A 72,089-nucleotide genomic window follows, 5' to 3' on the forward strand; every position below is an offset into this window, starting at 1 on the left:
TTCAGAGATATTTCACATCAAAATAGAGATATTAGGTGGTACATATAGACGGGTTAGCCCCCCCACATGCAATTTCCTGGCCAAAAATCATTCAGGCTAATAGATATTCATTCGATCCAGTAAGATCAAGTGGTTTTAACGATAGATCTCACATCATTTCAGAGATATTCCACATCAAAATAGAGATAGTAAGTGGTACATATGGATGGGTTAGCCCCCCATTATCAAATTTTCTGGCCAAAAATCATTCAGGGTAATAGATATTCGTTTGATCTGGTAAGATCAAGTGGTTTTAATGTTAGATCTCACATCATTTTAGAGATATTCCACATCAAAATAGAGATATTAGGTGGTACGTATGGATGGATTAGCCCCCCCCCCCCCCCCCCACATGCAATTTTCTGGCCAGAAATCATTCAGGATAATAGATATTTGTTAGATCCGGTAAGATCAAGTGGTTTTAACATCAGATCTCACATACTTTCAGAGATATTCCACATGAAAATAGAGATATTAGGTGGTACATAAGGACGGGTTGGCCCTCCCACATGCAATTTTCTGCCCAAAAATCATTCAGCCTAATAGATATTCATCAGATCTAGTAAGATCTATTTGTTTTGACATTAGATCTCACATAATTTCAGAGATATTCCACATAAAAATAGAGATATTAGGTGGTACATAAGGACAAGCTGGCCCCCCCACATGCAATTTTCTGGTCAAAAATCATTCGGGCTAATAGATAGTTAAATCCGGTATGATCAAGTGATTTTAATGTTAGAGATATTAGGTGGTGGTACATAAGGATGAGATTAGATCTCACATAACTAGAGACTTACTAAATGATTAATGAGTGGGGCTGATTTTCCCATAAAATGACCCCATTTTGGAAATCAAACACCCCAACATATAATCTGTGAGGCATAATGAGTCTTTTGAACGGTTCATTTTTTTCCAGACGTTTTTGGAATATGTGGAAAAAAATGAAAACGCATTTTTTTTTTACACAAAGTTGTCAATTTATAAGATATTTCTAACACATAGCATGTATATAGAAAAATTATACCCCAAAACACATTCTGCTACTCCTCCCGAGTATGGCGATACCACATGTGTAGGACTTTTACACAGCCTGGTCACATAGAGAGGCCGAACATTGAAGTAGTACATTCAGGCGTTCTAGGAGAATAAATGACACATCTCATTTCATTCCTACCTATCACTCTTTTGAAGGTCCTGGAGCACCAGGACAGTGAAATTACCCAAAAATGACCCCATTTTGGAAAGCACACAGCCCAACATATATTCTATGAGGCATGGGCTGCAAATAGGTACTCGGGTACTCTGATGGGCTGCAGATAGGTACTCTGGTACTCTGATGGCCTGGTGACAGGTACCCGGGTACTCTGATGGCCTAGTGACAGGTACTTGAGTACTCTGATGGCCTGGTGACAGGTACCCGGGTACTCTGATGGCCTAGTGACAGGTACTTGAGTACTCTGATGGCCTGGTGACAGGTACTCGGGTACTCTGATGGCCTGGTGACAGGTACTTGGGTACTCTGATGGCCTGGTGACTGGTATTTGGGTACTCGGAAGGGCGGTGATAGGTACTCAGGTACTCATATAGACTGTGACAGGTACTCGGGTACTCAGATGAACTGTGACAGGTACTCAGGTACTCAGATGGACTGTGACAGGTACTCAGATGAACTGTAACAGGTACTCGGGTACTCAGATGGACTGGGACAGGTACTCAGGTACTCAGGTGAACTGTGACAGGTACTTGGGTACTCAGATGGGCTGTGACAGGTACTCGGGTACTCAGATGGGCTGTGACAGGTACTTGGGTACTTTGATGGGCTGTGACAGCTACTCGGGTACTCGGATGAACCGTGACAGGTACTCGGGTACTCTGATGGACCGTGACAGGTACTCGGGTACTCTGATGGACCGCGACAGGTACTCGGATACTCTGATGGACCGTGACAGTTACTCGGGTACTCTGATGGACCGTGACAGTTACTCTGGTACTCCGATGGACCGGGACAGGTACTCGGGTACTCTGATGTGCCGTGACAGGTACTCGAGTACTCTGATGGACCGTGACAGGTACTAGGGTACTCTGATGGACCGTGACAGGTACTCGGGTACTCTGATGGACTGTGACAGGTACTCGGGTACTCTGATGGACTGTGACAGGTACTCAAGTACTCTGATGGACTGTGACAGGTACTCAAGTACTCCGATGGACCATGTCAGGTACTCTGATGGACTGTGAGTGACAGGTACTATGAGGGGTGGTGACAGGTCCTCTTTATTGGGGGGGCAATCAGTGTGATTGGTGTACACTGCAAGCGGTAACGAGATGTTACCGCAATCTCCTCCTCACACACGATCGGTTTGTGAGGAGGAGAACCCGGTAACATCTTGTTACCGTGGTTTGTTTACATTTTAATGATCGGCTGTGAAAGGATTACAGCCGATCACATGGGTAAACAGCCGGCCAATGGCTGTTTACCAGCATCGGTGACGAGCAGTGTTCCCAGGGAACACGCCGCCACCGACGTGCACGCGCAGCGCACTCGCGCTCATGTGCCGTGCACAGTGGGAGTGTGATCATCTGTGATCAGCCGTGACTTCATCACAGCCGATCACGTGGTAAACAGCCATAACCAATGGCTGTTCACCCCCTTCGATGGCAAGCGGTGTCTCCGTGACACGCCGCCACCGAAGAAACAGGGATGCGCGTGCACGATCACGCGCATTCCCTGTTTAAACGGGAGGGCGCCACAATAGGTCCACCGCCTAGTCGGGAAGTAGTTAACGCCATTAAACTACTAGTATAAGCATGGCTGATCTTTGGGAATCTATAACAGATCCAAGTCACACTCTGGATAATACCAAAAAAAAAACTAAGTGAGAACTGGATATGCGGACTTCAGTTAGTTGGTTCTGCTACTCAGTGGAGCAAAGAAACTCATTCACACCAGAGCTTCATACATGCTGGATCTGAACGTACCACACACACTAGGTAGTCCAAAACACAGGCGAATGGACTGACAAACAGTACAAAACAGACCACATAAACCCAACAAACCAGAAAAAAGAAAAATAACTTTTTTATAAAGTTGTCTATGATTTCCTTTTATTCTGAAAGCCATGAAACCCAATTATCGAATCTAAGGAATAAAACACCAATACAATTTAGTAATAAACATTACATGTTTCCTCCTAGAAACAAAATAACCCAATGGTTATATACCTGTAACAATACATTAGCATATGAAACAAATATACATTACATTACATTACATAAACAGTACACTTTTTTAAAATACCAAAAATTGTTGAGCTCAACTTATTATTATGTATTACTTAATATATATTAATACCACATGGATTTTTGTTTTATGGTATACCAATAATTCCCCAAAAAAATGTATTCACCATGGTGAAAAAAAAAATTGCAACTTGTAATAAACTTTTTAGGGGTACCATTTCCTCTCGCAGAACTGTCTTCTCTGGAAAACAAACACAATTTAGTAAATGCACCTTTCAATTCAGTATTACAGATAATTATCTTGTCTCAGGTCATTTGCATGTCAATACAGTTCTCTTTACAATTTCACTGATGACCTGGTCAGAAAGAAGAGGAGTCATTTGGGTGGGCTGTCAGCAGCTGAGAACAAACATCACAAGACACAACCAGCTAGCTCAAAGACGACCTCTAGACATCACACATATCAAAATGTTTTCTATAAGAACCAGTACTTCTTCTTAAACCCATAACATCTGTTTGGTAAGGTTGAAATTCTTTCAGAGATCGATCCCATTTCATTAGCCCCTTCTCCGCCTGTATGGAAGCATTCTCAGGATTTTGGAATGGGATCCATGATGTAGGCGGTTCATACTTCGTACACCTAGGCCACTTTGCAAAGTGCACTTCATAATCATGTTTTGTGGTCCTATATGGATTATGTTTACCGACTTTTTGACTGGAACTGGATAGACAGAATCTCGCGATGTGGCCAGATAAACCACATAAGTGACATTTTATCCTGTCTGGAGACTTTCCTCCCATAATGCCAGCATGGCCATTTCCTCTCCATGCCGTGGTGGCCTACTTTGTCTTGGAGCTCTACACCCCCTCTTGAAGTGTCGGGGTCTGTGGTAGTTGAAGCAAACTGGTTTACCTTTTGTTTTTTATCCGAGAAATCTACACTGTTCAACTGATCAGTGACAGTGCAGATCCTTTGAGGTTTCTGTGACTCCCAATCTGCTATATTCCTTTCAATAGCAGTTGCAAGTGACAACAAAGAGGAGAGGGGCTTATCTCTCCAGTCTGGATTTGCAGTGATCAATTTTTCTCTGATGTTTCCTCCCAACCCGCTCATGAAGCTATGTATCAATACGGGTGATAGGGCACTGTTAGTAATGTCTTCACCAGCCGATTCCACGGCATGTTTAACGTGATTGTGGTATGTCATACAATCTTCCCGTGGACCTTGGATCACTCCTTACACCTTGGTCCAAGACTGGGGAGGATAGACTGTTTTAATCAACTGCGCCAATTGCTTAGTGAGTATATCTCCTAGATGGCTGGAGTCAACATACAGGGTCCGTGGAATATAAGTTTTACTGAGGATTTCATCCAAGTCCCCCATCTCCACAAGCCCTTTTCATTATCTGAAGCATATCACCCCAGTTTGCATTGTAGCTTGCCTTGATGTCCAGCAGCTCTTTAGCAAATTTAATGGGATCTGTCCATGGATGGGGGATAACACTCAGAAATCCTTTCATCTCAGAGGGAGTCCATGGCGCATGATGTGTCACCTTTCCAGTGGATCTCCCACTTTTATCATAAACCACCTGTTCTCTTATAGGATATTGGCTAGGTAACTGCCGTCAGGGCAGGACTTAGGGTGGTGGGGGCCCCTGGGCTTGAGTCACTTTCGGGCCCTACCTTCTATACATTACCATATTTATCGGCGTATAACACGTGCTGGCATATAACACGCACACCAAGTTTAGGAGGGAATTTTAAGGATAAAACTTTTAGGAGGGAAGTTTAAGGAAAAAAATTATATTTAAATGCCCATCAATGCAGCCTTATCAGTGTCCATCTGCAGCCTTGTCCAGTGTCATTTGCAGGCTTGTAATTGCAGTCTTGAAGTTTAAAAATGGCGCTGCCGAGATACAGAGTCCTGTGTATCTCGGTGGCTCTCGGGCCCTCTTGCAGTCCTGAGCGGAGCCGATTGTAATCGAGTGTACTCGGCTCAGCTCACAGTCATGCCCAGTCCCTGTGTTATGTCCATCATAGGGCAGGACTGGGCATAACTATGAGCGGAGCCGAGCTGGGTACACTCAAGTATGTATCTTGGCGGGGCCCCCTATTGGGTGGGGCCCATGGGCTTGAGCCCAGTCAAGCCCAATGGTAAGTCCTGCCCTGACTGCCATCTAGGGGAGAATGCTGGCTCACAGTCAGTAATATGGTCTCTGGAACTGGGGAGACTTTTCTCCCTTGATTCCAGCATTCCCTTCCCCTGGCTTGCTGCGCTATCTCTCTCCTTTTGTTTCAACTCTTCACATAAAGAGTTTTTCTGTGATTCATTTGGGGTTATAAATGGGGTGTTAAACTTGGCAGAAAGTTGTGGTCACCCTTGTTGTAATCTGTTGATAGATGGCAATTCCTATTAGCTTCTGAGTATCTCGCCAACAAGGTCTGGGCGATTGTATAAGGCCCCAATCCTGACAACTCCTCATCGTCCCCCTGTTTATCACTGTCACTACCTGGGGATGTGGTTCTAGTAGCTGTCCCTGCTTGTACCCACTACTCAGCATCATTTGGTGCATTTTCTCCTTAACTCCCACTGTTAAAACATTAATTTCCTCCAACTTATTCACCGACTCAAGCATCCATATAGCCCAAGTATCTTTTTTATATGGCCGTGTCATCTTTTTTGGTGAGCACGGTACAGATTTTCCCATACTTTAAGTTTAAATGTACCTTTCTTAGAAAAACTTGTTTTCGTCCACCTATCCCACTCACGCATATATTTTACACCCCAGGGCCCATATTTATCTATCATCTCTTCCCTTGGGGTCATTTGATAGGGTTTACCCCATTCAGACCCCCTCTTTGAAGTGATTCTATTACCAATCTATACAGACACTTGGACCCTGACCTGATTTCACCTACATGGCTTCCCACGAGACACATTCACATCTATACTCTGTTTGGCCGCAGCGTACCTGGAAAGGGTCAGGGACTCCTCCCTCAATGCAAAAAGGTGCATTTTTTGGTTCAACACACTTTAATGGAGAAGCTGCAGAAAAGCATGCAATGCGCCCCTGCAGCAACCCATGTCCTCCAATCTGACCTACAACAAACTGGTAAAGAAAAAACGCAAATTGCGGCAAAATCAAATCGCACAAAAATCAAAACGCACAGCAAAAATCACTGCAGAAACAGATCAAAAGCAAACTGCATAGGCGTACGCCAAGCTCCATGTTGGCCACACAGATCAACCCTCAGACGAGAATACATAGACGAAAAAATACATAGACGAAAATGGCATGCACCATAGACAGCGGCGCACAGGCGCACTGAGCAGGCCGCAGATCACGGCGATTTGCCGCTCGTGTCGGCTCCCGTGCACATGCACGGGAGTGACGTCATCGCGGCTCCGGTGAATCACAGCACTGGAGCAGCGAGACCCGGAAGTCACCCCGGGATACATGGTAGCGGCGAAGATGAAGACGGAGGACCGCTTCGGGGGCTTCGTTCTCAGGTAAGTTATTCATAATGAGCTAGTATGCTATGCATACTAGCTCATTATGCCTTTGCCTTGCAGGTTGCATTTTTTTTTTTTAAATAGCCTTTACTTCCTCTTTAAGTGACCCTTCTCTACCGGTACTTCTATGACAGGCACCTCAAGCACCTGCCTTTGCAGAAATTGGAAGAGCTGCAGATATGGGGCATTGTGACTCAAAACTTCCCCTATGATGGCTATCTACCGGTCAAGCTTACCTTCGATCCCTCCATGGCTGGGAAAGCCGAGACTTTTGACACTCAGGCAGTGGTCTGTCCTCGCCCACCAGGGGCCAGTAAGAGTTCTCTCATCATAGGGACCAATAATGATCTAGTCAGAAGGCTGTTGACACCTCTTGTTCTGGAGACGGGCACTTCAACTACAAGTGTGCACCCCAGGCTAAGACAAGTCTACCAGCACCTGGTACAAAAACAGCAGGCTCCAGCTGAAGCAGTGGGAAAGATCTGGCACATGGACCAGTTTGAGAGGTGTTACAGGCAGCCTGGTAAAGTGGCCTATTTACGAGCATCTGTCAAGCTAAACTGGAAGCAACCAGGCCCTTTCATTCTCCTTGAATTGGACGGACAGAGAGAAAACATGGGAGTGGAGATAATTCCTGAGGTGGTTTCAACCAAAGGGTTGCAAAGAAGTCACAGGAAGATCTTGGTTAGTGTCCACAACATAACAGCCTCGCCAGTGAAGATGCCGTCTCAGATGTTGCTGAGACAAGTGAATCTGGCCACCCCAGTCTGATTTGGTGGAGGGAGCAAAGGATGGGATCACTGTGGATGAGTTCTATTCGAAGAATACTCCCCTTTTGTCTGAATGGAAAGAAAGGGCGAAGACTCAGCTCCTGAGATGGCAGGCTGCATTCTCCAAGAGTTAATTTGATGTGGGGTGTGCAAAAAGTGCCAGACCCATCTCTTCAAGTGCGTAAGCCGTTCAGGGAAAGAGCTTGATGGATTCCTTTAGGGCACTTGGAGGATCTGCGTGAACAGCTGGCAGGGCTGAAGAGGGCAGGTATCATCCAAGAGTCCCAGAGTCTATGCGCTTCTCCAATAGTTGTGGTACGGAAGAAGTGGTTCCCGACCAATATACCACCCCTAGGATAGACGATGCCTTGCAGAGCCTGTCAGGAGCGAAGTGGTTCAGCATGCTGGATTTGAAGACTGGGTATTACCAAATCCCCATGCAGTCTGAGGATCGGGAGAAGACAATTTTTTTTACCCCGGAGGGGATCTTTGGATTTGACCGTATGTATCAAGGCCTGTCTGGTGCCCCAGCTACCTTACAAATGCTAATGGAGAAGACTGTGGGTGATATAAAACTGATTGAGGTGTTGGTGTACTTAGACAACATCATCGTTTTTGTTAAGACCCTGGAAGAGCACAAAGAGCACCTGCAGAAGGTCCTGAAGAGAATCCATGATGAGGGTGTTGAAGCTGTCTCTGGAAAAGTGCCAGTTTTATCAGCCTTCAATCAACTACCTTGGCCACATTGTGCCTGCTGACAAAATGGCCACCGAGCTCCAGAAGCTGGAAGCTGTCACCTCCTAGCCGAGGCCTACCAACGTGACTAAGACACTGACCCTGATCTGGCGAAGCCTGTCAGACCAGCTGGAGGGCTCAGAATACCCAGAGAGTCCATTCAGGAACAATAGACTCTGAAGTGTGAAGAGGTTTTAGGCAGCTGAAGTGAAGCCTAACAACCACTCCAGTCGTGGCGTATGCAGATCCAACCAAGCCATACAAGCTACACTTTGATGTCAGTCCAGATGGGTTGGGTGGGGTGCTATATTAAGAGCATGATGGCCATCTATGGCCTGTTACCTATGTGAGTCGGGAACTTTGCTCCCACCAAGAACTACCCCATGCACAAACTTGAGTTCCTGGCCTTGAAGTGGGCGGTGGTGGATAAGTTGAGGGATTACCTGTATGGAGCGGAGTTCGTGATCAAGATTGACAACAATCCTCTCACCTACATCCTCACTACCACTAAGTTGGACGCCATGGGTCACAGATGGTTGGCTGCTCTATCAGGGTTTATTTTCAGCCTGAAGTATCGACTGGGGTCGGGAAACAAGACGCGAATGCTTTGTCAAGAAGACCCCATTGTTCCAGAGACCCTCCAGAAGAATAGGCCCAGCTGACACCTGAAGGTGTACGAGCCTTATGTCAAGGAGCAGAACATCAACTTGCAGTAGGATCCAGGACCGAAGAGATTGGAGTGTCAGCCGCTGGTGTCCCCAGATATTATTGCAATGTCACCCAAGTTAGGGATGAAGGTGAAGGTCTGCCCAAGCTTTCAAAGAAAGACCCATGGAGAGACCAATTGGAGGATCCTCCCTGTAGTTTGGCATTGAAGGCCTTTGAGAGCCAACACCCTGACTTGCTCCTCACTGACTCCCCAAATGAAACCCATCTGCTGCACCAAGAGTGGGATCAGTTTCAGGTGCACAGAGGGCTGGTCTACTCAAGGGGTCCCTCTGACGATTCTGAAGAAAAATGGCAGCTATTCCTACCTGAAAAAGAAAAGGAGACAGTATTAATTGCCGTACACGACAACTATGGCCAACTAGGGCCCAAGAGGACTTTTCACCTGGTGAGGGAACGGTTCTACTGGCCCTGCATGCAGGCTGAAGTTGAGGACTATTGCCACTCCTGCATCAGATGTATTGAAAGGAAGACTTCGCCTCACAGAGCTGCCCCAATGGGCCATCTTCAGTGTCATGGACCCCATGGAGCTGGTGTGCATTGACATTCTGTGCTTAGAGCCTAATCTGAGTGGGCAGGGAAATATCCTGTTAGTGACTGACCATTCCCCTCGGTATGCCCAGGCATTTTCCACGAGGGACCAACAAGCATCCACGGTGGCCAAGATCTTCGCTGAGTAATTCTTTTTATAGTCTGTCCGAATGCATCCACTCTGATCAAGAGAGAGATTTCGAGAGTAGTCTCATCAAGAGACTTTTAGACATGTTGGGCATCAGGAAGTCTAAAACCACTCCGTATCATCCTCAAGGAGATCCTCAACCAGAGAGATTCAACCAAACCCTCCTGGATATGCTAGTAACTCTAAGTTCAGAACAAAAGCAGTACTGGAGCAAGCATATAGTGGCTATTGTGCATGCTTATAACAGCACCGCCAATGATGCCACAGGTATAGTTTGATGTTCGGACAGTAGGCCCAGTTACCAATAGACTTGGCCTTCGGCACAGTCCCCGACCATACCTCAGCAACTTCCCCCGCAGGGTATGTAGATCACCTGCAGAGATGTCTGAAAATTGCCTATGATAAGGCTCAAGCTGCTTCATATGCCTGAGGACAGAGAAACAAAATAAACTTTGACCTCATGGTACAAGTGCAGGACCTACAGCCAGATGACAAGGTACTGCTGAGAAGCCTGGGTGTCCCTGGATAGCACAAGTTGACTGACCACTGGAAGTCACAGCCCTATGTTGTTTGCAAGCATCTGCCAGGATACCCAGTATATCAAATCTTGCCAGAGGGAAGACTTGGCATCGCAATCATCTGTTACCTCTGTCAGAAGCAGTTCACGTGCCCCCACAGCCAGATTTGTAGTCCACACCCGCGGCCTCTCAAAGATCCCGGCCAGTGACTAGATCTCATTCTGCACCCCTTGCTGAAGATGAAAACAGCGAGGATGAAGAGAAAGATTGTCTGTGGCTGTCTCAAATGTCAGGGCCTGCCACCCCGCCTTTTCTTCTCCTCCCAAGGTGACTGAGGTGACTCTCAGGCCAGAGGCTCCTGAGTTTGTACCTCAAAGCCCCCCTTTTGAACAGCTGGAAGACCCTCAATCTTCCCTGCTGACAACAGACCCTTCCATCCTTCATTGAGCAACCTGAAGCTGATATGCAGGAAGAAGAGACCAGTGTGCCTGTAACCCCAGAACCTAAAGAACAGTGAGAGCGAAGGGTTATTCACCCGCCCAAAAGACTAACATATGATACTTTGGGTGAAAGTTCTGAGGAGGTCGTTCTCATTGTAAAAAGGATTCTTGAATTAGCTGACCCTTCCACCGCAGATTTGGTGGTGGATAATCCCAACTCACTGTCAGGCATGGGCTCAGCCCTTCCTTCTCTGAGCTGGCCGCTCAGCTGTTGGCTAATTGCCAGCTCCTATCCCTCCACAGTTACTCAGCTGTTGATGATATCCTGCTCGTCAGTCCTGCCTACTTAAGCCGTCCAGTCCAGAGGATCTCTGGCTTCGCCTTGGTCAACATCACAGAAACAATCTCCTGCAAGACTTGCTTTGCTGACATCCCTTCTGGCTCCAGATCCTGCTTGCTGTTCCAATACATTGATCTCTGACTTTTGGCTTGGCTGACTATCATTTCCGGTTACAGAACTTTGGCTACATTTGTTCTTTTTAATTTTATTATTAAACAAGTGTGATTTAACTGTACTTCTGTCTCGGCCTGATTTCTTAGTTTTTGACACTCACCCCCTGGCACATCTAACTGAGACATTCCAGTTAAGGTGGCTTGTAGGCAGGACAACCTCCCCTCCTATGCTAATTGGTGGGATGTTCCTCTGCCAGGGTTTTATGCAGATGTAAATGATATGGTTTCCTGTGCACACTAACCTGTTTTGTTTTTTTCGTGTGTGTTTATCAAAAGCATGTAACAGGTCATAGATTCTTTACCTCCTTCAGCGAACCAAAGGTTCTTTGGTGGGGGGAGTTTGTAGCGGGGGCTACTCTATCACCTGTGGTCCCACACCTCCCGCCAGCAACCGCTGGACTGAATAGATACTGACACAGGCACTCACTGAGGGAGAGCACACCTGTCAGTCCCTGTGGGGGATTTCTCCCCCTCCCTCTCCTCCTTTCTGTGTCCCTATTGACAGGGAGAGGAAGCCAATCAAGAAGCAGCAGAGGACCACGGGACTTGAAGTCTCATCACAATACAACCCCATTGATTTCTACGGGGGGGGCTAGCTAAAGGCTTGTTGGTCTGTGGAGAGTTCACCATGAGGCAGGGAGGAGTGAGGAGAGACTACAGGCACCCACTGAAGAACCCTCCAAAGACAGTTTCAGAGACCATCTAGAAACGGTTAAATATGGATGTACCTTCTGTACCACCTAATATCTCTATTTTTATCTGGAATATCTCTAACATTATGTGAGATCTAACGTTACAACTACTCGATCTTACCGGATCTAAGGAATATCTATTAGCCTGAATGATTTTTATTTATTTTTGCCCATTGATAATAAAAACGTGAATCACGCGGTGCAAATAAGCAAAAGAAATTGAGTCTCTATGTAAACAGAAATGAGTAAAGTGAACAGTGACTCATTTAGTGCTTCTCCAAATAAGAGGTGATGAAAACAGTGACAAAACCCTCTTCATCATTCCCTGATGAAGTCACGTGTTAGGTGACGATATGCGTAGGAATACGAGGAATTAGGACACAGGAAGTGACGTCCGTAACACAAGCGGAACATTCATTTGTTTGCTATGCAAGTTGTTTTACATCTGTTTGTGAGTACCTTTCCATCACTTTTAAATTAATAAATGTATGTACGTACTTCACCATTGGAGCCTACTTTTCTTTCCTTCATGAGATCCTTGTGAAAATGAATGAACTAGCAACATCAGCCGTGGGGGACAGTATTAATCTGCCAGGAATAGGGATATATTGTGTGGATTTTCTCCCTATTTTGCAGACCTGCTGTTTACCTTACAGCAGTAAGGTAAGGGGCCACTCCACCTGGTGTGCTGTGAGCACTGAAGAGGCACAGGAGGGTTTTGTCACTGTTTTTGTCACCTCTTATTTGGAGAAGCACTAAATGAGTCACTGTTCACTTTACTCATTTCTGTTTACATAGAGACTCAATTTCTTTTGCTTATTTGCACTGCGCGATTCACGTTTTTATTATCAATTTTTTATTTTATATTTTAGGGCCGGTTCACACTGCGGCGCGAGGCGAGGCGACACGGCTCGCCTCGCCTCGCTCCCGCAAGTCGTCCCCATTGAGTACAATGGAACCGTTCTGAGAGGAGCGACTCGAGTCGCTCCGACTCAGAAAAAAGGTTCCTGTACTACTTCGGGGCGACTTCGGGGGCGACTTGCATTGACTTCTATGCAGAAGTCCTCTGCAAGTCGCCGCTGACCCCCCCTGCAAGTCGCGGCGAGGAAGTCGGAGACGCCTCGCCGCGGCTCGCAGTGTGAACCGGCCCTTACTGTACTTGATTGGATATATCCATGAGAAGTTTGATGCACTACATTATTGCACATTTGGAGGCCTTGTTTGTCTTTTTACATATGTGAATACGGACTAATGGGACTATGATTATTTAAGCGCTAGGCACTTTACTTACCTTTTGAATTTTTTTGTTTCTTTTCCTATAGCCTTTGTGGTATTTACATCCCTGGAATATAGATTTCTGCACATTTACTTATTTGTTTTGCTAGGATACTCTGTTATATCTGTTTATTATAGGGGGTGTTGTTATCTTGCTATTTAGTCGGAGTAATTACACTAGACACTCATGCACTAGGCACTTTAGTTTAGTTTTAATTTTTGAGGTAGCGCAACACCATTTATTTGATTTTTATAGAGGTCAATTATTGCTCAATACCAGGAGCTGATGGCAAACTATTTATATCTGTCATAACACAGGGGTTGCTCTGTGTCCTCATGGTATACTGGTCTTCTCTAAGCTTCCTGCTATTCACTCACATGGACACCAGACAGTCACAGATGGACAGAGGGCTCACCAGTCCAGCATGTCATGTAAACAGAGTATATAGTACAAGTCTGAGCATTTCCTGTATACACTGGAGGATTACAAGTCCCAGCATGTCCTGTAAACAGGGTATATAGTACAGGTCTGAGTATATCCTGTATACACTGGAGGACTACAAGTCCCAGCGTGTCCTGTAAACAGGGTATATAGTACAAGTCTGGGCATGTCCTGTATACACTGGAGGACTACAAGTCCCAGCGTGTCCTGTAAACAGGGTATATAGTACAGGTCTGAGCATGTCCTGTATACACTGGAGGACTACAAGTCCCAGCTTGTCCTGTAAACAGGGTATATATTACAAGTCTGGGCATATCCTGTATACACTGGAGGACTACAAGTCCCAGCGTGTCCTGTAAACAGGTTATATAGCACAAGTCTGAGCATGTCCTGTATTCACTGGAGGACTACAAGTCTCAGCATGTCCTGTAAACAGGGCATATAGTATAGGTCTGAGCATGCCCTGTATAATATACACTGGAAGACTACAAATCCCAGCAAGTGCTGTGTACACTATATATTATACACAGGAGGACTACAAGTCCGAGCAAAACCTGTATATAATTATACACCACCAGAGGACTAGAAATATCAGCATGTCCTGTATACACTGTATATTATACCCAGGAGGATCACAACTTCCAACATTGTATACTATAAACAGGGAGACTAATAGTCCCAGCATGTCCCCCATACACTGTATATTATACATGGGAGGACTGCAAGACCCAGCATGTTCTGTTTACACACATATATATATATATATATATATATATATATATAATATATGTCCTGAATACATTATATAATATACACAGGAGGACTACAGGTCCTAGAACATCATGTATACGCCGTATATTATACACAGGAGGATTACATGTCCCAGATTGCCCTATATACTCTGTGTATTATACAGCATGTCCTGTATATTATACACAAGTGGACTAGCAATGTACCACATAGTTGTTGACAGATCTAAAAGACATTGAGGTTGAAATCAGGTCAGCAAAATCTTTATAACACAGGGGGAGTCCCTCTGCAGGAACCTCAAAGAGGTGATCTAATGAGGGCCTGTCCCTTTAAGAGGCAGCACTATGGACTGTATCATGTGAGTGGCGGGGAGGAGGAGGAAGTACATTGAGAATCTGCTGGGTTGAGTGGGGTAATCTCTGTCAGGTAGGTGATCTTGGCGCTTCTGGGGTACCTTGACCAGGGGGACCCCTAGGGGGTGGAAGGGGTCACTTCCTGCAGGTAGGATCACCCAGGGCCATACATTCTGTTTGGTAGAAATAACAGTTCTGCCTGGAAATGACAATTCCTTCACAAAGGCTGAGCAGGGGGGAGAATTAACTGTTCCCCTGCCGGATCCCACCTTCCTGTATGAGGGGGCCCCATCTACAGAGGAGGGCAAAGGGTTAAGGACTCTTAAAGTGGCAGTACCGCTGTCATTTCCTGCTGTCTGTTGCCAGGCATGCTGCTGGTCACACCTGACAACCACCACTGTCATGAGGCCACATGTAACCCCAAGGTGGCAAGATCTGCAGAAGAACGTTGTGTATGTTGTCTGCAAACCCATTGTTCAGGATATTGAAAGGTGGTGAGATAATGTGAAATATTCTTAATATTGTGATATATATATATATATATATATATATATATATATATATATATTTTTTTTTTTTTTAATATATAACATATTAAATATATATATTTTTTCTTATACACTGTTATTATTAATAATATTATACATATACCTTTTTATACATATAGCTCTGGCATGTTCTGTAGCATTGTACAGAGAACACTGAGCTGGTCACATCGGTCTCTGCACCAGAAAAGCTTACACTCTAATGTCCCACATCAGTCACACACTATTATTATTTGTTTATATACTGTAGCTCTCATATGCTGCAGTGTTGTACAGAGAACACATCAGTTTCTGCACCAGAAGAGCTTACACTCCAATGTCCCACCACAGGCACACACTATTATTATAATACATTTATATAGCTCTTATATATTCTGCAGTGTTGTACAGAGAGCACTGAGCCCAGTCACATCAGTCTCTACACCAGAGGAGCTTACACTCTATTTCCTTTTGTACCACCACCCCTCCCTTTAGAATGTAAGCTCTACGAGCAGGGCCCTCCTGTATCTTTTGTACTGTACTGTAATTGTGTTGTCCCCCCTATACATTGTAAAGCGCTGTGTAAACTGTTGGCGCTATATAAATCAATAATAATAATTCCCCCCCCACCGTCACTTATTATTATTATTATTAAAGTGGTTGTAAACCCTAGAAAAAAAAACCCTGTAAGACAAAGGCCTACTAGCTGAATTACTTACCTGAGATCGAAGCCCCTGCAGCTGTCCTCGTACCCCGTTCTGGCGGCCGACATCGCTCTCGGAGTTGCTACCAGGTATCGCGGGCTCTGGCGCTGTGATTGGCCTGAGCCGCGATGACGCATGCATGCGGGAGCCACCCATAACAGCACACTCACTGATGCAAACAGCATGTACATGACGTTGCTTCAGTGCGCATGTTCTCATGAGGTCGGCACATGCAAATACAGGGGATATCTCCTAAACCGTGCAGGTTTAGGAGATATCCAGTGTAGCTACAGGCAAGTCTAATTATAGGCTTGCCTGTAGTATAAAGTGGTTGTAAAGGGTTTACAACCACTTTTATATCCTCCTTATACATTTATATTGCTCTGACATATACCGTAATGCTGTACAGAAAACACTGAGCCAGTCACATAAGTCTCTGCACCAGAGGAGCTTACACTCTAATAACTCACCAGTGTCTTTTACGTTATTATACATTTATATAGCTCTGACATATACACCAGTGCTGTACAGAGAACACTGAGCCAGTCACATCCTTCTCTGCACCAAAAGAGCTTACAATCTAATGCGCACACACACACACACACACACACACACACTCACATACTATTATTATATTGAATCTGCATTTTTATTAAGTTTTGAAATGGTACACAGAATAAACAAGAGTGTTAGAACATTTCCAGAGGATGAATAAATAAATAACACAGCAGTGATATATAAAAAAAAAAAAAAAAAAAAAAATATCACAGGGTTATGGTAACCTAAAGGACCCCAAGGTACAATGTACATGAGATCTGTATAAAAAGTGAGCTCTATACATTATTAATAATGTAATGTTAGAGAACATGATATATTTACCTTGAGTGTGTAGTGGTGTTGCAGGTAATAAAAACCATAGTAATATATTAATACATTGCAAAGCACCACAAATGAGAGAAACCCAAGACAAAAAATAAAGTTTAGCAGAAAGGAGAACAAGAAGAGAGGGAAGAGAAAAGAAAATGTAGAGAGAAAGGAGAAAAAAGGGAGGGTGGGGTAAAGGAAGCTTATACACGGTAGGTCCAAGGGGAAGCACAGCACTGTCATCTTTATCTGTTATAAAGAGTTAAAAATTGGAGGAAAACTGGAAATGTAGGCCACATACTATTATTATTCTCATTGTTTTACATTTATATAGCTCTGACATATACGGCAGTACTGTACAGAGAACACTGAGCCAGTCTCTTAAGTCTCTGCACCAGAGGAGCTTACATTCTAATGTCCCCCCCCCCCCCCACAGTCACATGCCGTCTCCATGCAGACGTGTATTGGATGTTTATGTAATGCAAGTGTCTCTCCACTGTAAGTCCAGCTGTTTTGTTGGCGAGCCTTTACTTGACTTCCCATGTTTGGAAAAGAAGTGGGCACAATTATTAATGCCATCTGGCTGCGCGGGGTCAGGGGTGAAGTGGCGGCAGGGTGATCTGTAATTAAGTGCTATTAGTGTGGAGTGTGACAGTGTTTTTGGCCACCGATCAGCTTCTGTAATCTGCAATGAATGCATGTTGAGTGCTAACCTCTCATTATAACAGAAACCATTTCCTGCTGCGCTGTTCTACAATATGACTGGCAACATTTTAAAGGGCCACTCCAGCCAAAAGTCATATTTTGGTTATAGGTGGAGGCCCTGGGCGACCTCATGTTTGTGGCTAACCTAAGATGTTTTCTCCCTGAGAGCGATGGGTGACCTAAACGCCTTGATACTTCAAAGCTGAAGAAAGACTTGGGACTGGCTTGGTTGGAAGGGTCAGTAGCCAGATCTAAGCGATACTGAGGTCTAGAGTGGGAATGCATTTGCAAAACTCAAATCTTTGTTTTGGGTGGAGATGACCCTCAGTCAGGTTGTGCAGTACAGCTGTGAATTGTTCTGTTCCTCCGCTGCTTTAAATTCTCCCCAGCTGCCATCCCGCCACGGCTGTCATGTTTTCCATCCCATCTACAGGGCGCCTCGTGTTGCTGCAGCTGCTACAGAACTAAAAGTCCCAGCATGCACTGCCAGCCATAAAAACAATGCTACAATTGCATGCTGTTAATGAAGCAAATTACCCCTCCTAGAAGTCTCCGATAGAAGCTGTCCTGGCTCCTGGGAAAAGCAGAAACCTATTAACTTCACTGCGAGTGATGTCCCTTCCCCAGAACGGCCCTAATTGTTTATCTGGAATGGAGGATTGCCTACGTTAATGGATGTTGCTAATGCCATCATGTGATGACGGGCCTCCTGGAATTAATACAAAATAGATTGCTTAGATTTAACCTCGTATTTCAAAATGTTGGGGAATTTGAAGGATATTGTATAGTGTATGGCAAGCTTAACCAGTTGAATGCTGGGCAATGTATGAAAGCGGCATACGGACAGCAGCTCTTTGTCTCAGCACCATTTAGTAGACCAGGGGTCTTTCAACTTTTCAAACAAAGGGCCAGTTTACTGCCCTTCAGACTTAAGGGGGCTGAATTATGGCCAGTGGGGGTAGAAAAAGTCCCATCAGTGAAAATAAACATGACCTCCAGGGTTGGTTGTCTGTAAGAGGAAAAGTAGTGCCCAATTATTGGTATTCATGGGAGGAATAGTACCCCATCATTAGTATTAGTGGAATAAATAGTGCCCTATTTTTGGTGTGAGTGGGAGGAATAGAGCTTCATATCATTGGGAGGAATAGTGCCCCAAGGGCCAGATAAAGGCTAGTAAAGGGCCACATCCGGCCCCTGGGCCGCAGTTTGGAGACCCTTGTGGTAGACCATAGTAGATCACAGTAAGTATAATGCTTAGGTCTTGTGTTTTACAGTGAAGCAGTAGATCGCTGCTATAGTGATCTATTCCTGGCTGTTTGCAGCCATCAATAGATAACTATATATACACAGTACTGTACAAATATTTTTAAGGCAGGTGTAAAGAAATGCTGTAAGCTAAGAATGCTTTAAAAAATAGGAGCGTTAAAGTGGAGGGCTACCCTGGAAAAACAAAACTACATTAAAATGTTGAAAAAAAATCTGAAAAAAGTTTTTTATTTTTTATTTTTTTTAAACTTACCAGAAATGACTGTTGCTAGGCAGATCGTCTGCCTCTTCTTCCAACTCCACTGTGATCTTCCGTCTTCTCTCCTCCTCGCGTTGTCTTCTGGGTAATGGGACGCTGTGTATTTTGGGAACTGTGTGTCCCAGAACACAGAGCGCTCCATTCACAAAGCGCTGAGTGACTCACTCATGCGCAGTAGGAAACTGGCAGTGAAGCCTGTTTCCCTTAGATAGAATGGCAGCGCTGGGACCCGAGGGACAGGTCGGCCTCGGACGGCCGACATTGCGTGCACCCTGGACAAGTAAGTATGCTTATATAAAGTCGTCAGCTACAGTGTTTGTAGCTGCTGACCTTTTAAAAAAATATTTTTTCAGCTGGCCCTCCCCTTTTTAATAGTTTTATTTTTATCAAGTAACAAAATTTTAAATTAAATGAACAGAAGAAAACTCTAAGTGCCGGTTCAAACGGGCGACTTCAAAGTTGTCCGACTCTGGAGCCGCCACACACAGCGCGACCTCAGCGCAGCTTGCAAACAACTTCTTTAATATAAGTCAATGCAAGGGGCTCCAAAGTTGCCCCAAAGTAGTGCAGGAACCATTTTATAAGTAGGAGCGACTTGAGTCACTCCTATTAGAACGGTTCCATTGTACTGAATGGAGCACGACTTGTCAGGCTAACAAGTCACCTGACAGGTTGCCCCTGTGTGAACCGAAACTAAATCAAATCAGTATTTGGTGTGACCACCCTTTTCCTTCAAAACAGCATCAATTCTTCTAGGTGCTTGCACGCAGTTTTTGAAGGCACTCAACAGGTAGGTTGTTCCAAACATCTTAAAGAACTTACCACAGATCCTCGTAGGCTACGTCATATCCTTCTGTCTCTTCATGTTATTCCAGACAGATCCGCTGATGTCGAGATCAACTCTCAACCCTTCTGTGGGGGGCTAAATCTTCACTTCCAAGACTCCTTAGTCTTCTTTATGCTGAAGAAAGTTCCTAATGACGTTGGCTTCGTGGTTGAGGTCGTTATCCTGCTGTAGCATACATTTGGGGCCAATCACCCACCTCTCCAGCTAGCCCTTCACAAACAAACTGCCTCCTGATACAGCTAAATATTTAACATTTTTACTCTTCAGTCCAGAGCACCTGCCGCCATTTTTCTGCAACCCAGTTCTGATGTTTTGGTGCATAGCTGGGTCACTTGGTCTTGTTTCCATGTCAGATGTATGACTTTTTGGCAGCAATTCTTCCATGAAGAGCACTTCTGGACAGACTTCTCCGAACATTAGATTGGTGTACCTGGGTCCCACTGGTTTCTGCCAATTCTGTACTGATGGACATCTTCCGATGTTGAAGGGAAGTAAGCATGATGTATCTTTCATCTGCTGCATTAAGTTTCCCTGGCCGACCACTGCGTTTAGGGTCCTTAGCATTGCCCCATCAATGGTGTCCACAATGCTGAACAATACAGGCAGATCCTTTTCCATCATGCCATACCACCAGGGAGGTATGTAATTGGCTCCATATGTATTCTGCAGCAGGACAATGGCCCCAAACATACCGCCAATATCATTTAACAACTATCTTCAGTGTAAAGAAGACCGTGGTCAGTGAAAATGTCCCAACATCAGTGGGGAAAAAACAATGCCCTGTTTGGTTAAATGGGAGTTATTTTGCCTCATCATTGGTGTCATTGGGCCCCATTGTTGGTGTCATTGAGAGAAATCATGCCCCATTGTTGGTGTCAGTGGGAGGAATTATGCCCCAATGTTAGTATCAGTGGATGAAATAGTGTCCCAGGGGCTGGGTAAAAGCAAATAAAGGGCCATAGTTTGGAGACCACTGCTGTAAAGCATTGCACCAGGGATCAGCAGAACGCTAATGCCATGCAGGTCTCCTGCAGATCTGTCGGTTTATCGTTCATGGGAAAACTACAAGCTGACAGCTGCAAAGGCTGCCGAACCTTGTAGTTTTCCATTCAGGACTGTGAATGAGTGATGCAGCCAGGTGGGCAGAGCCCCGTACAGCCATGTCTTTTGTGGCAGCAGACACGGGGAGAAGATCCCCAGTCTGCTGGCACGTGGGGGGGGGGGGGCTTGGTGTCAGAAACCATGAATCAATCAGACTGAGATAGAAGTACAGTTAAATCACACTTGAAGAATAATAATTAAAAAAAAATAAACTTAGTCAAAACATAGCCAGAATTCAGGAACTGGAATGGATAGTCAGACAAGCCAAAATGTCAGGGAGCCAGAGATGAGCGTAGTAGAACAGCAAGCAGGATCTGGAGCCAGAAGGAATATCAGCCAAGCAAGTCTTTAACAGGAACACAGGCAAGCGTCTTTAGAGATGTGACCAAGGCGAAGGCAGTGATCATCTGGACTGGACGGCTTAAAAACTTCAGCCCCAGAAGGATTTACCCCCTTCCTGACCAGAGCACTTTTTGCAATTTGGCACTGCGTCGCTTTAACTGACAATTGCGTGGTCGTGCAACGTGGCTCCCAAACAAAATTGGCTCCCGCTGCTGTCAGTCACATTCAGTGAGCCAATCAGGAGTGGAAGTCCCAGGAGAGACGAGGCTGTCGTGGAGATCTCTGGATCGATAGAGGGGGCTCAGGGTAATTATTAGGGGGGCTGGGGGACTGCTGCACACAGAAGTTTTTTTTTTTTACCATGAATGTTCGAAACCTCGTACCTTTACAACGACTTTAAATTGGAGTTCCACCCAAAAGTGGAACTTCCGCTCGTTTGTCTCCTCTCTGTCTTTGACAGGTTTCCTTTTCGCACTTCCAAGAGTCTGCGCTGTGGCCCGTGACATCACCATGGGGCTCCCTCCTCCTTTACCTGTCGCCGGGCCAGTAGGAGAGAGGAGCAGGGCCTCACGCATGCGCAGTAGGGTTCCTGGCGTGAAGCCGTAAGGCTATACTGCTGGGTTCCCTTACCCGCAATGGAAACATCAGCTGCGGTGCTGACATTGTGGGACTCCAGGACAGGTAAGTGTCCTATTATTAAAAGCCAGCAGCTGCAGTATGTGTAGTTGCTGGCTTTTATTTATTTATTTTTGGGCAGAACACCGCTTTAAGGTAATAGATTGTTTGGACCTGCTTGGTCCAAATGGACTATTTTTAAATGAAACAAAAAGCTGGAGATCACTAATGTAAGGGGTCCCGTCTACACCCCACCGCATCACATCACATCCACTGTACCGCAGCACTGAGACGGGAACATACACTATTTTTTATATAGGGAACTTGGGCACGTGCGTGTTGTCCTGTTGCGACATGTGCGTTAAATTAAAACTGTATAAACAGGCCCTTGCTGTTTCGGTTTCTTTTCTGTTAATTATAGTTGCTCTCCTCCTTGCTTTCCTGAATATCGCCTTAGATAAAATCATTTTTGAACTCGTTTCCTCTTTTTTTTTTTTTTTTTTTTCTGTCCACCCTTTAAAACCGTAATAGAAGTGTAAGCTTCTGAGCCCACCGCACCAGCTGGGCAGGAAGTATGTGTGGGGTTTCTGCTAGTGGAAGTGTTTTTAACGGTGGGGGAAGGAGGGGGGTGTTTACAGACCTCTAGAGACGTCTTCATGTAGTAACAAGCATTGGGGTATTTCCTCATTTCCACTGATGTCATCCTGAGAGTACGGAGTGTATATATAGACTGAAACTTGGACTGTGCGGAGTGTACATAGACTGACATACTGACTGCCTGCAGGTGAGCTGTGTATAGCGTGGCATCACTGTCATTAATACATTTTAGATTGTCTTCATATTTTTTATGGGTTTGATCTGTTCTAAAATGTTCATCTGGAAGTGGATATCCATGGTAGATGTGTTGTACAGTTTCAGTCTATTCACTGGGGAGACTGAGGAAATGCCTTCTCCTGCCTGCAGCAGACTAATGGCATCTCTGCATAGACCAATGATTCGAAACTAGGGTTCCTCCAGAGGTTGCTGGGGGTTCCTTCAGCATTGGGCCGTTTCTGCCTCTCAGATAAGTTCCCAGTGACACCATTGATCTTTTTAGCTATCTGTAAGGAGGTAATTCTTCCCAATGACCACAAGTGTAAGGACCATTCCTTTCTAATTTTTAGCGGGTGTTCCCAGAGACTGGAGAACTATTTCAAGGGTTCCTCTGTGTTGAAAAGGTTGAGAAAGGCTGGCTTAGACCGTCACTAACTGGACAGTTTTTACTAATAAAAGATGGAGCTTTTTTGGAAAATGATACTGTTACTGTATATTGTGACATGTCAGGAGTTTATTCATGATTGTGACAGGTTCACTTTGGGTGCATTTAAATCCCTCAAATGCGTTTTTAGAAAAGTAGTAGGAAAGTGAAGACGACCCGGAATGTAATCGACCCAATATCAGAAATTGCCCATTGATGCACTAAAAACACAATGGTTTTTTTTTTTACGAAAGGCAAATCCACTTTGCCCTACAAGTGCACTTGGAAGATCTGAAATGAGGGGAAGCTCTGCTGATTTTATCATCCAATTATGTGCAAGCTAAAATGCTGTTGTTTATTTTTTTTTGCATATCCCCCTTGGATTTACAATGACTTTACTTCCAAGTGCACCTTCAGTGCAAAGTGGAGTTTCCTTTAGTAAATAGCCCCGGATGTATGAAGATGCATGAATATGAATTGCCCTGGGCTGTATGTATCTGAGCTGCGAGTCCAATATTCTCCTGCAGCACTGAGCTTATTGCTGGTATGTGTTGTGTTGGATGGGCTGAGGACTGAGGACAGGTTTCTACGCGGATCTATTGCTTGCTGTCCAAATCTGGACGGACACCGTTCTCTAGAACTATATGAGATCACACAGAGATTGTCCAGCACATATAGAAAGGCCCAAAAAAAAAAAGTCCACTAAACAAATTGCTGAAGGTTTCATTTATAGAAAATAGGGAAGGTTCTGTGTATTGCCAGAAATATGTTGTGTAAAAGTTTCTGTTTTTTTGTACAAATCCACTAAACACAGATGTTGGATAATTACCAGCTGATTTCCCTTTTATTATGGGTGTAATGCGGCGGGACGATAGAACTGGGAGTTTCCAGCATTCCCCCTTCTTCCCCCATGGACAGAGCTTTGAAGATTTGTTCATAATTTTTGGGTACTTGTATAGCGTTGTCAATTTATGCAGTACTTTACATTTACACCGGCCACTGTATTGGGTACACCTCGTTAGTACCGGGTTGGCCCCCCGTTTTGCCCTCAGAACTGCCTTAAAGTGACACTAAAGGTTCATGGGGTTTTTATTTTATTTTATTTCTTTTTTTGAATAACAAACATATCCTACTTACCTTGACTCTGCAGCTTGTTTTACAGAGTGGCTCTGAACATCCTCTTCCGGGGTCCCTCGGCGGCTCTCTTGGCTCCTCCCCACATCAGATAGCCCCCCTGGGAGACGAGCTCTCCCGGGGAGTTACCTTGTGGGTGCGCTCCCAAGTCCAGTATTTGGCAGTGAACTAATTGTCATGGTCAAGAATCCAGTGGTGAGATGATTTGAGCTTTGTGACATCATGGTGCATTATTCTGCTGGAAGGAGCCATCAGAAGATGGGTACACTGTAGTCATAAAGGGATGGACATGGTCAGCAACAATACTCAGGAAGGCCATGGCGTTTAAACAATGATCAATTGGTACTAAGGGGCCCAAAGTGTGCCAAGAAAATATCCCGCACAACATTACACCACCACCAGCCTGAACCGTTGATACAAGGCAGGATGGATCCATGCTTTCATGTTGTTTACACCAATTTCTGACCCCACCATCGGAATGTCGCAGCTGAAATCGAGACTCATCAGACCAGGCAATATTTTTTCAATCTTCTATTGTCTAATTTTGGTGAGCCTGTGTGACTTGTAGCCTCGGATTCCTGTTTATAGCTGACAGGAGCGGCACCTGGTGTGGTTTTCTGCTGCTGCAGCCCATCTGCTTCAAGATTCGTTGTGTGGTGTGTTCAGAGATGGTATTCTGCGTATCTTGGTTGTAATGAGTGGTTATTAGCGTTACTGTTGTCTTTCTATCATCTCAAACCAGTCTGCCCATTCTCTTCTGACATCAACAAGGCATTTTTGTCCACACAACCACCGCTCACTGGATATTTTCTCTTTTTCGGACCATCCTCTTTAAACCCTAGAGATGGTTGTGTGTGAAAATCCCAGTAGATCAGCAGTTTTTAACCACTGGAAGATTTGGCTGCTTAATAACCAGGCCATTTTTTTGCAATTCGGCACTGCGTCACTTTAACTGACCAGTGCGTGGTTGTGTGACGCTGCCACCAAACAAACTTGATGTCCCTTTTTCCCCACAAATGGAGATTTCTTTTGGTGGTATTTGATCATCTCTGCGTTTTTATTTTTATTTTTTGCTCTATAAACAAAAAAAGAGTGGCAATTTTTAAAAAAAGAGCAATATTTTGTACGCTTTGCTATAATAAATATCCCCATATTATTTATTTATGTAGAAAAGCTAATTTTTTTTTTTTCTCCGTTCAGGCCGATTATGTATTCTTCTACAAATTTTTACCTAATAAAAATCGCAATAAGCGTATATTGATTGGCTTGCGCAAAAGTTATAGTGTCTACAAAGTAGGGGATAGATTAGATAGAATTTTTATTATTATTTTTTTTATTGGGACTGCGACATTATGGCGGACACATTTGACACTTTTGACACATTTTTAGGATCATTGGCATTTATACAGTGATCAGTGCTATAAGAATGCACTGATTAATGTAAAAATGTCACTGGCAGGGAAGGGGTTAACACTAGAGGCGATCAAGGGGTTAATTGTGTTCCCTCTCTGTGTTCTAACTGAAGGGGGGAGGGGACTGTGTAGGGTAGATGACAGATCGCTGTTTATACTCTGTATGAACAGACGATCAGTCACTTCTCCCCTCTGTGTATTTACATACACACAAATCCCGGTTCTTGGTGTGTCAACAGTGATTGCGGTAATCGCGATCGCCGGGCACTGGCATCGGCTCCAGGGGCAAGCAGCGGGCATGTGTCCCTAGTGGCCACAGGGCGAAGCGACTTTACATAACGTCGTTTCGCCCAGCCGCGCCAGTACAACTGCGGCGGCTGGTTGGCAAGTAGTTAAATACTCAAACCAGCCTGTCTGGCACCAACAACATTCAAAGTCACTTAAATCCCCTTTCTTCCCATTCTGATACTCGGTTTGAACTTCAGCAAGTCATCGCCACCATGTCTAGATCCCTAAACACATTGAATTGCTGCCATGCGATTGGCCGAGTAACAATTTGTTACAGAGCAATTGAACAGGTGTACCTAATAAAGTGGCCGGTGAGTGTATATTGTACATTCACATCAGTCCCTGCCCTCAAGGCGCTTACAATCTAAGGTCCCTAAAAGCCCATACGCACGATACGTAAAACTTTGTCTGAACGATCTGCCGATTTTTGGATCGTTAGTACAGTGCTTTCGACAGCCGATTCCAATTTTTTTTGCCTGACAAAAGCTGGATGTGCAGACTATAAAATTTTTGTCGTACGCAAACTCAATTTTTGTTTAATGAGTAAGGTTTTCATCCGGGAAAAAAATTGTAAGAGCAAGACTACACATGCTCAGAAAGGAAAAAACACATGCAAAACTATTCAATACATTACGCCACTTCTGTCTGTTGTACGAGAATTTTCATATGGTGAATAACCTCCTTTACTTTCGACATGAGACTAGCATGTATCAAAAACCGTCCGAAAATCTGATCGTGTGTACGAGGCTTAACTCACATTCATACACTTTTATTTTTTATTTTTTTGAAAGCCTGTGGTGTGCAAAACTCACATTCATACACATACTAGAGCCAATTTAGACTAACCAACTGTAACCTGGTATCAGACTTTTTGCAATCCCTGTACAGCAGAGCTGGAGCTTGAGAGGAAGAAACAGCACAAGAAACTGCTCAGTTTGTAAAGACAAGAATCATGTTGATAGGAGGTGAGAGCAGAGAGATGAGTTCATTGCTGTGCTCCCTTCTCCTTTCACTGTCCAATCACAGGCTGGGGCCTGATCCAGAAAGACCGCTGGTCAAAGGCAGTGGGTTGAATATTTCTAATGATCAGTCTCTTGAGGACATCTAGTGGCAGAAAAAAAAATACTTCTGCTGCAGAAATCTCTGGATTGAAGGTGAATATTGCAGCAAAACCTGTTTTTTGTTATGTTATCTTTACTGGGCTATTCATTGTGTGTGTGTGTGTGTGTGTGTGTGTGTGTGTGTGTGTGTGTGTGTGTGTGTGTGTGTGTTTTTTGTTGGCTTGAGCTCTGCTTTAATTTTCTGAGACAAGAAGCATTTCTTGGATGACCTGTAAAGATAATTGTGATGCTTTCACCCAGAATTCCTGCTGACAGGGAGAAGTTTTGTGATCTCCAGCCAGGCAGTTGTGGCCCTGGGTGGGGAGACCTGGGACATGGCCGGTGAATTTTCATCTGCTCCGTATCTTGAAACCAACACTTTCAAACCTGTTTTTTGTTCACTTTTTTGACACCAGAACAGCCAGAGATCAGTATATGGATCCAGTTGTACCGCTGATGCTTCTTGCATATCGGAAATTCGATTTTCTAATTTCTCTTTTTTTTTTTTTTTCTGTGTCACCCAGGTCCATTTTTATTATTCCAGATCCTCCTATATTTGTAAGTTTCTTTTGCTTTTTCTCACTGTTCCTTATTCCATACTTCAACTTTCCATGTCATTCTGTTGCCAGGAGAGATGGGCAAGAGGGCGAGCAAATCCAAATAAACTGAATGGGAATGAATCCCACAGTGACCACAATGAATGAGGTTTACCCCGACCATTAAAATGTGTGATCCAGAATAACAGCAATGAGTGCTGTGCAAAGGTCATACAGGGATGATATATGCAAAACATCTCCATGACTTGCTAAAATAAGGGCAGCCATGTTCATTGTTTGTTTGGATCATTTCAGGAAATATGACTCAGTCCCCTACCAGATCTATATTTATCTTCTGTCTGCTGAATGTGCAAAGAGACATTATAAAGATTCTTCCACTAAAAAAACAGGCTGTAATACGCAGATGACATCGCAGTGTGTCACTGCTGAAATATTCTATACAGCTGGGGGACTCTGCTCCTTCCTCCATCTAACCATCATCCTCTTTTTTTGAAATTCTCTGTTCTTTCCTCCATCTAACCCTCCTCTCTTGAAATTCTCTGCTCCTTCCACAATCTAATGGCATATATTGGGCAGCAAGTGAACTTGTTGCCCCTGAAGTGAATTGTTGAAATCAGTAAAAATGTGCATCTATCGATCAACTTGTGTACAACCAGCCAGTTGAAAATGCTCTGGCAGCACTGATCAGTGTATTCTGATGGCAGGGAAGGCTCTGCTGTCAGAATACAATAGCTCAGGGGAAGTAAAAAAAAAAAAAAAAAAAATTTTAATAAAAAAAATGAATGTGGTTGCATAAGTGTGCACATCCTGTTATAACTGGGGATGTAGCTGTGTTCAGAATGAAGCAATCACATTCAAACTCATGTTAAATAGGAGTCAGTGCACATCTGCCATCTTTAACGGGCCTCTGATTAAACCAAAATAAAGTTCAGCTGTTCTAATGGGTCTTTCCTGACATTTGCCTAGTCGCATCCTACAGTAATAGTCCGAAGAGAGCTTCCGAAGCATCAGTGGGATCTCATAGTTAAGACATCAGTCAGGAGAAAGGTACAAAAGAATTTCCAAGGCATTAGCTATACCATGGAACACAGTGAAGACAGTCCTAATCAAGTGGAGAAAATATGGCACAACCGTGACATTACTAGGACCTTGCCTCTCAACTTTTTGGAAGATTCGGGCAGTACGTCTGGCCCTAGAATCTGGGTCGGTCAGACTACGGGACTGTCCTGTCCGGATTCAGTCTGACAAAGCCACGCCGGTGGCTTACATCAATCACCAGGGGGGCACAAGAGGTCGTGCAGCCCGAAAAGAGGTGAATAATGTTCTAGCTTGGGCAGAACACAACATTCCTTGCCTATCGGCAATTTTTCATTTCAGGAATAGAGAATTGGCAGGCGGACTATTGAGTCACCAACAATTATTTCCGGGAGAATGATCTCTTCACCCTGACCTCTTCCTAGTGATATGTCAGAAATGGGGTATTCTGGACATGGACCTATTCGCGTCCAGATTCAACAACAGTCGACAACTTTGTGTCGGGAACAAGGGATCCCTTAGCAGGCGGAACAGACGCATTACTCTTCCCATTGGATCAGTTTTCACTGATCTCTTAATTCTTCTCTGCAGGATTAAGCAGGAACGAAAGGAGGTGATTCTGGTGGCCCGAGTAGGTCTTGATTTACCGAGAACCTAAAGATGGCAGTAGGAGTCCTTCAGACTCTGCCATTATAGCCAGACCTTTTCGCACAAGGCCCAGTATGTCATCCTACCTTACGGACAAAAAATTTAACAGGTTTGACTGTTGAATCCCACTTTATAAAAGATCATGGGTGATCTCCTACTTTGATAAATGCCAGGAATCCGGCTTCCAGAATCATTTTACTATAGAGTCTGGAAGGCATATGTTTCTTGGTGTGGATCCAGGGGTTGGCACCCCAGGAAGTATGTCATAAGCAGGATCCCTGATTTCCTGCATATGGGATCTGAAATGAAGCTGGCCTTGTCAGTGTTTTTTTTTTTTCTCCAATGGCCTCTTGCTTCCCACTCTTGGTGCATAGCTTATTCAGGAGGTAACACGGATTAATCCCCCTATCAAGGCACCTCTAAATTCTTGGGATTTAAAATTGGTCTTGTCGGTTTTGCTAAATCAAACGTATGAGCCTTTACGAGAAATTCCAGTGGTTCTTTTTGACAAAGATGATAATCTTTCTGCTTGCCATTTCTTCTGCTAGAAGAATATAGGAACTAGCTGCTTTGTCTTGTAAAGAGCCATATTTGATCATGCATAAGGATGAGGTGGTTTTATGTCCTCATCCTGAATTCCTACCGAAAGTGTTAACAGGTTTTTTTCATTTAAACCAATATATTATTCTTCCCTCTTTTTCCCAAAGCCTCAATCTAGGGAAGAGAAGGCACTACATTCCCTTGATGTAGTAAGAGCGATCAGAGTCTATTTTAACCACTTGCCGACCGCCGCACGACGATATACGCCGGCAGAATGGCACGGGCAGGCATATGGGCGTATATATAAGTCCCTGCCTGCCCGCGGGTGGGGGGCCCGATCGGGGCCCCCCCCCCGGTGCCTGCGGCGGTCGGCATTTCTTCGAGAGCGATCCGGGATGAGGGGGCGGCCATTCATTCATGGCCACCCCCTCGCGATCGCTCCCGACGAATAGAAATCCCCCGTGACATCACTTCCTCTCCTGTAATGTAAACACAGGAGAGGAAGTGATGTATTCTCTCCTCCGTGTCGGTATTTTTCGTTCCGACACGGAGGAGAGCGGATCGGTGAGTTGCACCAACACTCTACACACACAGTAGAACATGCCAGGCACACTCACACCCCCCCTTTACCCCCCGATCACCCCCCCAATTACCCCTGCCCCCCAGTCACAGTGACACCAATGTCATTTTTTTTTTTTTTTTTGCATTGGTGTCATTTGTGACTGTAATAACTGTTAGGGCAGTTAGAGTTAGCCCCCTTTAGTTCTAATGTACCCCCCTAACCCCCCCAATAAAGGTTTAACCCCGTGATCACCCCCCGTCGCCAGTGTCACTAAGGCTGGGTTCACATTGCAGCGGTTTATGAGAACGAATGTGATTCACACCGCACTGCAGTGCAAATCACATCCGATCTCTGTGCGATTCGAGTTCAGCCATTCGCCGCACCCGCCACACCCGCCGCACCCGCCGCAAATTCGCACGGGACCCTTTTTTTGGCCCGCAGCAGAATCGGATCGCATGGGTGTTCACACCATGCGATCCGAGTTTGCAGATCGCACTGCGATATGCGAACTGATCTGGGGGTGTCAGTAACATTTCACTGACACTCCCAGCAGTTCGCATAGGGCAGTGTGAACTGCCGCCGGGAGGCATGCGATGCGGGAACCCGCCGCGGATTCGCGGCGTTTCCGCATCGCTCCAGTGTGAACCCAGCCTAATAAGCGATCATTTTTCTGATCGCCGTATTAGTGTCACAGGTGACGCTAGTTAGGCAGGTAGGTATTTAGGTTCGCCGCAGCTTTTTATAGCGCCAGGGACCCCCATATACTACCGCATAAAGCCCCCTGATTGCCCCCTAGTTAACCCTTTCACCTGTGATCACCATATAACTGTTACAGGTGACGCTGGTTGGTTAGTTATTTTTTTATAGTTTCAGGGCACCCGCCATTTATTACCTAATAAAGGTTTAACCCCCTGATCACCCGGCGGGTGTCATTTGTGACTAATAACTGTTAGGGCAGTTAGGGTTAGCCCCCTTTAGTTCTAAGGTACCCCCCTAACCCCCCCAATAAAGGTTTAACCCCGTGATCACCCCCCGTCGCCAGTGTCACTAAGGCTGGGTTCACATTGCAGCGGTTTATGAGAACGGATGTGATTCGCACCGCACTGCAGTGCAAATCACATCCGATCTCTGTGCGATTCGAGTTCAGCCATTCGCCGCACCCGCCACACCCGCCGCAAATTCGCACGGGACCCTTTTTTTGGCCCGCAGCAGAATCGGATCGCATGGGTGTTCACACCATGCGATCCGAGTTTGCAGATCGCACTGCGATATGCGAACTGATCTGGGGGTGTCAGTAACATTTCACTGACACTCCCAGCAGTTCGCATAGGGCAGTGTGAACTGCCGCCGGGAGGCATGCGATGCGGGAACCCGCCGCGCATTCGTGGCGTTCCCGCATCGCTCCAGTGTGAACCCAGCCTAATAAGCGATCGTTTTTCTGATCGCTGTATTAGTGTCACAGGTGACGCTAGTTAGGCAGGTAGGTATTTAGGTTCGCCGCAGCTTTTTATAGCGCCAGGGACCCCCATATACTACCGCATAAAGCCCCCTGATTGCCCCCTAGTTAACCCTTTCACCAGTGATCACCATATAACTGTTACAGGTGACGCTGGTTGGTTAGTTATTTTTTTATAGTTTCAGGGCACCCGCCATTTATTACCTAGTCTCACTAGTGTACCCCTAAATTTAGGGGTGTCTACTTTCCAAAATGGGGTCATTTGGGGGGGGTTTGTGCCATCTTGGCATTTTATGGCCTTCAAAACTGTAACGCCCTTAGAAAGCCTGAAGGCGGTGCTTGGTTTTCGGGGCCCCGTACGCGGCTAGGCTCCCAAAAAGTCCCACATATGTGGTATCCCCGTACTCAGGAGAAGCAGCAGAATTTATTTTGGGGTGTCATTTCACATATGCCCATGGCATGCGTGAGCAATATATCATTTAGTGACAACTTTGTGAAAAAAAAAAAAAAAAAAAAAAAGTTTGTAATTTTCCCGCAACTTGTGGCAAAATATAAAATATTCCATGGACTCAACATGCCTCTCAGCAAATAGCTTGGGGTGTCTACTTTCTAAAATGGGGTCATTTGTGGGGGTTTTGTGCCATCTTGGCATTTTATGGCCTTCAAAACTGTAATAGGTAGTGAGAAGTGAACTCAAAAATTTACGCCCTTAGAAAGCCTGAAGGCGGTGCTTGGTTTTCGGGGCCCCGTACGCGGCTAGGCTCCCAAAAAGTCCCACATATGTGGTATCCCCGTACTCAGGAGAAGCAGCAGAATTTATTTTGGGGTGTCATTTCACATACGCCCATGGCATGCGTGAGCAATATATCATTTAGTGACAACTTTGTGTAAAAAAAAAAAAAAAACATTTTTTTTTTTGTCATTATTCAATCGCTTGAGGCAAAAAAATAAAATATTCAATGGGCTCAACATGCCTCTTATCAATTTCCTTAGGGGGTCTACTTTCCAAAATGGGGTCATTTGGGGGGGTTTTGTACTGCCCTGCCATTTTAGCACCTCAAGAAATGATAGGCAGTCGTAAACTAAAAGCTGCGTAAATTCCAGAAAACGTACCTTAGTTTGTAGATGACAACTTTTGCGCAAACCAATAAATATACAATTATTGACTTTTTTTTTACCAAAGACATGTGGCTGAATACATTTTGGCCTAAATGTATGACTAAAATTGAGTTTATTGGATTTTTCTAATAACAAAAAGTAGAAAATATCATTTTTTTTCAAAATTTGCGGTCTTTTTACGTTTATATCGCAAAAAATAAAAATCGCAGAGGCAATCAAATACCATCAAAAGAAAGCTCTATTTGTGGGAAGAAAAGGACGCAAATTTTGTTTGGGTACAACATTGCATGACCGCGCAATTACCAGTTAAAGCAGCGCAGTGCCAAAGTGTAAAAAGACCTCTGGTCATTTACCAGCAAAATGGTCCGGTCTGAAAGTGGTTAAGGTGACTGCTCGGGTTCGCAAAACAGATGTTTTGTTTGTACTGCCAGAAGGTCCAACGATGTGTACAGGCAGCGTCAAAATCCACTATTTTCCTAAAGGATTTGTCAAGTGATTGTTCAAGCTTCAGCTTAAAGAAGAAAATTCTTCCTTCTTATGTTAGAGCACACTCATCCAGGGCAATTATTGCCTATTGGGTGGTGCATCATCGGGCCTCTATGGCTCAGATCTGTAAGGCCGCAACTTGGTCTTCGGTTCATACAGATTTTATCAAATCGATATTAAAGGTCATGAGGATATTGCCTTTGCCCTCTAAAAGTATATACTGCAGGCTGCAGTATGAGTCCTCTGGCCTTCTGTTTTTTTTGTTGTGTCTCGCTCCCTTCAGTTGCCATTGCTATGGGACATCCCACATAGTAACTACTATGGCTCTGTGTCCCCTGATGTAAGAAAAGAAAACAGGATTTTTAAAACGGCTTACCTGTAAAATCCTTTTCTTTGATGTACATCAGGGGATACAGAGGTCCCTCCCTTCTTGGTATACACTTGTATTGCTTGGCTACAAAACTGAGGACTCCCAGTAGTGGGAGGGGTTATATAGGGAGTACGTTTCTTGCCTTAGGGCGTGCCAGTGTCCATCATCTATCAGTGGCCCTATAACCCACATAGTAACTACTATGGCTCTGTGTCCCCTGATGTACATCAGAGAAAAGCATTTTACAAGTCGTTTTAAAAATCCTGTTTTTGCTTTTTACCATCTTCCATTATCGTATCTGTTTCCTGCTGTGACCCGTTTTGGAGAGCTCTTCAAGACACAAAGTCAGATTATTTTTACTACTTGTTTTTTTTTTTGATGTCACAAAATCTGAGCATTTGTTTGCTTTTGAGGAAAAGTGTAATGTTTTGCAGATTGCAGGAATAGTGCAGAATATAATGATAGTGCAGTCTATACAATACTGTATCCTTGGGTTTGGAGTATCAGCTCTGTACTTTGTTCTGTCCCTCCACAGCTCCCCATAATCAGGATGACGGTGGAGCGGATTCTCCTCGCCTTCCTAGAGCATCAGAAGGATCAAAACAATGACTACAAGGAAGCGGTGAAGTCCCTGGCGCAAACTGTCGACCATGATGGGTGCTTGGAGACAGATGGTGTTTCGGCTTTCAAAGACTTTGTAAGGCCGGACAGCGGTAAGTCACATGGAAGGCAGATGAGTCTTTATTTTAGCATCGGGTTGACTGCCCAATTTTTTTCTTAGTGAAATAGGTCAGTCCCGTTAGAGGTGGAGCTGTTGGGTAGCACTTTATATGTCTTGAAGACTTCACACAGCCACCATCCATCATTTCCCATGTGATTCGTGAAGATCTAGCAGGAAGAGTGTGTGAAAACAGAGCCTGTGATTCAATCTTATGGAACTTTGAGACTCCACTTTGTTCTTTTGGTTCTTCACTTTTCACTGAAGCTTTTTTTTTTTCATATCGGATTTGTCCACTCAAATCTAAAAACAAAAATGAGAATTGTGACTGAATTCACAGGTTATTTTAAATTCTGTTAATAAGGCCTCTTTTACACGGGCGTCTGATTACTTGCAGCATAAATTTCAGCGTATCCCCCACCGGAAAGATATGAATGGCTGTGTGCCAATGTAATGGGGTATATGTGGGTGCTCACATTGAAAAGAGTATAGCGTATGCTGGTATGCAATACTCATTGTTATCCAAGTACAGGTGCACACAGCCATTCATGTCTATGGGCAGCTTAATTTACACCCGTGTGCAAGATTACTTATCATTATTTGCTTGAAATTTTATTTTTATTTTTTCTGGATTACTGCAGTTCTGTCAGTGTGCCCTCCACAGGTTATCTGTGTATGAAATAATACTATTAGTGTTTCTGCTTCAAGTGTATTCAGTGCCAGGACAAGGTCATCTAGAGCCCAGGGAAAACATACCAGACTGCGCCCTCTCAAGATGTATAAGCATTTTGTGTCGGTGAAAATTGGCCCTTTAAAAAATAAAAATAAAAAAATCACCCCTAGCACAAATGCTTTACCCCCCTCAAATTTTTCCTCCAAGTACAAATCCACCCCCCCCCCCCCCCCACAATCTTAACTCCTAGCACAAATCCCCCCGCCACCTCACATGATAGCACAGTGCTCCTGCCCACCCCTTGTCTCAGCCCTGAGTGTCTTTATTTATACCCAAAAACATTTTTGTTTGTTACACATTAGGTTAGGAATAATTGGCACCCCTGCCAGTTTTTTAATAATGTTGTCTGTGTCTCCATGAGGTATAATTCCCTTAATTTCCCATCTAAGAGACACAGGAAGTGGGAAGAAATCGCCCTTTAGACAGCTGTCACCGGAACAGGTGTCCATATTTGAAGATTTCCCCTCCGTTCCATTTCTAATGATACCTATTGGGAGGGTGATCAGATGGCAACGTTTGTGTCTCCCAATAGTGCTCAGAAAAAGTTAGCACTTCTATTTTAAGATACCTGAATTAAAGGAACAATGGGCTGACATGGCTGAATTTTCTTAAACTGCTAGTTGCTTGGGTGTTAAACCAATTCTCTTTAGGGACCACTGACTGAGAATATAAACAAATCCTGTATGGACTGTTCACTCAGCCTTGCTCTTTCTGCCTGCTTGGTATGACTTGATGATTTCTCCTTTTTATTTTTTTGGAGGAGGAGGTCAGTAGTATCTCCATATTTCTTCCAGTTCAGATTTCCTATGAGTGCTGTCTGTCATTGCAATAATATTTTTGGCAGTTCCATTATGATGCCTCAGATAAATTTCCTTGTCTCCCGTACAAATAAAATTATGAGGTAATGTTTTTCAGGTCAGCCATTTTACTGTCCTTCCTCCTCTCTCTTTTTTTTATTTTTATTTTTTATTTTTTTTCTCTTTTTTGTTTTAGGATCTCATCCAGGTGTGGATGAGGAACTCTGCCGAAGGATTGGTGCTCAGCTGGCAGAACTGGGAGACCTTTTTGAGAAAGAAAACCTGATCAAGCAGGAGTTGGTGGAGAGTCTCGTTAATCAGATCCTGGACGACTCTCTGACAGAAGATGTACGTATTGACCATGATACTGCTTGCGTCCCAGAATTCCTTGTTTCTTCCCATGCAGAAGGCCATACCCTTGACAGCCACAGTCTGGTTTTTCTAGGACAGCCATACCGCCAGCCTTTTCCCTTTAAAACTGCATTCATTATATAAATTAATTTATTTTTTCTTGAGAAGGAATTTTGGTTGTAATAGTGTTTCTCAATATCTAATGTCATGTTTCTAGGTAAAGTGGGGCCGATTTAGATTCAGATTCCATATCTCCTGCAGAGCCATTCATAGCCCATTGTAACCTCCATAAACCACCTTCATTTTACCAATGACTCCCATTGCACCCTCCAAAATCTCCATAAACCATCTATATGTGACCATGGAGTCCCATCACACCCTAGAAAAACTCCATAAACAACGTTCATTTGAACATTGATTTCCATCTCGCCCCTTCAATACCTCCTTTCATTTCAAAGAGTCCAAAATGCTGAAATTTTTAGTGGAAAGTTTGGCAAAGCAAAATTTTGCTTATCTTTTAATTATGTACATTACCACCCAAATCACAGGTCACATATTCCAAAATTTGAATTAGTATAATGTGGATTTTAATGCTTGCCCCAGATTATATATTTAATAATGTTACATGTGCCTTTTCCAAACGGGGGCCCTCCTAGCTCACTTGATTTGTATTGTAACTGTACTGTTTACATTTTATGTCCTATATAAATTCTACATTATAATAGAACTTCCTACAATCTACTGCACTAAAAAATGCTGACCTGTTTCAGGCACCGGAGGCTGTAGGGAGAAAGGGGCAGCTTATAAATTATGGAGCTATATGACAAGAAAGGACACTGCGATGGTGAACAGTGGTGTGACCCTCCTTGGTCTTCCCTTTGTCAGGGGTGTGTGATTCATCAGGCAGTGGAAATAAGATTTTGCTAGTTGCACAGCTCACACCTATGGATTTCCAGTGTGTATTTAGTGGTGTGGTCTGGCATTCTGCTTTAAGGTGTAGCTTGATCCTTTAGGTTGAATTAATGGTTCCTTACTGTTGTGTCACTTCCAGAGGTTTAAGGTGGCGGTGGAATCCTCACTGAGTAAAATACCAGGCGGCATTGAACAGGAGAAGGCTTCGCTGGTGATCGCCATGTTGCTGACCAGCAAGATTGGAAAGAGCATTCCTTCACTGCTGCAGAGTTGCTTTAATACTGCTGTAAGCTTCATTCAGGACAACTACAACGCCTACGTAGAAGGCCTGGCCGAAGAGGTAAGAACCTGCCGCAAATCCTTATTAGTTACTGTATATTATCAAACCATTCACAGTGGAGTCTTTGCCACGAAGCATGCTGTATGTAACAAGTTAGCAACATTTTTTATTTTATTTTTGGATAGTTTCAGGTGTTTTATTTTTTCCTTTTATTTTCATCTGGTGATCCTTTCTGTGTCATGGTGACATTGCTTGCTCGCTGTACTATATCTATTACAAAACTGTTGTCACTCGAGGACATGGCTACAGAGAAACATCTACCCCTTCTCAGCATAGATGTGAGGGGTTCTATAGACACTGAGATAGCTGGAACATGGACGAGGCAGAAAGCACAGGAAGTTATCAGCTAAATACTGTAGATCTAGTGGAATCAATGGGTATTTTTGCTCTGGATGAACTAAAACTTTCAATTTTGTATTTACAGATCAAAAGGACATTAATAACTGAATTTCATTGTTAGAGTTTACATACACTTTAATGAACAGAAGATCCATTGTTTTATTGTTACTTGTGTGGTTCTCCTTTTTTCTCTCTTCTCTTCTCTTTTTTTTTTTTTTTGTTGTTGTTGTTGTTCATAAATAATATAATATTTTTCTAAATGCGAAACCATGTACTTATGGCCCCTTTCACACTGGAGTCCGCCTGCTCAGCAGGAGATCTCGCCGCTGATCCCTGAGCAGGCGGATGACAGGTCCGTGTGAGGTCCGCTGATGCAGAGCAGACACGGACACAGCCCCCTTTCCTGCTATGGGGCTGTCAGATGGAAACAGACCGCCTGTCCGTTTCCACCCAACTTTCATCCAGATGGATGGGGAACAGCTCCCCATCTGTCTGTTTTAATTGGATTGGATATCGGCAGGTGTCAGTGGACACGTCTATTTACATCCGCCACTGCAGTGGGTGGTCTGATTGGGTCCACCTGTCAGGTTTTTTAGATGGATACAATCGGCCCATCAGTGTGAGAAGCCTAAGTGAAAAGAATCCTATGATAGAGTACAACATTGGGGGTACAGTGTTTCTGAGAACTTTACAGAACTGCGCCACAGTGCTTTAATCAGAATTAATTCAAGCACAGCTTGATTTTGTATCAGATTATATAAATCAACTGAAAGTATTTTTGACAGCACTGCTGATAATTAGAAATGTACTTGGTACAATCAGTCCAAACAGTGTCAATCCTATAAACCTATATCAATCAATTCTAATAAACAGCCATCATGGTGCAATATGTCCACATACGTGTATAACCTACATCAGGGTGTCGTCATGTGCATGTGAATTCCTCATATAATAATAGTTTCAGCAACATATAACAAAAATCTAAAAAATTATATCCAAAATGTACATGCAATTGAAATGTGTTCAAAGTGTCCCAAAATACCATTTATACTAAATTAACTCACCAGAGGTAACGCTTTAAACCAGCTAACATCGCATTTTCCTCTGAGAGTAACATTAGGTAAATGCTACCATTTTTTTTATTTGTTTTTTTTTTTTTCAACCCAGTGGGATGAAAAAACTAAAAAAAAAAAAAAACAACCTGAAGTGCTTGAGAGGAGCTCCCTGAACACCCCCCCCCCCCCCCAAGCTATTGTGTTCTGACAGAATACATCAGTCAGGTCAGCACTCGCAGCCATTGGACGAGAGTGCTGATTGGATGCCAATCAGCAGATCTTTTTCGGTCATGCCCCTTCAATAGAAGCTGGACGTTTGGCTGTCTTCTGTGGGATATGCAGCTGTACACATGGGCCGAATGTCGGCCGGTTTCTGTTGAATCTGCCGATACAAGCCTATGTTCGGCCCTTGTGTACAGGGCTATAATTGCTCTTTAAGAAACTCTCAAGGCCACAAATGCATACATTTCATTACATTAAGGAAGAAGAGAAAGCTCATATAGTTTAAAATCATTAAAACACTTTATTTTTAAAACCAATCCAAAGCAGTCACATTTGTATGCATCTCCACTAGCACAAGTATGAAATATGTAGTCATAAAACCATGCTGGCCCAGGCTGCAATCCCTAGCTGCAAGCACAAACCCATGGTGCTGTCGGGGCTGGGCTCAGCCCTTCCTTCTCTGAGCTGGCTGCTCAGCTGTCGGCTAATTGCCAGCTCCTATCTCTCCACAGGTGCTCACCTGTTGATGATATCCTGCTCAGTCCAGCCGCAATGATCTCTGCTTTCACATTCGTCTCTGTGAGGTTGACCATCTCCTGCGTTCCTGTTTAAAGACTTGCTTGGCTGGCATTCCTTCTGGCTCCAGACCCTGATTGCTGTTCCCTGGCTTCCTGACATTCTGGCTTGCACTATGATATACAGTATGTTTCTCTCTCTTTTGGAGAAGAGACACATAAGACTGGATATGATTTCAATATACAAATACCATACTGGTGACCCCATAATAGGGATAAAACTTTTTCGCAGAAGGGAGTTTAACAAGACTCATGGCCACTCATTAAAATTATAAGAAAAGAGGTTTAACCTTAAACTACGTAGAGGGTTCTTTACTGTAAGAGAGGCAAGGATGTCGAATTCCCTTCCACAGGCGGTGGTCTCAGCGGGGGGCATCGATAGTTGCAAGAAACTATTAGATAAGCACCAGAACGACTGCAACATACAGGGATATACAATGTAATACTGACATATAATCACACACATAGGTTGGACCTGATGGACTTGTGTCTTTTTTTTTTTTTTCAACCTCACCTACTATGTAATTATGATTGATATATGTTTATAAGATTGACACATTTATGTGGATATATTGCACTGTGGTTATAATTGATTGTACTAAGTACATTTCTCATTAGAAGCAGTGCGGCCTTTTTATTTTTTTATTTTTTTTGAGGGTGCTCCTTTCAGATCACTGCAAAATGAGCAAATAGCTGAAGGAAGGAGGTCCTGATTCCCATATATAACTCTTAAGTTCTCACTAGAGGGATCCCCAGCAGGAGGAAAGCAGTCCTGATTCCTTTATATAGATCTTGGGTATCACTAAGGCAGGCCATAGATGATGCCTTTTTTTTTTTTTTTTTTCCTGTAATCGCAGGTTTCAGGAAAGAAAATCACACGGTTCCTGCGGAGCCATTGTGTTCTCTCGGTAGAGGAGTGCGGGGAACTGTTTCTGCTGGGAGAACACGGTGATTATTGATAGTGGCTATAGCCGCTGGCAATAATCACATGTAACAATCAGACATGCTGGTTGTACCTAAGTCAACTGATGGATCGACTTGGGCAAAATCAGCCTGCCCATAGATGATTCAAATCTCAACCGGTTCAGCAGGATTCAAACCACCTATGGCGGGCTTAAGGCATCGACTCACCTGCACAGAGCAGGTGAGTATGAAATGTTTGTTTTTTAACAATATAAAAAAAAAATCCTTGACAATCACTTTAACCACTTCAATGCCGAGCACCTTATCCTGCCCAGGCTGATCTTCAGCTTTCAGCGCTGTCACACTGACAATTGCGTGGTCATGCAACACCATACCCAAACTCAATGTTTATCATTTGGTTCACACCAATAGAGCTTTCTTTTAGGGCCGGTTCACACAGCGAGCCGCGGCGAGGCGTCTCCGACTTACCTCGCCGCGACTTGCAGAGGACTTCTGCATAGAAGTCAATGCAAGTCGCCCCCGAAGTCGCCCCGAAGTAGTACAGGAACCTTTTTTCTGAGTCGGAGCGACTCGAGTCGCTCCTCTCAGAACGGTTCCATAGTACTGAATGGGGGCGACTTGCGGGAGCGAGGCGAGGCGAGCCGTGTCGCCTCGCCTCGCGTCGCAGTGTGAACCGGCCCTTAATCACCACTGTTTGTTTGTTTGTTTTTATTTTTTTGCTAAATAAACAAAAAAAGACCAAACTTTTTTTTTTTTTTTTTTTTTTTCTTTGTTTTCTGTTACATGAAGAGTGTGATGAAGCTCAGGAAAATGGAAAATTTATATCAAATACTTACCGTAATTTTCCTTTCCTGATGGACTCCATGGCAGCCTATGTATGGGTTAATCCCGCCTCTCATACCTCATAGGACTCCACTCCCATAAATCTTTACTTCTAGCCAGAGACTGTGTTCCGTAACTTAGCCTACTCCAGCAAACGGGAGGGAACTCCTGCTGCCATGGAGTCCATCAGGAAAGGAAAATTACGGTAAGTATTTGATATAAATTTTCCATTTTCCTGACAGACTCCATGGCAGCCTACGTATGGGAAATAACTAGCCGTACACACCCAGGTGGGCAATTGCTGGATAAAGAAAAAAAGGTTTAATTGGCACCGTCAACAGATAAGACATTCAAACCAAAATTAACCGAAGACAAGGACGCTGGTTCTACACAATAGTGCATCATAAATGTATTGATTGACGACCATGAAGCCGCCTTACAAATCACTTCTGGAGAAACGTGACGGGCAGCTGCCCAGGATGTAGAAACGCTCCTAGTAGAATGAGCTGTCACCGCTTCTGAAGGAGCCAAGCTCCTAGCCTTATAAGCCCCTTGGATGGCCTGAACGATCCAAGCTGCAATAGTTCGGGAAGAAGCACGTAGACCCTTATTCTTTCCATAGAAAAGGATGAACAGATGATCAGATTTCCGGAAAGGAGCTGTGGCTTTCAAATATTGTTTCAAAACGTCCCCAACGTCCAAAGGATGAATACCAGAATCTTCAGAGGCCTGAAAGATTGGAAGCACAATCTCCTGATTTTCATGAAAAACGGATGACACCTTCGGATTTGACCCTAACATAGGGATCAAAACTGCTCGATCAGGGAAGAAAGTGAGAAACGGCTCCTTGCAGCCCAGAGAACTGATCTCCGAAACCCTCTTGGCTGACGTAATGGCTACTAGGAAGGCAGTTTTACAAGAAAGTTCTTTAATAGATACTTGATCCCCATGATGTAAATCTTTCTCTGAAAAGTAATCCAGGACAAAGGGGAGATCCCACTTAGAAAACCTCGGTTTCCTCTAAAGTCTGAGCCTCATTGCTCCCTTGAAGAACTGTTTTGTGAGAGGGTGCTTGGCCCAGGAGACACCTGAAAAGGCAGATATTGCGGAAACCTGGACCCGCAAGGAGCTCACCGATAAGGACAAGTCCAGTCCTGTCTGAAGAAAGCCAATAACATCCCTTATCTTCGGGTCTTTACACGAACCGTTGGTTGTGGACACATAGTCTGCAAATTTTGACCAAATTCTCTGATAGACCTTGTTGGTACCTGGTCTTCTAGCATTCAGTAAAGTAGCGATTGCCATGCCATCAGGTGGAGCTGGGATGGACATGGGTTAAGAGTCGTTCCCTGTGACAAGAGATCCGGTCTGGAGGGCAGAGGAACTGGATCCTGGAAACTGAGCTGCAACAAGAGTGGGAACCACGGCCTGTTGGGCCAATACGGAAGAACCGCTATTACTTCGACCTCTTCCCACCTGAGCTTCGCCAGAAATCGGAGAATGATCGGAGTCGGGGGAAAGGCATAAGCCTTGTGGAATCTCCACTGGTCCGTCAGGGCATCCACCCCGAAGGCCTGAGGGCAACGACACCTCGTGTAATATTTCTCCAGTTTGAAATTGCATGGGGAGGCAAACGGGTACACTTCCGGTAAGATCCCCAGAGACAGAATCCAGTCGAATACCTCGCTGTGGAGAGACCATTCGTTGTTGTCCAGGGAGAATCTTGAAAGAAAATCTGCCTGGACATTTTGAACTCCTGGGAGATAAAAAACGCCGTCAGATCCCTCAGATTGGACTGGGCCCAGGACATAATTGGGCTTACTTCCCTCAGTAAAGAGAGACTTTGAGTACCCCCCTGTCTTTTGACGTAGGATACAGCTGTTGTATTGTCCATTCGAAGGAGAACTGAAGCTCCTGAAGTCAGGTGAAGAAAGACTTGCAGCGCTTGAAAGGCGGCTCGTAGTTCCAGCACGTTCGATACTACGCTCTGGACAGGGAAATCCCAACTGCCTTGGGCTACTTCAGAGACAGAGAGCACCCCAACCTCTGCTGCTGGCATCCGTTGTCACTGTGACCCAGGAAACAGGTGCTATGGAATGACAATGAAGAAGATTTTTCCGCTGTAGCCTCCAAGGGAGGCTCTCCCGCATGGAAGGGGTTATCCGGACGAGATGATCTCGAGCTCTTGGATCCCACTGTTGGAGGAACCCTTTCTGAAAGGGACGCATCTTCCATTGTGCCCACTTCACCATAGGGGCTGTGGCTACCATAGTGCGGATTTATCTTTTGACATTGAGAGACTCTGAGGAGAGAAGATGACATTGCAAGCCGAATCCTGTTTCGGATCACCGGAATTTTCTCCAGGGGTAAGGAGATGGTGCTCATTACCGTATTGAACTGGGCTCCGAGAAAGATTAGAGACTGTGTTGGCTCTAGATGGCTCTTCTCCTTGTTCAGGAGCCAGCCGAACTCTGTCAGGGTAGAAATAACCTGTTCCCGATGAGACAACAGTTGCTCTTTGTCTTGAGAAAGTAGGATCAGATCGTCCAGGTAGTAATGTAACCGGATGCGTCTGATCCGGATTAAAGCCACGACCGCCTGTAAGAGTTTTGAAAATACTCGAGGCGAAGTGGAAAGCCCGAACGGGAGACATGTAAACTGAAGATGCACCTGATCTACTGCAAACCTGAGGCACTTCTGGTAATCTTCTGCAATTGGTACGTGGAAATAGGCATCCTTGAGGTCTACTGAGATAAGCCAGTCGCCTGGTTGAATAGCCTGGCGTATTGTCAGTAGAGACTCCATTTTGAATTTTTCCTTCTTTATGAAGGAGTTTAGATGTGTCAGGTCGATGACCGGTCTCCAGGAGCCATTCTTTTTGAGGACCATGAAAAGAGAGGAGTAAGCTTCTTGAAACCTTTCCTCGGCTGGAACTGGGATGGCGGCTCCTTGAGCCATCAAAGATTCTGTGTATGATACGAGAATCTGTCTTTTTTTTTCTTCTGAATGAGGAAGAACCGTTGGGATAAACTGGTGAATGGGTGGATTGTTGAAGACCCATGAATGTCCTGAGGAGACCGTTTTGATGGTCCAGTAGTCCTGAATCGAGGCTGCCCAGACGTGCTGAAAACTGAGTAAACGAGCCCCGACTTGCTCCGTCTGGACAGACCCCATATCAGAAGGACTTCGAAGCCTCCCGACCACCAGAAGAAGAAGCTTTTGAGGACTTTTGACCTGAAGGCTGGCTTCTTTTCCAGTTTTTCCTAAACTCGTGTCCGGGTCTGTAACGATGTGCGTCCCTAGCACGTTCCAGTTCTTGCCTCTTCTCTGACCCATGAGGCGGCGATCCTGGGGCAGAAATCCCGATTTACCCCCGTTAACGGGTAATACAGTGGTGTGAAAAAGTGTTTTCCCCCTTCCTCATTTCCTGTTCCTTTGCATGTTTGTCACACTTAAGTGTTTCGGAACATCAAACCAATTTAAACAATAGTCAAGGACAACACAAGTAAACACAAAATGCAATTTGTAAATGAAGGTGTTTATTATTAAAGGTGAAAAAAAAATCCAAACCATCATGGCCCTGTGTGAAAAAGTGATTGCCCCCTAAACCTAATAACTGGTTGGGCCACCCTTTAGCAGCAACAACTGCAACCAAGCGTTTGCGATAACGTGCAATGAGGCTTTTACAGCGTCCTGGAGGAATTTTGGCCCACTCATCTTTGCAGAATTGTCCTAATTCAGTTACATTAGAGGGTTTTCGAGCATGAACGGCCTTTTTAAGGTCATACACACCACATCTCAATAGGATTCAGGTCAGGACTTTGGCTAGGCCACTCCAAAGTCTTCATTTTGTTTTTCTTCAGCCATTCGGTGGTGGACTTGCTGGTGTGTTTAGGATCATTGTCCTGCTGGAGAACCCAAGTTCGTTTCAGCTTGAGTACACGAACAGATGGTCGGACATTCTCCTTCAGGATCTCTTGGTAGACAGCAGAATTCATAGTTCCTTTTATCACGGCAAGTCTTCCAGGTCCTGAAGCAGCAAAACAGCCCCAGACCATCACACTACCACCACCATATTTTACTGTTGGTATAATGTTCTTTTTATGAAATGCAGTGTTCCTTCTACGCCAGATATACTTGGACACACACCTTCCAAAGAGTTCCACTTTTGTCTCATCGGTCCACAGAATGTTGTCCCAAAAGTCTTGGGGATCATCAAGATGTGTTGTGGAGAAATTGAGACGAGCTTTGATGTTCTTTTTGCTCAGTAGTGGTTTTCTCCTTGGAACTCTGCCATGCAGGCCATTTTTGCCCAGTCTTTTCCTGATGGTGGAGGCATGAACGCTGACCTTAACTGAGGCAAGTGAGGCCTGCAGTTCCTTGGACGTTGTTGTGGGGTCTTTTGTGACCTCTTGGATGAGTCGTCGCTGCGCTCTTGGGGTAATTTTGGGCGGCCGGCCACTCCTGGGAAGGTTCACCACTGTTCCATGTCTTCGCCATTTGTGGATAATGGCTCTCACTGTGGTTCGCTGGATTCCCAAAGCTTTGGAAATGGCTTTATAACCCTTTCCAGACTGATAGATCTCAATTACTTTCTTTCTCAATTGTTCCTGAATTTCTTTGGGTCTCGGCATGATGTGTAGCTTTTAAGGATCTTCTGGTGGACCTTACTGTGTCAAGCAGCTCCTATTTAAGTGATGCCTTGATTGTGAACAGGTGTGGCAATAATCAGGCCTGGGTGTGGCTAGAGAAATTGAACTCAGGTGTGGACAACCACAGTTATAGTATGTTTTAACAAGGGGGGCAAAAAATCACTTTTTTTCCACACAGGGCCATGATGGTTTGGATTTTTTTTCACCTTTAATAATAAACACCTTCATTTACAAATTGCATTTTGTGTTTACTTGTGTTGTCCTTGACTATTGTTTTAATTGGTTTGATGTTCCGAAACACTTAAGTGTGACAAACATGCAAAGGAACAGGAAATGAGGAAGGGGGCAAACACTTTTTCACACCACTGTAGCTGAGTCAAGTTTGTTCCCAAAGAGGGAAGATCCCTCGAAAGGAATTTTACACCATGCCTGCTTAGAGGCAGGATCCGCAACCCATGGGCGCAACCACAGGGCACGTTTTGCCGTGACGGAAGAGACGAGCTACCAGACGAATTATGTCCAGGGATGCCTCCCCCAGGAACGCCGAGGCCATCTTCAGTTCATGCACTGGTGAGCTCTTGACCAGCTCTTCAGAGATGCTTTCTAAGGTCGTACCTATATCATCAGTCCATGATTCCATGGCCTTAGATAATGCAGCAAGGGCTAGGGCTGGTTTACAAGCCATGCCTGCAGTAATGTAGATGCACTTGAGGTCCGTATCTATCTTCCTTTCCAGACCATCTTTGAAGGAAACTGAATCTTCCAGAGGGAGAGTAACATGCCTCACCAACCTCATCAAAGCGGCATCAATAAGAGGGGCCGACTCAAGATGTTTGACCTCATCGCTCTTGAAAGAATACATTTTTGCTACCTTAGAGATCAAGGAATTTTTCCTCCTCAACCTTGTTCCACTCATCAGAAATAATTTCACCAAGTTCTTCCAAAAAAGGAAAATTTGGACGGTCTTTCTTGAGATGCTTGAAGTATTTCCTCTGCTTAGAGGGAGATTCCACTGGTTCATCCCATTTTAAAGCATCTTTGACTGCTCTAACCAGGAACAGAACCTGAGAAAATTCAAAACCTGCGCCAGGTTCATCCGTCTCCACCTCGCTATCGGAGGATCCACTAATAGAAAGACTGTTATGAGAGGGACCTGGAGCCTCAGGATCAACCACCTCAGTAACTAGGGCTGGGAGCGAAGGAGGATTGAAAGTATGGCTGGAATCTGACTTGTTCATGGATTCTTGGATAACCTTCCTGACCAGAGCCTCCACATACTGGTCCTCAGATCCTCTTTCCTTCATAGCCCAAGAGTAACATAACTCGCATAGAGATTTACCCTCTGGGACCTGAGTTTTACATCCCCAGCAAGGCCTTTCCACAGAACGGCTGGAATGGCGGTAAGAATGGTGTCCAGAACCAGACTTTGAGCCTTCCCTCCTATGTCTGGAGGACGATCCGGCATGTCTAGTGCTTGAAGATGAATGATGGCGTTGTGAACTGGATTTGTCACTATCACCGTGTGTCAAGACTTGAGATTCAGACCTAGAGGGGCTGAAAAAAAGAGGATAAATGGTTAATTTGCTCCAGAAACCCAAATACAAACAGGCAGAGGGAAAAAAAATTCCATCCTACCTGTGGCATAAGGGTTGGCCACTAGGGGGCGGTGACATCCATCGCAGCAGAGATTTAAATGGATAAAACAAACACAATTCAAATAAGCATGTAAAAGGTAGGAACCTAGAGAGAGCAATGATATGCACACTACCACACAATAATACTCCCCCCCCCCCCCCCCCCACCTTGAGCAGAAAAGCCATGAGCACAAGAAGTAGCTGCCTTGCTTGGAAACCTTCCAAAGCATAGCTGTCTCTGACAGCTATTTAAATCTGCCGCCATGATGATGTCATTATGTTAGCAGCGCACCTGCGCTGTAACTACCGCCACTCCTACGGCGTCCGCACGCATGCACGACCGCCGCCATTTTGTCCCAACTGCGCACGCGCTAACCAAGCCTCGATCTCAGTCAAAGCCACGCAGCTGCGCAGAGAGAGCGAATAGCGGCGGACTGGAACGCAAAGCGTTCCAGCCGCCATGGCTACACCGGAGCAGGTAAAGACAAACAAACACACAAAAACAGGCTGCCATGAAAATGTTTATACATCACCACACTGAAGCCAGCACAATCCATCCTGGGACTGGGAGGGTCGATACACTCTCTGCACGATCGGCACATTAATAAAGGGGCCTCCCGCTAATAGCTAGGACGAATGGCCATGATGCAATCTGTCAACCAATGGATGACTTTAAGATCTTCACAGCATCGCTCTTCAGTGCCTGTGTCCTCCCTGCTAATATCTGGGAAATATGGACTCCGAGAATAACTGCCATCATCATCAACGTGCAAACCACCAGGATAGGATTAAAGCTTCCGACAGGTAAGAAAACACCTTGGTCCTAGGAGGAGGACAAAAAGGGAACACAGTCTCTGGCTAGAAGCAAAGATTTATGGGAGTGGGGTCCTATGAGGTATGAGAGGCGGGATTAACCCATACGTAGGCTGCCATGGAGTCTGTCAGGAAATTAGAATTTTCAGTATGAAGCCAAGATCCAGAAAAGACCACACACTAGCAGGAGGAAAGTTCAAAACTAACCTCCAAAGTATTATTTAACCTCTTGAGATCCGCGCTATAGCCGAATGACGGCTACAGCGCGGACCTCATTTGCCGGGACTACGTCTATTGACGTCGTCCCTTGCACGAGCGACCTGCGCACCCCCTGAGGGGCGCGCGCGCGGCGCACTCTGTGATCGGCGAGTCAATGAGACTCGCCTGATCACCGATCCGAGCAAGGGGTCGATCCCGACCCCTTACCACGTGATCAGCTGTCAGCCAATGACAGCTGATCATGTGCCAAAACAGAGCCGGTAATCGGCTATTTTTCGTCCTCGCGCTGACAGCACGAGGAGAGAAAAAAAAAGCCGATCGACATCAGTCCCGATCACGGCCAGTGTATCAGGACCCACCTGCCCCCTGCCAGTAACCCCCAGAGCCTTAATAAAGTGCCACCCAGCAGTGCCCCCATCAGTGCCCATAATGCCACCCAGCAGTGCCATACATCAGTGCCCGCAGTGTCATAATCAGTGCCCGCAGTGCCATACATCAGTACCCACAGTGCCATACATCAGTACCCACAATCTGCCTCAACAACATTGCTGCACCTCAGTGCCACATATCCGTGCCCATCAGTGTCATCTACCAGTGCCCATCAGTGCCGCCCATCAGAGCCACCTATCAGAGCCACCTATCAGAGCCACCTATCAGAGCCACCTATCAGAGCCACCTATCAGTGTCCATCAGTCCCATCTATCAGTGGTACCTATCAGTGCCCCTTAGTGCCACCCTTTCGTGCCACCTATCAGTGCCCATCAGTGCCGCCTTATCTGTTCCCATCAGTACTGCCTTATCTGTGCCTATCGGTGCCACCTTATCTGTGCCTATTAGTGCCCACCAGTGCCGCCTCATCAGCGCATTTCAATGAAGGAGAAAAATAAACTGTTTGCAAAATTTTATAACAAACTATTAAACATGATTTTTTATTTTATTTTGCATCTTTTTTTGTTTGTTTAGCAAAAAATAAACTCCCAGCTGTAATTAAATACCACCAAAAGAAAGCTCTATTTGTGGGAAAAAAATGATAAAAATTTCATTTGGGTGCAGTGTTGTATGACCGCGCAATTGTCATTCAAAGTGCATCAGCGCTGAAAGCTGAAAATTGGTCTGGGACTGAGGGGGGTTTAAGTGCCCAGTAAGCAAGTGGTTAACAGAAAGTAGTGGATGCTTTGAATGCCCTTCAGCAGAGGCAGAGAGTCAGTTAACAGTAAGTGAACTTAAAAATGCTTAGGAGAAACCTAGATCTGTGCATAGGTTTGAAAAAACTAAAAACGGTAATATATAAAAGAGGAGACCCAATGGTCTTTTTCTACCATCACTTTTTTTTTTCTCTATGTACAAGGCTAGCATATCTCGGTGTGTCTGTACACAGCAGTAATGACTGTTTTTGCCCCAGAAGCCAAACGGTATTTTTGCTTCCACAGAGGTGAAGAATGTAGCCAAGTTGGAGGACTTGAAGATGCGTTGATGACACGTGCCAACAAATCTGGAGTTCGTTGGAGAGGATCCAAGTTCTATGAAGAAGATTTTATCTTTCAATACTTGACTCAGTGTTTGTTTGTTTGTAGCTAGCTGTGTAGATTATAGAATATGCTTAGGAAAATAAGAATGTGCGTTGTTTTGCACGCATCACATCATGCACTGAAACTCATTGTGAAAAGCACAGGATGGATCAGCCAGGTTGTGGAACACCAGCAACACTCAGGTGCATTTTTGTATCAATATCTTATTTAGGGTCCACATTATACATTACATTTTGTAGAGCTTTTAATAAAAGATGTGTGTAAATCTATACAAGATTCCCCAACTGTCATGGCAAGAATTTGAAGACTGCCAATTGCTGACCTCCCTCTGAAAATACTAATCCCCAAAGTCCATAATTTAATAGTCAGAGGATTCAAATTTTCAAAGGGAGGTCAGCAACATTTTTCCTTGTGACTGGTTTCCTTTAAAGAAGGTGTTTCACTAGGGCAGTGATGGCGAACCTTGGCACCCCAGGTGTTTTGGAACTACATTTCCCATGATGCTCATCCACACTGCAGAATGCATGAGCATCATGGGAAATGTAGTTCCAAAACATCTGGGGTGCCAAGGTTCGCCATCACTGCACTAGGGGAAGGGATTTTCCAACACGCACATGACTTGCTGTGCAGAAAATACTTTGGTCACCTGGGAGTCCCCTAAATACTAAGATGATAAATGAAGCTCCCAAGGGAACATCACAAGTTCGTTAGCTCATCTTCTGTTGTGTATGGGGATTGTCTGTAGCTTTAGTTCACATCAGTGAATAGTGGCGCTTTTAAATAGCTAGTAGTGTTTTTTTGCTTAGATAAAATTCACATTTCATGTATTCAAAGTGGTTTTGTATTAAAAAAAAAATTGTTTTTCATCATTCAACTGTTAATTAAAAATGGGGAAAAAAAATGACCTTGAGTTTTTTTAAATGTTTAGCACTTTATATATTTGAGGGATGTACTCCCCTTCTGGGCAACCACGTACTTGAAATCACAGATTTAAATAATCCTCTGCCTTATCTATGATGTTTGTGTGTCTTCAGTAACATTTTCCCACTGGCTGAATAATAGTGTAGTAGTAGTAGTAGTGGTGGTGGTGGTAATATTAAACCCTCTGTTTTGTTTTTTGTTTTTTTCATAAATGTAGAGTCATGTGAAAAGATAGGCAAGCATTAGCTCTCTATTCAAACTATACCTATGGATAAAGGTGATATACTTCAATGAGAACACAAGAAAAAATTGTTTTTTCAGTCTATTCAACAAAATTATCTATAAATGTAATGGTGTAAAGGTGTGTTACTTTTTTTTATTTTTTTTTTAAAGTCCACCCATGGCATCAGAAGCTGGTATTGTCCCCTGTAGCAGAAATTACTACTTGTAGACATTTTGTATAACTACCCACCAGTCTCTGACATCAACACAGTGAATACTTTGACCACTTCTCTATGTAAAATTATTTCAATTGCAAGATGTTTGTGTGTTTGCTTGCATGAACTGCCCATTTCAAAATTTCCCTACAAAATTTCAATAGGTATCAAATCGGGGCTTTGACTATAGTCCTCCATTTCTTATATTTGAGCCATTCTTTGGTGGATTTGCTCGTTTTTTTTACATCATAATAATCGGAAGCATTTTTGTTTAATTTTAACTTTTAGACACAATGCTATGATGCAGAATGTATAGTTGATTTGATGACTACAAGCCTCTGAAGCGGCAAAGCAATGCAAAACCACAAACATTACCACCACCATATTTCACAGTTGGTATGAGGTTGTTCTCCTGAAATACTTTTTTGGTTTTCAGAAAACATGTTTAATGTTGTTGTGCCCAAACAACATTATCTTTGATCAATCTTGAGCATTTTGTTCCAGAAGGCATGGTCTTTGTATGGCAACCTGTAATCTTGTTATAATGTTCTTTCGGACAGCAACCATTTTTATCTTGCAGGTTGATTTGGTGCATCCACCTTCTTATTGTAAATGCATACACTTCAGCCCACCTGTTGCAGTTAAAGCGGGAGTCCACCGGGACTCCGCGTTTTTTTTTTTTTTTTTTTTTAAAAGCCAGCAGCTACAAATACTGCAGCTGCTGACTTTTAAAATAGTGACACTTACCTGTCCAGCGCGCCCGCGATGTCGGCACCCGAAGCCGATCGCTAGGTCGTCTGTCGGGTCCTGCCGCCGCCATCTTGGGTATGGGAATCAGGAAATGGAGCCTTTCGGCTTCATTTCCCGGTTCCCTACTGCGCATGCGCGAGCCGCGCGGCGCAATCCGGACGGTCCCCGCTGCCTCTGGGAACTGTGTGTTTCCCAGCAGGCAGCGGGGCACTTGCGCAAAGGGGCGGGCAGTTGCGGAAAGGGGCGTAATCTATGCCCCTTTCCGCAGACAGCTATCCCGGAAGTGGGTGCAGTTACCTGGATTATCCAGGTAACTGCACCCCCCTCCCCCCTGAAAGGTGCCAATTGTGGCGCCGGGGGGGGGGGGGGGATTCCGATGAGCGGAGGTCCATTTTAGGGTGGACCTCCGCTTTAACTGAACACCTTGCAATTCCAATTTGTTTTTTATTGGAAACTTCTCTTCTCATCAGATGGTCAGCTCTTGAGTCCTGGATTAGCAGGTTTTTGGAATCTATGCCCCTTTATTTCATTTTTCTTTGCTGTATCATTTTGAGTTTTAATGTTTTGAAAATCTTTTTACATAGTTGGTATGATTGAATAAAGACACCAGTTCAACCTACGTGGGTGTGTGGGAGTATATGTCAATAATAAATCCCATATCCCTGATGTTGCGATCAATCTGCCTGAAATTTTACAGTGTGGATGTGTGAATGACAAATCGTGGGACTTGCATTTGAGATGCCATTCAGTTGAATGACCCCTCAAATTGCGGTGCAGGTCTGCTGCGGTTGTTGCGCAGTATTTCATGGCAATCTGCATCGCGGGAAGCATTTTACGCCTGAACATTCTTCCTGCAATGTGGATTACCACGCAAATGATTGCGCGTCAATCGCAGCAGGCCCGTACTGCAATTTGAGGTGTCATTCACACATCGGCGCTGTCTGATCCTGGGCAGATTCACAGCAAATCTGCCTACGATTCAAAGCGCTGTAGTGTGAATGCCGCCTTAGAGAGCCCTATTGATATTGGCATGATGATGCCACACATGTTGGGTAGGAAAGCACACCAGACCTTAGATGTCTGAGGTTTACAGATTCCACCTACATCCTCTCTAAGGAGGTTCTCATCAGTGGCACCTAATCTGGAATAACATCCTTGCAGAGCCCGCCAGGAAGTTGGCACTGCACAGCACATTGATACATTTCTTGATCTCTGCAGCCGCGGATCGGGAAAATGCCTCTGCCTGTGATTAGCGCTGTGCAGTGCCGACTTCCTAACGGGCTCTGCTTATGTGGGTTGCAAACACACACCTGACCTCATCCTTAATCTCTAACACCGGATTCTAAATTCATGGATCTGAAGTGGTGTTTGTTAAATGTAGTGCTGTAATTACTTTGTCCATATGAAAGGTCTGCTGTGTGTTTGTGTGTTGTGTTTTTTTTTTTTTTTTTTTTATATATAGATGGATAGATTATATTAGTATGTATATGTGTGTGTTGTGATATTTGGGGGTTATTTAGCCTCTGTGTAGAGCACACCAGTGAGCAGAGTCCATGCCAGTTATGGCATTTAAGGGCTTGTTGGCCCACTTTTATTAAAAGTAAAAGAAAACAAGTCCAACAACAGGAGGGTTTCCCGCACAGGGGTTTCAGCTTTCCACAGCAACAGTGTAATAATAAAATGAAAAATGCCAAGCCACCTGGCTCTCCTCAGCAATACCACCGTTCAGGCTTACACTTCAGCCCTCTTATCCCTATAACAGAGATGTCGTACAACTACTGTACCTCTTTTTCTCTTCTTTGCTGCTCAGCCCACAGCTTTGAGCCCTCTGATTATACCATGCAGACATGCATGCTTCTCCTTTGCTTGCCTGGACTCCTCGGGAGAGTGGAGCCCAGAACCATGGTCTTGACTCTGTTATAAGCCCAGGACCCACCTGTGCATTCAACCAGCCAGACTTCTGGCTGTTCCCAAAACCCGGTCCCAGGATTGGAGATTCCGTCCTACCCATAACACTATGGAATCTCCGGGCTCCAGGTCCCAAACTGGATTTTTGAAAACAATGAGGAAACTGAAAAGCCAGTTTCCTCTCAAACAAACAACTCCCCTGGAGCCCCTCAACCTGCCTGGTTAAGAACCCTGCATCCTTCCGCTGGTGGGGTACCATACTACCACAGTGTGTTCAGAAGGGTGAGGTGCACGTCGGTCAAAGTAACAAGTGCAAGAAATCAAGCCCTCCCAAAGGCTTATATTATAGGAAATTACAAAAAGGGATTGCTGCACAAAAATGTAATCAAAACATCCCAAATATATAGGCCATCATCCTGAATGATAAAAAAACAAAGCAAAAAGAGACTATTTTTTTTATTATTCAGGAGTTTGATCGATTTGATATTTTCTGTGAAATGTGGAAAACGGTCAAACCTGTTTTTTTTTTTTTTTTTTTTTTTTTCCCATTGCAGGATCATTTTTGCATAATAGATTTTGGACTTTTACTGCAATGTGTCTCGGATCCAGTGATTAATTTATTATTATTATATTTTAATTAATTATTATTTATTTTATTAATTTATTTATTAATTTTATTCCAGACAGGCTGGTAGAGCATTTAATAGTATGCAGATGTATTTGCTTTCTATAAATTGTTTTTTCATGAAAACATTTTTGTGTAGCAATCCCTTTTTGTCGTGTGGTGTGTGGTGGTTTTTTTGTGTGTGTGTGTGTTTTTTAATAAAATATATATATATATATATATATATATATATAAGAAATTACACTTTTGCTACAATGTAAAGTAGTGAGCTTGTATAACAGTGAAAATTTGCTGTCCCCCCAAAATAACTCAACACAGCCATTAATGTCTAAACTGCTGGCAGCAAAAGTGAGTACACCCCTAAGTGAAAATGTCCAAATTGGGACCAAAGTGTCAATATTGTGTGGCCACCATTATTTTCCAGCACTGCCTTAACCCTCTTGAGCATGGAGTTGACCAGACCTTCACAGGTTGCCATTGGAGTCCTCTTCCACTCCTCCATGACGACATCACGGTGCTGGTGGGTGTTAAAAACCTTGCGCTTCTCCACCTTCCATTTGAGGATACCCCACAGATGCTCAATAGGGTTTAGGTCTGGAGACATGCTTGGCCAGTCCATCACCTTTTACCCTCAACTTCTTTATCAAGGCAGTGGTCATCTTGGTGGTGTGTTTGGGGTCATTATCATGTTGGAATACTGCCCTGCGGCCCAGTCTCTGAAGGGAGGGGGATAATGCTTGGCTTCAGTATGTCACAGTACATGTTGGCATTCATGGTTCCCTCATTGAACTGTAGCTCCCCAGTGTCGGCAGCACTCATGCAGCCCCAGACCATGACACTCCCACCACCATGCTTGACTGTAGGCAAGACACCTGGTTGCCGCCACACACGCTTGACACCATCTTAACCAAATAAGTTTATCTTGGTCTCGTTAGACCACAGGACGTGGTTCCAGTAATCCATGTCCTTAGTCTGCTTGTCTTCAGCAAACTGTTTGCGGGCTTTTTGTGCATCATCTTTAGAAGAGGCTTCCTTCTGGGACGACTGCCATGGTTTGATGCAGTGTGCGGCGTATGGTCTGAGCACTGACAGACTTTAATTTAGGGGTGTACTCACTTTTGTTGCCAGAGATTTAGACAGTAATGGATGTGTGTTGAGTTATTTTGAGGGGACAGGAAATTTACACTGTTATACAAGCTGTACACTCACTACTTTACATTGTAGCAAAGTGTAATTTCTTCAGTGTTGTCACATAAAAAGATATAATAAAATATTTACAAAATGTGAGGGGTGTACTCATATCTAGAATCATAACCATGAAGATGTAACATTTGCATGTTCACAAATGTTGAAACAGTCAGCTATTTCTATGGAGTGTACTTACTTTTTCAAGACTGTATTCCTAATCAGTGTGTAAGTTTGGATAGTAAATATTTTTTTTTTTTTTACAAAATATAAGTTGCTTTATATTCTCTTACTGTTGGTGTCACGATTGCTTGAGTGTTTGCTTTATCATTTATTTAACTATATACGCTTCAGTGCAGATTTTTATATATACTTAGTTAGTCAGGTTGAAAAAAAAGACACAAGTCCATCCAGTTCAACCTTAAATATCATTTTTATTTCAAGATATGTTCAAAATTGAGTAAAATTTTATTTTCTGAAATTTGCTCGCTCCCTCTCACTCAGCACTGCTTTTCTAGTCAAGGAGCACTCTCAGTAGCTGTTAAAGAAAGGTCACATAACTGATCTACTTGTATCCGGAGAACGGCACAAAAACAACAATTAAAGGTGTGATATGCTTGCGTTTACCATCTCTATTGCTGCCATATATAACAGATGCGATTTCTATTACCAGCACTGTCTCAGAAGCTGCTGCAGATCACTTTTTGTAGGAGCACGGACTGGGGAGTGGCCTGTGTCCTTGGGCTGAGATGCCTGTGCATGTAGGTGCATGGAGCATTGGCGGCACGCCAAACTGTAATATTTGACAGGAGTGTAGGTGTAAGGCAGTGGAGCCACCCTAAAAAGGGAACCCAAGAACCGTGATGTTTTAAAAGCAAATGAAAAAAGACATGGGAGCCTTCAAAGAGAAGGCAAGCATCAAACAGGGTAAGTGCATCCTGTATAATAATAAAAATAGTGCAAAAGTATGCTGCTGCATCTCATGTGAATACTAATCCAACCAAGAACCACACCACAAAGAGATCTGGCCAGGGACACTCTACATCCTAAACCTCTACAATCCCCTTGAAAATCAGCTGCATCATTTATATAAAAATATATTGCTGAAGCATATAAATGATACATTTTCTATAAGTGCTGTGACTGATTGTTCCTTGAGGGGATTGTGAGTACACACTAATAATATTGACATACAAAGCCTCCTTGAAAATTTCTGTGCACCCAGAAAGCCCCTAGACCCAGGAGTGTTGTCTTTAGTGTCACCTCTGACCCCTTTAAATTTAGGTTTCAGCAAGCACATTGAACTGTATGAAACCCTGTAGGTGCCACAGACCGGAGTCTGTGCCTAAAGTGCAATTCATGGTTATTTTATTAATTTTTTTATTAAAATCTGCCCCCAAGCAGTGTTAAAGAAAAAAAAAGCTTAAGGTACAATATTTATCGCCAAAATGATTCCATCCCCTGCAATACCTCTTCTCTGCCGCAAGATGTCCTCAGTCTTCCAGCTTAAATGATGCCCAGTGTCATTTATTCTTGAAGATGGAGGACATACTGTAAGTGCAGGTTCTCTTAGACCCACCCCCTCAAGGGTGTACCAAGAGAAGAGGGCAAGAGGATCCAAGACCTAAAAAATGCAAGTGTAAGAAAGGTGATTCTAAATTAAAATAAAAAAAATTATACAAGGGGGTTTTAATTTGGGTTGACGATTGAGGGAGGAAGAGAATGTGTGAATACAGTTAGGCTTTATGTCAAGGGCTATATGGGACTAAGAATTATATGCTACAAGCATTGGTGGAACTTTCATGGTCGCACTTGCGACTGGGCCCTGGTGTTCTGCTGCTGTGGGGGGGCCCCAAGACCCCGCATCTCCCCCTGCACCTCTGGCTGTCCGTTTAGAATGCAGTGGGGGGAGGTAGGAGGCGATGATCGTCAGCTTTATGTTGCCCGTGGGCAGCGGGATCTCCCTGGGGCTAGTAGTTTTCTTCCTCAGTGTATACAGCGGAGAGGGGAGGGGCCTCTGACTGAGCATGTACCAGTTTCACTCTTCAGTGTAGAAGTGAGTCGCTCTGCTTGTACACTTTTGTTGATACATGCTCAGGTCAGAGGCCCCTCCCCTCTCTACGGGAAGAGAACTACTAGCCCCAGGGAGATCCCGCCGCCTGTGGATACCATAGAGCTGCCGATAGCCCACCTCCTCCCAGGTTGGGGGTACAGAGATGTGTTGGGTGTTGGAGGTACACAGACAGCGGAGACCAGCCAGGTACAGGGGAGCCTCTGGAAGGGGGTGGGGTGGCTGTCTGGGGACACTGATGTAAGGGGGGCCTTTCTGGGGACACTGATGTAAGGGGGGCCTCTCTGGGGACACTGATGTAAAGGGGAGGCTCTCTTGGGACCCTAATGTAAGGGGGGCAGCTCTCTGTGGACAATAATGTAAGAGGGGCTCTCTGGGGACCTTGATGTAAGGGCGGCTCTCTGGGGAACCCGATGTAACAGGAGGATCTCTGGGGACCCTGATGTAAGTGGGGGATCTCTGGCGACCCTGATGTAAGTGGGGGATCCACACTCAGATATGCAACAATAAAATGTCTGTGTGTGTATATTAGATATATACATACACATGTATATTATATACATATGTATGCCCGCCCAAATGTATGACTTTCTTTACTTCGCTGTTATGGTCTCTAGCCCGAGATCTTTTGTAGACCTAGCAACGCCCCTGGTGGGGGCCCTGGTTTCTTGCACTGGGGCTCTGAAGATTCTAGTTACGCCTCTGGCTACAGATGCAAGTTATAAGACACTTGCAGGTGCCTCATGATGTCATGTTTTTAAACCTTATTCGCATGACAGGTTCCCGTAATAAAAATAAAAAAATTCTCAGTGCAGTGGAATCAGCTGACACAATTCCCCAAAGTTGAGCAAATCATCGGTACAGCTTTCATTTCTGATTCGGAAACAATTTATGAAAGGAGTGTTTCCATTATCTGCAACAAAAGCAGATGGAAATCTGAAAAGTTTTCTATATGTTTTTTTTTTAGATGCAGTAATGTGATAGCCTTTTTGGAATATCACTTTTATTATCACTGCACAGCTAGAATGCTATTAAAATATTTTAGGAACTCTGCTGCCATCTTTTGACAGTTTTCATAAACTGCACACCAGTTTCTGATGCTGTCCTATTACCATTAGCTCTCTAAGGGTATATGCACTTAATGGTGAACTGAGTCTTCCAGCACCAACCTACCCTTTCCTCCCCAATCTGACTGTGCCTGGCTTGTTTCTTTCATTCATTGGAGTCCAGTCCTTTTAATCATGGAGGGTCAGCGTTATATGTGGGCGTTGCCTAGCAAATGCAGCCTGTGTTTCGTCAGAATGGGCGACCTGTCCGAAATTGTAACAGAAGTGGAGTTCCGTCATTGCCATCTTGCTACACCCTGCACTCATCCACAGTAAACATACAGTGAGAAGGCGGGAAGTGGACATCTTGTTACACCCACCGGAGTTTTCCATTTCAGAGTTATTTTTCACAGTAAACTCAGCTTATATAATAAAATCCATAATTAAAAAATCTGTTGGACTGTTTAAATGTTGAATTTTAAAAGCAGCGGCAAGCCTGCTGATCTCACAGGTTTGCTAATCAGACAAAACACTGCTGCTTTCAAATATCAACATGAAAACAGTCTGACGGATTTCAATATACTGGATTTCACTATATAAGCTGAGTTTACTGTGAAAAATAACTGAAATGCAAGACTCCGGTGGGTGTAACAAGATGTCCGCTTCCCGCTTTCTCAATGTATGTTTACGGGGGACGAGTGCGGGGTGTAGCAAAATGGCGGCAACGGAACGTCACTTCCGTTACAATTTCTGACGGCTTCCAATTCTGATGAAAAGCTGGTCGAGGAATGCCCACTCCTCCAGGCTGACATCCACCCATCAAGGCATTTTGATATTTGCATAACTCCTCCCAAGAACCAGCCCACTGCTTGATGTTTTCAGGAAGTTATGTACAGCACTCTGCTGGCCCCTCCCACCAGCCATGATCTACCTGCACTGTATGACAATGACATCACTGGACTTAAAAAAAGGTATGTAGTGAAAATAGGTTTTATTTAAACATTTCATTAGCATGTCTCTTCCATTATGTATATCACTAGTTGCCAGTGAACTGCTGAATAGGAAAGCCCTGTACACACGGGTCGAATGTTGAGAGACAATGGCCGGTTAAAAAAAAAATGTCCGACATTTGGCCCGTGTGTACGCTGGTCTGTCGTGCATGCTGGAAAACCAGCAGCCAACCGACTACTGATCAGCGCTGTCAGCCAATGGCAGAGTACGGATTGGAGTTTTCTGGCGGGGGGGCATCCCCTTGTCAGAACACAATAGTTCAGTGGGGGAGATGGTTAGCATGGTTAGTACAGCAACTCTGTCTGGTGCTGTCAATCCCAGCGAGCGGGTTGCACAAAAATACAGCAGTGTGTACCCGGCTTAAGATAGTATACAATGTGGTTCCCCTGGTCTCCTCCTTTGCTAGAAGTCATTAAATAGGGTCTCCACAATGGATAAAAGAAAATAAGTCAGTAGCTACAAATCCTTTAGCTGCTGACTTTTAATACCGGTAGGTATTAAATACCTTGCCCCAGTAGACCTTTAGTGTCGAAATGCGTCGGCCTAGCATTTACTGCACCCCACATTGCTTTTTATATACTTTTTTATATTTTGTAATCACTTTTTATATTTATAATTTTTGTATGACATATTCCAATAAACCTGTTGGTTTGACCTGATCTGGAGCCCTCCTTCTTTTTTCATATTTATCTGTTGGAGCTTATGAAGAGCCGTTCCCAGGTACATCCAGTCTGATCATACAGTGTCTGTGCAGTTTGTCGACAGAAAATCAGGGACCCTGCATCTGATCCATCTGACCATCCTCCGTGCACAAAACCTGATTCAGATCCTTCAGGATCACAAGCTTTTCTGACCCACTATCGTAAGACATGTGTGTGTCATGTAAGATGTGTGTCCATCCCAGCTAGTAAGAGTAACCACCTACTTATCCTTGAAGAGTTGTTTAGAGTGACTACAGACAACCTGCTTTTCTCCACTGTTTTGGTGTCACCGTAATTGGAAGAAGTCCATCTTGTCTACTTTGTGGACTTTATTTTGCATTATCCATTGTAGCCTCACTTGCCATTGGATTCCTGCACTCATTGTGCTATGCACATTCTTTTATTATTGTTTTGTCACATTGTGCCATCACCCAACATTCATATCGTGTTCTGAGTACACGCATTGGTATTTGCACCATATATTTGTAACGCTACACTATTTTTTCACTGTTCAGTGCCCATGAATGTGGCCTGTTTAGTGCCTGGCAGCTCAGCCTGTTCAGTGCCCGGCAGTTTGGCCTGTTTAGTGCCCGGCAGCTAAGCCTGTTCAGTGCCCATAATAAATGCACCTGTTTGGTGCCTGGCAGCTTTGGCCTGTTTAGTGCCTGGCAGCTCAGCCTTACCTAGAGGAGAGGAGAGAAGACTGATTATACAGAGCGGGGATCTCCTGTTTGCCCCGCGTGGCCGCTGTCCTCAGACGAAGTCCGCCTCCTATGATAGACGTCACCATTGTGCTGCCTATCATAGGTACCAGCCCCAGGAGAGAGGACTTCATCTGACACCCGGGTAAACTGGAGATCCCTGCTCTGCCGCCGCACTGGATTAACATTTCACAGCCCAAGCAAAAAGAGAGTAGGGTGACCAGATGTCCCTGGCCCTGCAAAGCGGGGACAAAACTGGGGACAGAATTATGGCCTTATTCCATTGTTGCGGGAGTAAGGGGAAGTAAATTACCAGTGAGGTTAGAAATAAATGTTGAAACTGATTTCCAAAAACTACTAAGATTTTTGCAACTCCATTAAATATGATAAAGGGAACCAGTTTATTCATTGCATCACCAGCAAGTTGGGGAGAGTGATGGGAAGATTTTGTAAAGTTTATATAGTATAAGGTACCATCTGTTTAATATCTTTTGGGCATTATCCCAATGTTCAGTGCAGAATGATGCCTTAGTGCCCAGAATAAAAAAATAAGGATATTACTTTATCACAAGTGTATTTGTTCAGTAGGTACCTCGAGTATTGATGGGATATTCATGCTCAATTCCGGGTCAAATTCCTTTAATCTTTCAAAACGTCTACTTTTTTTTTTTTAGCACCAACTCTTCATAGGCTAGGGCAGTGGCGGAACTACCGCCATAGCAACACATGCGGGCACTATGGGGCCCGCAGTCAAGTGGGGCCCGGTGAGGATAGGTGCCGCGGCTCCACGGGAGATAGTGGGTGGCTCCGTTGGTGAGAGCGAGCAGTCCGCGGCTCCGCGGGTGGTCTGCGGGCAGCTCTTTGGGTGAGAACCTCAGTTAGCAGCTCTGTGGGCGAGAACCTCAGTTAGCGGCTCCGCGGGTGATAGTGGGAGGTGGATGAGAGCGGGTGGTCTGCTAGTGAGAGAGTGGGCGAGAGGGGGGAGCATAGAGATGACATCATCTCTCACCGCCCGGCACCCCTGCAGTGCAGTTCTCCCCTTACTGTGCAGGCAGCCAGGAAGCAGAGAGATGACATTATCTCACTGCTGCCTGACTGATAATCTGCTGCCTGACTCTGTGACACAGCAGGAAAGTGACAGAGCAAGTAACAATCCATAATGTGTGGCAAGCGACGTGGCAAGTGACAACCCGTAACGTGTGGCAAGTGAAAATCCGTGACGTGGCAAATGATAATCCATAATGTGTGGCAGGCGACGTGGCAAGTGACAACCTGGGATGTGGCAAGTGACAATCCGTAATGTGTGGCAAGTGGCAATCTAGGACGTGGCAAGTGACAATCCGTAATGTGTGGCAGGTGACGTGGCAAGTGACAACCTGGATGTGGCAAGTGACAATCCGCAACATGTGGCAGGGGACGTGGCAAGTGAAAATCTGTGACGTGGCAAGTGACAATCCGTAATGTGTGGCAGGTGACGTGGCAAGTGACCATCCGTAATGTGTGGCAGGTGACATGGCAAGTGACAATCCGTAATGTGTGGCAGGTGAAGTGGCAAGTGACAATCCATAATGTGTGGCAGGTGATGTGGCAAGGGACAACCCGGGACGTGGAAAGTAACAATCCATAATGTGTGGCAAGTGACAATCTGTAATGTGCGGCAAGTGGCCATCTAGGATGTGGCAAGTGACAATCCGTAATTTGTGGTAGGTAACGTGGCAAGTGACAATCCAGGACGTGGCAATTGGACAATCCGCAACATGTGGCAGGTGACATTCTGCAACGTGTGACAAGTGACAATCTGCATCTGGTGGCAGGCGACGTGGCAAGTGGACAATCCGCAACGTGTGGCAGGTGATGTGACAAGTGACAATCCTTAATGTGTGGCAAGTGACAACCCATAATGTGTGGCAAGTGACAATCCAGGACGTGGCAAGTGACAATCCACAATGTGTGGCAGGTGACTTGGCAAGTGACAATCTGGGATGTGGCAAGTGGACAATCTGCAACATGTGGCAGGTGACATTCCGCAACGTGTGACAATCTGCATCTGGTGGCAGGCGATGATGGCAAGTGACACGCTCAGGGATCCCACTGATTTTGCATTATGGTGAGTTGAACTATTTTGTTTTATATAACAGAACAGAAATTGGTTAGAAGGCATGGAGGTCTGCAATGTGCATACAGTATACTGCATACTTTGTTGTTCAAAATTAATATAAGCTGTTGCCTGGGTACTGTGCCACATGGGTGTGGTAGTCTGTTGTTCAATGGCATTAGTTCATTTTTTTTGTGGGGTCGGTGGGGGGGGGGGGGGGGGGCCATACAACATTTTGCTATGGGGCCCTGTGATTTCTAGTTACGCCCCTGGGCTAGGGGTAGGTGAAATCAAATTATTCACCGAGATACGGGCTCTAGAGTAGTCCAGCACTCTTAAGCCCCATACACACTATCAGATTTTCTGCAGATTTTTGTCTTCCATAGTGCATAGTGCAACCATAGTGCAAGGGCCTGCCTGATTGCATACAATTTGACCTCATATTATATGATTTTGATAAATCTGAAGGAAAAAATCAGCAGAAAATCTAATAGTGTGTATGGGGCTTAAGGGCACAGGAATTTTAATTAGTTCACCTAGTTCTTTTGATTTTGACAATATGTGTTTTCAAGCTATCAACGTGGACTTAATAGTGATGAGTTTTGGTACTACGACTTTAGGAAGCAAAGCATACGCTATAGCTAATGCACACATCATTGCCTTTGGTGACTTCTTTTTTAATATTTACCCAGAGTTTCTCGTCTGAATTAGAAAACCAAAATTTTATTTGATCAAGGAGTGACGCATAGTAATACTGTTGAATATCTGGGAGACCCATTCCACCTTTATTCTTAGTAGTGGTAAGAAATGAGCCAGCTCCTGTAGGTTTTTTATCATTCCAAATAAATTTTTTAAGCTTTAGATTCACCTGGTTGAAAAATGTATTGTTCACCTGGATGGGGAGCGAGCAGAATTAATAAAGAATTTTAGGGAGGGTCTGCATTTTAAAAGCCGCCATTTTTCCTACCCAGGAGAGTTGTGTTTTATGGAAAGATTGGAAATCCTTATTTAAATTTTCTAGCAGTTTAGGGAAATTTACTTCATATAATTTAGCTGCTGGCTTGGTAAGTTAGATCCCCAAATAAGGAATGGAGGGCTCGTTCTAATTGTTAGTTTTTTTATTTTTAATGGTCATGTACTTTTTTGGGGATATATTCATAGGCAGGACATAACATTTGTTAATATTAATTTAGTAGTATGAGATTTTTCCCAAAGGATTCTAATATATTTTGCACATTGGTGAGAGAGGTTTCAGGATTGGATAAGGGAAGTATTATATCATCGGTGAATAATCCTAGTTTTTGTTCAATATTGCCAGCTTTAATACCTGTAATTGATTCACTAGAACGGATTAGTTCTGCCAAAGGTTCTATTGCCAATGATAATATAGGCGAAAGAGGGCAGTCCTGTCTTGTGCCATTAGAAAGGTCAAAGCTTTTGGACAAATTTCCTGAAGTGAATACTTTACCAGAGGGCTTCATATAGAGGGACATTATGGATGAATGAATGAAACCTGTAAATCCGAATTTCATAAGTGTTGCCAATGGATAGCCCCAATGAACTCTATTGAATGCCTTCTCTGCATCTAAAGCAAGAAGTAGAGAAGGCACTCCACTATTTTCCACCTGTTGGATCAAATTAATCATACGCCTTGTTCCAGCGGGGGCCTGCCGACCTTTAACAAAGCCCTCTTCATCTCATAAGATAGGGAGTAATTTCCACATTACTGAGCAGATCATCTGATTCTAAGTATATTTTAACATCGCAGAAAGCAAAGTACACCTATAAGTTGTGAAAACCAGAGTTCATCTCACTGATCTGGGTTATTGTACATCATTCCTGCTCTTTGTACAGCCTTGTAAAGAGGCCATGTGGTGTGAATTGCCTGTAAAGAGCTGACACTGACCCTGGTATGCCAGCAATAAAGGTCAGCCCTGTATAAAAATCCAGTAACTGAGCCTGCACCTGAATTGCAAAGACAACAGAAAAGACACTAAGGCTAGGTTCAAATCTAGCCATTTCCTGTGGGATGCCTTTGCATGAGCACAGCAGCCCATTTATTTGAATCCATGGGAAACGCAACAAAAAGTTCCCTGCACCTTTCAAAACCACAGCCATACTGAACTCACATGGTGCTTTTTTCAGATGCATAGGAGTGCCAATAAGAATGAATGAATAGCGCGTATTGAATGAATGAATGAATGAAATACTTATATAGCGCACAATGCGAACTGAATCGCCTCTAGGCATTGCCTGCGGGCACGGTAACGTATTTGCCAGCTAGTATTGGATAGAGCAGGAAAGGGTTAAAACCTTTTTGGGACAATTACCTGCACCCGTCTTGTAGACGCAACACGAAATTAGAGGAAACATCTCTCTAATGTGAAAAAACCCTATCTACAGGACAGTTGTCACCAGAACAGATGTCCTTATTGGAAGATTTCCCCTCTATTCCTGTTCCAGTAACAATTCGACAGTCTGGATTTCCCATCACTTTCTACCTTCCCAGCAGTAACACAGACAGCAATAAAAATCTGACAGAGGGGCTAACCCTTCCCCTACTAGATCCTCCTATTTCTCTAGGCTGATAGAAGAGGGCAATCACAGACACCAAACCAGGGGCTCGGTGCATCCTTGTTCGCCATTTCAGGGCCAAATTTTTTCCTGAATTCGGCCCTGAAACTGAGCCAAAGACGCACAGCATTCCTTTGCAAGGCACTCCGCAGCCACAACGGAGATACGTGAATCGGCGCTGCATAGAAAGCTGGTCACAAACTCCTGTCATGCAAATTCAAATTGTATGCAAAGAAATTTGCATAGGTGTGAACACAGCCTTACAAGCAGATTGGTCCTCCTGGATTCTGAGATGGATGCTGTACCCTGTAGCAACCAATCAGCATTCTGCTTCTCCTGGTCTGACTATGCAGAGTTAATGTGGAATGGCCGCTCTGTATCACTTCAGGAATTAAGACAGAATAAACTTTTTTTTTTTTTTTTTTAAATAAGACTGGATTGTCACAGAACCTTTATTTTTACATACACTCTTCAAAAGCTTTATTAGGGACATGGTACAGTATACTAAAGAGGGGCCATGGAGGATGCACATGTTCACTAATAATACTGATTGGCTGTTGCATTCACCTGATAGGCAATTGGTATTAAAGAGGAACTGAAGGCATATTCAGAACACTTGCGAACAGGCAGGCTATTTATCATAGAAGAGGCATGTGAAGTCTCTTCTGCAATAAAATACACCTACGTGCCTGCTTGCTGTATTCTGTAGCGTGTGAACTGAGCTACGCGAGTGCAATCACTTTAGATTGCTGGCACAGTCCGTGTGTGCTTGGATGATGGACTCCTGCTCCTGTGCAGCTACTTCATCCCACACTGGTCAATGAAGAGGCCCAAAGATTGGCACTTGGGGAAAAATATACTTATGTTAGTGAGGGATACCTCATGGACTTCAGATGTTAGGGAAGAGGTAAGCATACTGACTTAAACAGCTTCTTTAGTCATATTCTGACAAATTAAAAATCAGCAGCTACAAAAACTGTAGTTGATGACTTTGAATAAACAGACATCTGTCCCACAATTCAGCGCCGTCCTCACCTGGTTGGTTTCTTCACCAGCCTTTGGCCACCACCACCTGAATTCTAAATGTTGTCAGACAGCTGTGATTGCGGCTTCACAACCAAGTGCTCACTGTGCCATCTGGTCGCACAGTTTTTCTGGGACTCATGCCGTGTCTTAGAAGGCGGAGAGGGAAGGAGGGGGATCGTAGCAGAAGTGGGGTTGCAGTACCTGTCAAAACCAGGTACTTACTGCCCCCCCCCAAAAAAAAATGTGGATTAGGAGGAAGAGCAAAACTTCCCCTATTGGGTGAAGTTTAGTTTTAATTAAGCCAAAGAAACCTTCCACACATCATTACACAAGGCAGGTTGGGTCCATGGATTTATGCTGTTGCCACCAAATTCTGGTGAGTGTGTACCAAGATCCATCAGACCAGGATACGTTTTTCCAGTCTTCAGACATCCGATTTAGGTGATCCCATATCCCCTGTAACCTCGTTTTTCTGCTTTAGCTGACTAGAGTGGAACCCAATGTGGTCTTTTGCTTAATCTCATCCAGTTTCTATGTGTTCTGCATTCTAAGAGGCTTTTATGCTCCCCACAGTTGTAGAGCCATTATCTGAGTTAATGAAGCCTTTCTGTCAGCTCCAACCAGCCTGACCATTCGCCTCTGAACTCCATCAACAAGACGTCTTTCTCTGAAGAACTAACGCTCATGGGACAGTTTTGATTTTTCCTATCAGTGTAGGTAAATCGTAAAGACTTTTCCATGTAAAAGATCAGCAATTACAGAAATGCTCCAACCGGCCCTTCTGAAACCATAATACCCCTTTCACACTGGAAGCGTTTTTTACGTGCTTTAGCGCTAAAAATGGAGCCTGTAAAATGCCTCATCTGCAGTCCCAGTGTGAAAGCCTGAGCGCTTTGAGACTGGGGAGCTGCGCTGGAAGGATGTTTAAAAAAAAAAGTCCTGCAAGCAGCATCTTTGGGGCGCTTTAGGAGCGGTGTATACACCACTCCTAAAGTACCCCGCCCATTGAAATCAATGGGAAGCGCCTCGGCAGTGGCACTTTTAATCCCTTCATCGGCTGCTAGCGGGGGTTAAAAGCGCCCCGTTAGTGGCCAAAGAGCACCTCTAATATGATGGTAAAAAGCATTGCTAAAACTAGCAGCGCATTACCGCTAACGCGGCAGCACTGTCAGTGTGAAAGAGCTCCTAATCATGTCATAGACAAAACCAAGATCACTGTTCCTCATTTTGATGCTTGATCTGAACAATAACTGATGTTTCAGATCTGTATTCATATTATTTTTGATTTTAGAAATTGTGGCACTGCCACATGGCTTATTAGAGAACTGTATGAAAATTAACAGGTGCGTACAGGAGTTCCTAATAAAGTGATTAGTGAGTATATACATTGTATGCTCGTTGAATAGTGTGACTTTGAAATGTGTCAAATATGTCCCACAACCAGGTGCAACAGATTTACTACTCATTTAGACCAGCATCCATCTGTGAAAATGGATCAGCCCTGGACCATTTTTTACAGAGTGGGGTAGGCACGACTAACAGGCATTGAGAAGACCTTGCTGCCACCTCCAGTTTTTTTTTAGGCGTTTTTTTTTTTTACAGCCCAATGGCCCATTTCAACAGGAATATGCTGTTGGAACAGAGCCTACTTGAATAAGTCATATTTGGTGGGCAGTACCGCAACTGTACACAATTGGGGGGGGGGTAATTTTTGCCACATCCTTGCAGTTTAAAGGGAACAGTAAAAACGCAGCTCTACCCCCACCCAATGTCTTACATGTGTAACAAGTACCTTGCCAAGTTGCCCCCCGCCACTGGACTGAATGCTGACACAAGTAGATAGGGAGAACATGCCTGTCATTGCCTGCAAAGGGAAATTTTCCTCTCCCTCTACTCACACACAGGCATTTGCCCACTCCCTTTCCCAGGGGTGGACTGACAACTCATGGGGCCCCGGGCAATAGTAGATTATGGGGCACCCAGGCAATCAGAGATTATGGGCCCACACAGTATACACAAACACACACAGTATACAATCACACAATATACTGGAGAGGTGGGGCAGCTATAATCTCTGGATTTTTAGACCAAAAGGATGTCGGTAAGGGACATTTCAGACACAGATGTAAAAAAAAAAACACAAATTTTTACATACTGTCCCTGGTTTTACTGAAGCTGGCAACCCTGATGGGGCCCCCTAGTGGCATGGGGCCCTCAGGCAGTGCCCGAGTGGCCCAATGGTCAGTCCGCCCCTACCCTTTCCTTCTTCTGTGTCCCTATTGGCAGGAGGAGGAAGCCAATCAGTAGCAGCAGAGAACCATGGGACACGAAGTACCTATTTACCAAATGGCCCCATTGCTCTTAAAGGGGGAGGAACTACAAATCCCAGGGTACTCTGCAGGAGATGGGCTGGCTAAGGTCTACATTTTGGAAAGCTGAGGAAAGATCGCCATGAGGGAGAGAGAGAGATATACAGTAGATGTGTCCAGGGGACCTACGGTGATCTGCTGTGAAACCATCCTGTCAAAGGTCCCAGAGACGGTTTAGAGAAGAGAGACACAGGAAGCGCCAACCTGAGTGTAGTATGTTAAATGCAATTTAATAGTAGCAAAGTAAGTAATGCACTTACAAAAGATAACTTAAAAAAAAGGGTCATCTGTATATAATGGTGTCTGTAGGTGTAGACCGGCATCCAAAATGAGTGCCACGGGTCTGGCAGGTGTATAGTGGAGCCGTAATCCATCCTGTGGCCACCAGGAAGTCGGCTTGGGCCGCTGTGGAACACAGGGAGATGACGTCATAAGGAAGCAGAGAGGCACCAAAGGAAGAAAGACTGGGTAAACAAGGCTATGTGCTCGGAGCATCAGCTTCTTCTACAGGCTATGAGTAGGATAACGAGTAATGGAACGGGACCATAAGAGTCCGCTTTGTAGGTATTTGTTTGGAGCAGGCTTTGATCAGATTCCAAGCAGCTGAACAATTTGAAATGAGAGGAAATTCAGTCTGTCCTCACTGAAAAAAGGACACACTGTGCTTCCTCTCAGTAACATACAATAAAGAAGCCTGTAGTCTAGATCTTTAACCCGTTAGACGGTTTTAGAGCCAGTTCCAGAGACAGTGGAATTCAAGCATCCCTCCAGAGAAACCTCCGCTGAACACTGCAGGCAATCCAAAGGACAAGAGGCAATCCAGTTGCAAGGTGGCCACTGAATAACTATCTTCCTGGAGATCCTTCTTCCTGCCTGGGTTGCAGGGCTGGTGAGAGGGCATTTGCCCATTTTAAAGACACACTACCCACTTTGAACACTACATACAGACCGCATAGTTGCATATTGGCAAGAGGACCTGTCACTTACCCCTTTAAATCTCTTTATGCCGATTAGTGACTCTCCTTGTTGCATACTGAGGATTCTTTACCTTTCCTGAGCTCCAACTGCAGATGAAGATAATCACAAGGCCATGAACTTTGAACATTGTTATTTGATTACCCTTAATGGGGACACATCACTGGTGTTTATATTACCTCACTGCTCATTAATATTAAAGGTACTATAGGCTGGACTGGGGTCCCCCTTTAGCCATAGTAATATCTATAGCAATCAAAAGCGTGCTTGGGGAGTCCATTTATTACCGTTATATGGGTATTATTCACTCGTTGTTGCAAATGGTTATTGACTGGTTTGAGAACTTTTTAACCGAGTCTTGGCTGTCTGTTCTCTTGACTAAGTAAATTTGAGAGAGCTTAAACAGTTTGAACTGTGTCTGTGTGCCATTAATCTGCTATTCCACTACCCACATTGCTAGGTGTGCCAGTAGGGGATGAGGGGCTTCCTGGGGTTGAAGGGCAGAGTAACGGACTGAACAAACTTAAACGGTTCCTATGGGGGTAGCGCTACACACCTTACTTCAATAATTCCTCCCTTGTCTGCATTAAAGTGTTAGTTCACCTTTACCAAAATACTGCCTACACACAAAAGGCACATCTGTAGATAAAAACAAACTCTGCATGCTTTGACTAGAGTTGAATAATGCCCTTGCTAGCCTGACTGGAATACTCCCAGGTCATTGCTAAGTGAGGCCTAGTCATTACCGCATACCTCCACCATCACAGAAGTGAGCTCTCTAAAGCCCCATACACACTATCAGTTTCTCTGCTGAGTTTTTCCTTCAGATTTACCAAAACCATATAAATATGAGGTCAACCCTTAGAAGTTTCAATGTGTATGCAATCAGGCAGGCCCTTGCACTACATGGCTTTGGTAAACCTGAAGGAAACATTCATCAGAAAAACTGATAGTGTATATGGGGCTTTATGCTGATCTCAGAGCTACTGTAGCAGGGGAGAGAAAGAGTATAAGGCTCCATGCACACTGAAGCTCAAAAAAGCTATTTCTGGACGCCAGATTGCTGGCAGAAAACGCTGGTTGAAAAACCTGCTTTTAACAGCGTTTTATACTAGCGTTAATGAGCGTTAATGAGCGTTTTACAGCGTTAGCGTTAATGGGCGTTTTTTTATAAAAATACACAGAGGACACTCCAAAAA

The 72,089-nt window shown here is 44.3% G+C and overlaps 1 protein-coding gene across 2 annotated transcripts; it reads left to right on the forward strand.

Moving 5' to 3' along the window:
* Positions 1-14,659: 14,659 nt before the first annotated feature.
* Positions 14,660-51,399, forward strand: BID (BH3 interacting domain death agonist). 2 transcript variants are annotated; one of them, XM_077468851.1, is made up of 5 exons: positions 14,660-14,762; positions 34,396-34,573; positions 36,305-36,456; positions 37,511-37,711; positions 50,397-51,399. In XM_077468851.1, the coding sequence occupies exons 2-5, from the start codon at positions 34,411-34,413 to the stop codon at positions 50,400-50,402; spliced, it is 522 nt and encodes a 173-aa protein (XP_077324977.1). In that variant the 5' UTR covers positions 14,660-14,762; positions 34,396-34,410; the 3' UTR covers positions 50,403-51,399. The 2 variants fall into 2 exon arrangements, with proteins under 2 accessions (XP_077324977.1, XP_077324978.1); XM_077468852.1 differs by lacking the exon at positions 14,660-14,762 and adding an exon at positions 22,547-22,700.
* Positions 51,400-72,089: the final 20,690 nt, after the last annotated feature.

The sequence above is a fragment of the Lithobates pipiens genome, unplaced genomic scaffold, assembly GCF_037356315.1.
Source record: "Lithobates pipiens isolate NorthernLeopardFrog02 unplaced genomic scaffold, aLitPip1_a1.2 Scaffold_8, whole genome shotgun sequence".
NCBI classification, from domain to species: domain Eukaryota; kingdom Metazoa; phylum Chordata; class Amphibia; order Anura; family Ranidae; genus Lithobates; species Lithobates pipiens.

Coding starts and splice junctions, on each gene's coding strand:
- BID (XM_077468851.1), top strand. CDS start 34,411: ATGACGGTGGAGCGGATTCTCCTCGCCTTCCTAGAGCATCAGAAGGAT. Junction 34,574..36,304: donor CTTTGTAAGGCCGGACAGCG/GTAAGTCACATG, acceptor TTTTTGTTTTAG/GATCTCATCCAGGTGTGGAT. Junction 36,457..37,510: donor ACGACTCTCTGACAGAAGAT/GTACGTATTGAC, acceptor TGTCACTTCCAG/AGGTTTAAGGTGGCGGTGGA.